General features: G+C 38.3%; 1 long non-coding RNA gene across 1 annotated transcript; it reads left to right on the top strand.

The window, feature by feature from the left end:
* The first annotated feature begins 18,048 nt into the window (after positions 1–18,048).
* Positions 18,049–49,885, top strand: LOC121031016 (uncharacterized). The gene is made up of 4 exons (XR_005790514.1): positions 18,049–18,588; positions 20,234–20,313; positions 49,157–49,320; positions 49,675–49,885. It is a non-coding gene; the product is annotated as an uncharacterized LOC121031016 (long non-coding RNA).
* Positions 49,886–72,089: the final 22,204 nt, after the last annotated feature.

The raw sequence follows: 72,089 nt of genomic DNA, 5'->3' as shown, positions 1-72,089 counted from the left end.
TGTGCTCTCTCTTGGCGAGGGAAAGGAAAGGGTGGAGTTACAGCCTCAACTTCTAGAATTGTACTTAACATTGACTGCCTGAGGGAATGAATCCCACATGTGAACATCACCCATCCTGCTTTTTGATGACAGGAAAAAAGGTTGAGGACTGCCAAGTTAGAGAAAACTTCAACAGGGAGCAGAGATGACTAGATCCTAATTAGACATTATTAGCAGGGATGGTAAAGAGAGAAAGGATTGTTGGAGTGAAGTTACAGAATTGGAAACAACACGCTTTAGAAACTGATTGGATGTGAGAAGTGAGACATTATCCCCAAAGAAGCAATACTCTTTAGTGAGTGCTTTTAGTATAGGAGCAACTGTGAAAAGAACACATGTAACATACATCATCCCGTTTCATCTTCTCAACAGCCTTGTAAAGTATGTATTTTTATCCTTGTTTTATAGATAATAAAAGTGAAGTTTAGAGAGTTTAGGCAACTTTTCCAAGGTCATCAAGATCTTAAGTTGCATGGGTGAGGTTCAAACCCAGCTTTACCTAATTCACAGTTGTTGCTATTTGTCATTACTGTAAATACAGCATCTAAAATCCAGAATGAGTGTCACATTAGGTGTTTGGTTGTATGGTGGTAAATATGAGATGAGAAGCAGGTTTAGAGGCAAAAAGGTAAGTTTAATTTTAAGCATAGTCTGCTTTAAAAAGCCTGGAGAATATCCCTGGTGAAGATGTCTAATGGATAGTTACATTATATAAGTCTAGAATTTACGGGAGATGTCTGAGAAGAGATAAAGATTTGTGAGGCATTAGCATTTAAATTGTTAAAGTCATGGGAATGGATGAGATTTCCCAGGGAGACTGCAACATGAGAAGAGAATCAAGTGGAGAGCTAAGAAACACTAAAATTAAAAAGGAGGTCAGAGAGAAGTATCAGTGAAGGGACAGAGAAGGAATGTTAATACAACTTAGAAGGGAGTAGTAGAGGTGATATCACACAGAAGCAGGAGAGAGTTGCATGAGAAGGGAGTGATCAAATATTATCAAATGCTATGGAATGCTCAAGGAACAGGACTGAAAAAAGTCCGCTAGATTGAGAGGATTGTGAATGAGAAATACAAGTTAAAACAGCATGAGATTTAACTTTAAATTATAACACCCAGTATGGTCTATATTCTGCAAATATACAGCTGTGGTAAAGAAAAGTGTCAATCTTATGAAGGTCAGCTGCCAATGCATTTGAAAAACCAGCATTCTCATTTTAGAGATTTTTCTATGGAAAAATAAGAAATGAGGACATTCAATGCAGCATTGTGTATGAGAGCAGCCATATCACAGTTGTTTACTAGCTCTGTGATCTGGGGAAGCTTCTTAAGCATTCTGTGCCTCAGTTTCTTTATCCATAAAATAGTAAAAGGATTACCATTATCAGTAAGGTTTTTGCAGCCGAATTGGATTTTACAAGAATTAAGTGAGTAAGTGCTATAAAGTATTTATATTGTTTGCTGAATCAATACAGACAAAAGTAACCAAAATATTCAATGGTAATAAGATTTATTTAAAAAGTTATATATCCATGCCTTCTGATAACTACATAATTTTTCATGGTTGCAAGTTAACTATTTAACATTATGGAAATATATCAATGGATTATTAGAAAACAATTACTAACCAAATGACTAAAATGATTTCATTTGTAAATAATGTGTACATATGTATTGATATGACAATTTTTAGAAAATTATGTATCAAAATGTTTATGTGGGGTGGTTAGATTATTAATACATTTTACTTTTTAATTTTTACACACTTATAAATTTGTGTATATAAACATTATTTTAATAAGAAAAAAACAAAAGCATCCTGGCCTGTCCCCCTCAAACTAAATAAATAAAATTAAAAAAAAAAAAAAAAAAAAGCATCCTGGAGGTCAGGAGATAGAATAGCAAGTAGTAATTGTTCTTTGGCAAAACTTGTCTGTGAAAGGAAGTGGAGTTAGGGCCAAGTAGCTAGAGCATATTTATAACCAATGGAGAATCAGCATGTGTAAATTGCTTTATAGAGTCCTGCTACCTGGGAGGTTTCCTATAAATAAAGGCTGTTATCATCATCATCATTAAAATTTCTTCAGGTCTCAAGCTTTCAGTACCAGTACAACTCTGAGTAGCCAAAGGCAAAAGATAATAACAGAAAAATTTTAAGTAGGGAGCATTTTAGAAAGAGAACTCTCTTGGTGGAGCCTTCTGGACATTGTTCCCAGTGGTGAAGGGAGTGTCCACAGCTAATTATCTATAGGGATTGCCTTAGGATGAGAGAAGATAAGACTCAAGGTGCTAGACAATCTGTAAAGTAGCCAAGATAACTAAGAATACATTGTTTTAAGATCTTCCCTCTGACCTGTCATCTATACAGACTTGTTTTAGTATCTAACCATTTGGACTACAGATGTTCTGCTTTCTCTCTTGAGTCGTATAGATTATAAAAACTCCAACACATTTATGGATTGTTTCTATCCTGCAATGCTTTATCCTGTACTAATCATCTTATTCAATAAATTGTGCATGAGCAATTAATGGCATTAATGCATGAGCAACATAAGCCTAGCAAAATTAAAATCAATTAGCCATTAAAATAATTGTAAAGGCCTATTTATTTATTTTTTTTTTAATTTTTTTTTCAACGTTTTTTATTTTATTTTTGGGACAGAGAGAGACAGAGCATGAACGGGGGAGGGGCAGAGAGAGAGGGAGACACAGAATCGGAAGCAGGCTCCAGGCTCCGAGCCATCAGCCCAGAGCCTGACGCGGGGCTCGAACTCACGGACCGCGAGATCGTGACCTGGCTGAAGTCGGACGCTTAACCGACTGCGCCACCCAGGCGCCCCTGTAAAGGCCTATTTAAAAAAAATAGAGACAACTCATTTCATTTTGAATTTCTAGTTTCTTAGTTTTATGATGGACCAAGATACTAAAAGTAATAGCAAATAAAATCCCAGGAAACGTACCACCTTGGCTCTTACCCAACAACACCAAGAACAAAACTAAGTGATCTTAGAACTTTGTCAGTTTTAATAATTTTAAAAACCACTTCTGAATCAGTTAGATCATCAGGTTAGAACAGTATGAAAAGAGAAGCCCCTGTAATTATAATCTGTTTTACAAAAAGGAATTGAAGTGAAATGAAAAGAGTTTTAAAAAGAAATTCAGAGTATACTGTGCATATGCTTCAGAATAAAGATAACTATACCATTTAAAGAGGAATTAAGTTCAGATGTCATTTTCTTCAAGTTTTGAGTCAGTGGCCTAGCCGGTCAGCCATTGTCTTAAAATTTTAGACTTCGATAATAAACCTGCTCGGGTCACCTAAACCTTCTGTATATTTTAAGCCTTCACACTGGAAAGAAACACAGCCATGCTATCTAAACAGACAAGTCTAACAATTTCAAAGTTCAGGTAGACGGGTAACACAAAAGAGGCACTTATCACTACATTAGTGGTTCGCCACAACTCCATAGCTAAGCCCCTGCCTTCCCTATCCCCCTCCTTCAGCCCTGCCACCCCATCCTAGTCTATGGACAAACAAGCTCTCCCATCTACTTCTTATCAAGATGGAAACAAGGCCAGACCTGCTCTTCTAGATAAAATGCTTTGGCTTCTAACTGCCTGGCTGCTTATCTTTCATCTTGCAGTGTTAACCATAACCCCTTTCCTGACCTGCTCTACTTCTTGTTTTCAGATGAGCAGTAAGGACTGGGGGGAAAAACATGCTTAAATGGACAAGTTCACCCTCTTACATCCCTCCCCTTTTCCTTTTCAAGTCTCTTCAAACCTCTTCATGTTCAAATTGCCTTTTAAAATCATCAGAAATCACATTGCATGCACATTTATTTCTAAGTCTCTCTTTTTCAACGTTTACCCTGCTGACTCTATTAAATGACATATATATATGTGTGTGTGTATACATATATATATATATATATATATATATATATATATATATATATGTATGTATTTTTTACAAAAGTAAACTTTCCTGCTGATTTCTAGGGGGAAGGAGTTTTGGTTTTCTGAGGAAGAATAGAGTTCCCTCCCTGCCTTCCTCTCCTTTTTTCCCCCATTAGCCTGCCCAAGTCCTAATAAGCTGAATCATCTTCTTGGCTAAGCTGTTTGATTTGGCTTACCTGAATTCTTGAGTTTTCATCCAAACAAAGCATTGCACTTTCCTGCTCTTTCCTGAACAGGTAAAAAGTTAATGCAATATAGACCTCGAGTAGTCAGGCAATGTTTGAGCAAGCTCGGTATGTGATGTTAACTGTGGCACTACCCCTTCTTGAACCCTTATTCCTCGTACATGAAGAAGAGAAACAGAAGCTAGACACCTTCTGTTCATGACAGTTCTAGGAAACTTAATATTCTCTCATACTTTGAAGCAACTATGAAGTTGCACTGCAGGAGATTCTACAGGCCCTAGTGTTATAAACACCATGTTCTGGTTATGACACCTTTACCCCACACACAGTCACGTACCTGAACCTGCACGTCCTTGAAAATATGGAGGCTTTCCAAAAAGAACTTGCACTCCTTGGAAGAAAATCATTCTACAAACACAGTGTGCTGGGCTTTTTTTTTTTTTTTTTAATTTTTTTTTTTTTTGCTTTAAAATTTTTTTAATGTTTATTTATTTTTGAGAGAAAGAGAGAGGAAGAGTGTGAGCAGGGGAGGGGCAGAGATACAAGGAGACACAGAATCTGAAGCAGGATCCAGGCCAGATCTGAGCTGTCAGCACAGAGCCCAATGCGGGGCTTGAACTCATGAGCTGTGAGATCATGACCTGAGCTGAAGTCGGATGCTCTACCAACTGAGCAACCCAGGCTCCCCTAAGTTTTACTTTTTAGCCTTTAAAAATAAACCTACATAATCCATCAGAAAATTGTATCATTAGGTGCCCTGCTCTGATTCAGGTTGTCCATTTTATTTTCTTAGCTTTTATAAGATTAAATCTGAATTATACTGTGTCTTTTCATTTTTCATTTTATTCCTGCCAATTAGGAATCTATTTAATCCTCTGAAGTGGGTTGTTTAACTATGTTGGTATTATTACTATTGGGGAAATTGTATCACTGAACTCAATTTTTAAATACATATTGTAATGCTTATTACTATGTATAAGGTGTTTTGTTAGGTGCTAATTGGAAACAGATAAATACCTGCCTCTAGAGAATTTTATGCCAGAATAATCAACATTGATATTTTCCCGAACTATGGTACTTTCATAATATTAATAATTCTATTCAAGATACCACAGTCTTGAAAACCAGCAGAAGATACATTTCCTAGTTCATGTCTCTCTGTATCCACAAACAAGGCTCTAAGATTTCTTTTATTTTCAAAATAATTGATCTTCAAATAATATTTTCCTTTACAGGAGAATCAAACTTATTAGAAAATGTTCTATGTGTTATCTCTTCTACAAAATATCATAAGGAAGGAAACTTCTAAAGTTTGTTTTGGTTATGATAAATGTTTCTTTCCCATGACTTTCAATTAGGGCTGGGAAATCTAAAGAGTAATTGGGCATTTACTGAAGTTGAACTTAACTACATTTATTGAAGTCTTCATTGAAGAAAGGGGAACTTTATTAACCTGTCATTTCTGCAAATTCTCCTTTAGTTACCTATAGTCACAGGAATTTGTCCTCTTCACTACAGAACACTAGTCCAACTGGTCTACTTGTCTTAGAGACTTCAGAGAATTTTCATTAGATCTTATTTTTTATTGTGTTTTTTATTATAGGATGTATATTCTTGTATGGCTATAGGACAAAGGACAAGTTTTTTTGTTTAAAGTTTATTTATTTGAAGTTTGTTTCAGAGAAAGAGAGAGAACGAGCAGGGGAGGAGCAGAGAGAGACGGAGAGAGACAGAATCCCAAGCAGGCTCTGCATTGTCAGCACAGATCTTGACACAAGGCTCAAACCCACGAACCCATGAGATCATGACCTGAGCTAAAATCAAGAGTCAGACACTTAACCAGCTGAGCCACCCAGATGCTCTAACAAGGGACAAGTTTAAATAAAATAAAATTATTCATGTCAGATGACTGGGTGTCTTTGAGTTCACTGAAAACTCTAAAAGTACAGCTTAAATAGACTAGTAGGGCTGGGAAACAAAGCCTGTGATAGTCCTGGATATCACAGCCTTTCTACAAAGTCTTTAAATAAATGTTACTTAAAATCCCCTATTACTGAGAAAACACTTTCTGAGAAAACTAATCAGTTTCATGAGTATAATAAGAGTTCAAAAAGTAGCTATCTGGAGCAAGTTAGAAGAGAGTTAGAGGGAAACAAAGCTAGAAAGGAAAACTTCTGGACTGGGTGTGATTGGGAGTAAATTTGCTTTAGAAATATAAATCCAATGGGGCACCTGGATAGCTCAATCAGTTAAGCATCTGACTTCAGCTCAGGTCATGATCTTGTGGTTCACTTCATGAGTTCAAGCCCTGCATCTGGCTCTGTGCTGTCAGCACAGAGCCTACTTCAGATCCTCTATCTCCCTCTTTCTCTGTCCCTCCCCTGCTCTCTCTCTCTCAAAATAAATAAACATATAAAAGAAAGAGAAACATAAATATGAGAAAATAGTTTGGGCAAGAGTCTGGAAATGGGATAGTCAGTTGGGCTTTCAGTCAGCCAAGTGTGGGCATGAGAAAATGAGCATATGAACTAACAATGAGAATAGAGAAAACATACATAAGAGGCATTTTGAATGAAAAAAAAAATGGCTAGGGTATAGTGATTCATTGGAGAAGGGAAAGTAAGACAGAGCTAAGTCAAAGATGAAGATCTGAGCAACAGAGAGAAGAATGGTGGGAGGGACATATTGAAGCTGGGAAAGGAAGGGAAGGGAAGTAGGGAATGTCAGAGAAGTGCAGAAAGTTCAGAGCTTGAAGAAATGGGATTTCCAAATATACTTGTCTATTTATTGGCAGAACTGCAGGCCTGGAACTCAAAGGAGAAGCTGGGGCTAGTGGTTCTGCTTTTTTATGAAGAGGCTTTAGCAAAAAAGGGTCTATGAATATCATGAGAATGTTTCCAGAATTCACTAAGTCCGGTCATGCTTGGAGAGAAAAGCTCATGTCAATAGCGTTACCTACAGGAATAGGCACAGTAGGGAATTTAAAAAGGAAGGGGAAGAACGACAAAGTTGGAGGGCTAACACTACCTGATTTCAAGACTTATTAGAAAGCTACAGTAGTGAAGACATAAAGATGTTGGTATAATAATAGACAAATAACCCAGTGGAATGAATTAAAGAAACCCAAACACATACGGACAAGTGACTTTTGACACAGCTTCGAGGGCAATTCAGTGGTGGAAGGATAGTCTTTTTGACAAATGGTGCTAGAACTACTGGACCCCCAAATGCCATAAAATGAAAATTGATTAATATTTCATATTATATATAATAATTACTTAAAAATGGATCACAAGCCTTAATGTAAGGCTTAAAACCAAAACTTTTAAAATAAAATGTAAAGTTTTTGTGACCTTAGGCAAGGAAGATTTCTTAGATATGACAACAAAAATTTAAAAAAAAAAATTGATCAATTGGATTTTGTCAAAATTTAAAACTATTTGAAACTGTTAAAAAGAAAGCCACAGACTGGGTGAAACATATTTGAAAACCTGAAAATATCTACTAAAGAATCTATATCCAGAATATGTAAAGAATCTCAAACTCAACATAAAACAATCAAAATTAAAAAAAAAAAATGGCAGAAGGATGGAAAAGACACTTCGCCAAAGAAAATATACCGATTGCAAACACATGACAAAAATGTTCACTATCATTAGGTATTTGATAAATACAAATTAAAGCCACAATGAAATACTATTACACATCTATTAGAATAACTAAAATTAAAATATAGAGCATACCAAGTGTTAGGGAGGATTTGGAAGAGGTAACACTCTCATATACTACAGGTGGGAATGTAAGGTGTACAGGTCTCTGGAGATCAGTTTACCAGCTTTTTAAAAAGCTAAATATACTATCATGTGATTTTTGCATCCCACTCTAAAAGATTTATCCCATAGAAATGAAAGCATATATTGAGAAGAAAAGCTGTACATAAATGTTCAAAGAAGCTTTATGTGTAATAACCAAAAATCAGAAATAATTCAAATGTCTACCAAAGACTAGATAGAATTGAAATGAGTAGATAAATTCAAGTGTATTTATACAACAAATTTAAACTTGACAATAAGGAATGAACTACTGATACACACAACAGCAATTCAAAGTCATTATGAAGACTGAAAAAAGCCAGCCCAAAAAAGAATGGTGTATCATTCTCTTTATAAAAATTCTAGAAAATGAAAACTAATCTGATGTGGCAGAAACCAGATTAGTGGTTGCTTGGGGATGAAGTTGGGCAGGGCGTGGGGGTGGTTAGAGAGGGAGGAGAGAATGATTCCAAAGGGTCATGAAGAAGTGGTTGGGCTGATGGTTTCCTATCTTGATTGTAGTGATTGTTTCATGGGTGTTTAAGAATATCAAAACATCAAGCTGTACACTTTAAATATGTTCTGTTTATTGTATGTCAATTACCTCTCAATAAAGCTAAGGAAGATGAATAAGCTCATTAAGTCATCATTACAAAGAAGCCTTAAAACAGAAGAAAAAAATAAAAATACAAAAGAAAAAAAGAAAAGGAAGCTACTGAAAGTTGTAGGGAGAGCCTAAGCATGAAGCCAGTGTTTCAAGGAGGGAGCAGTTAATATGGCACTGAGATAGTCAGAAGAAAGCCTGTCCAATGTGTCTGGCAAACAGAAAACCACTGAGCCTCTGTGAAAGGGTAGTGGGGCAGCCAGAATGTCAGAAGCCACAGGGAGACTGTGTGAAACAAAGGTGAGGCAGCACATAGAATCCACTTGTTTCAAAAGCTTGGCAATGAGAATGAGAAAAATAAGATGGTAGCTAGAGGGGACAGCGAACAAACTAAAAGCTTTTCTAGTGAAGTTTGAAGGCAAAAAAAAAAAAAAAAAAGAAAGAAATGAAGAAGAAACTGAAGACTCTAGAGATGAAGGTAAAACATGTAGAAACAAGTTTCTTGAGGAATTTGGAAGTGATGGGATCTAAGGCTCAGGTGCCAGGATGAGCCTTGGAAAAGGAGACATCTGTAATTGTTCATTCCTGACAGTCTCCCCAAACCATGGGCTACAGAGCACCTAAGTGGATTATTTCAAACTCTGAGAAAAAGAATTCTTTTGTCAGATTTCTTAGAAAACCTGGATGACTAGACATTCTGACATTTCTTAAAACTCTTGATAAAAGAAGACATCATATTAATCATCACCTCTGACCCCCAAATTGTGACCTTTCCAGGCTGTAATCTGCTGACCACAGCCCATAGGTCGTTGTCCCAAATGACATAATAGTACTTCTGCTTCATTCATCTCAGTGTCTTGCTTCAGAAAGATTACTCTGAGTCAGATGTTTAAGAAGGAACAAAGGTCAGAAGAAGAGTCAGGAGTATGCTGTGGGTTTGTGTGTACAAGATAATGGGGAAATCTCCATGGAGAAAAAAACCCAACTGTAACTGGAATGCTGAAACGCATTGCCAAGGTTTACAGAAAAGTAGAAAGGATATGAGGTTTAGAACTAGACAGACTTGGTCTCAATCCCAGGCTCTTCCTCCTATATATGCAACAATACGTGGGATAAATGTTTCTGCTTCCATTTAGTGTCTGTTACTTCATGTATATAGTGGGTATATGGTTTAGTTCACATGCTTGTTCAAATAATAATCTGATGGATTTAAACATATAGTAGAAAATAGGCAAACAATATAGAGCAGCTATGTTCCCTACATTATTATATAGTAAGTGTTCTCAACTCATAAAAAATACCCTCAGCTGCCTCATTTGCATCATTTGTTTACCATGGTCAGTTAATGCCTGTTGGCATTTAAGTGATTAATTTAGCAGTCTTCACTGTACAGCAGGCAGACTGTCTAAAGGTCAAATAACACAACAGCATGCAAGGATGAAGTCAAAATGCAAACAACTGGTCTTTCTCCACATCCACCATGTTGCTTCTCTTGGTACATACTGGGATTTAATGCGACCATTCTCTCCCTCTTACCACAAGTGAAGGCCTGCAATGAGGAGATAGTAACTTTGAGAGGTCTCATGAGACCCTAGAAAATTAATCCCCATGGAGGAGAGAATCCCTGAAGATCTTGATATTTTGTGAGTCCATGAAATATGGCCCATGTTTCAGCAGATGCTCAAACTGTTGAATTTCTGAGTATAGATCCTTATCCAGAAGTGAAGCAAAGTAACTATTCACTGCGATGAAAGGAACATCTCTTTAAAGAAAATTAATTATTTAAATGAGTAACACATAGTATCTTGAGCCTATTCTAATTACAGGGTCAGTCTCACTGCTGAATATGGCTTTTTGATAGAATCAAACTGTGTCTTTTTAGAACAACTTGTAATGTATTTCAGGCATTCTCTGTCTGGCAATGTAAAATATCTAGAATTTGTGGACTATACGTATTCTCTGTTTATCGAGGCAAAATAATTTTTTTTTGCGGGGTCGGGGGGCGCCTGGGCGGCTCAGTCATTTGGGCGTCCGACTTCAGCTCAGGTCATGATCTCACAGTCCGTGAGTTCGAGCCCCGCGTGGGGCTCTGTGCTGACTGCTCAGAGCCTGGAGCCTGCTTCAGATTCTGTGTCTCCCTCTCTCTCTGCCCCTCCCCAACTCATGCTCTGTCTCAAAAATAAATAAAAGAATAAAAAAGAAATTTTTGTTTGATAAGTGCTTAGAATGAATGCATACACTCAGTAATCAATCTTTACTGGAAATGCAAATATGTGGTACTAACACATCATGGTAACCTTAACCGTTGGTGTTTGAGGGCAAGTCAGCTTGTCTCCAGTTTTAAGGTACAATCAAAAATTAGTTCAAGCACAAAAATGGAATATGGTCTTAGTGATCAGGATACATTTGCTAAAATTAGCACACCCCTTGCCCATCTGATCCTGCTGATGCCAGTTCACTGCATACTGAGTCCTATGACTTAAGAGCTATAAAGGGTCTGGCAGGAGCTTTTCCCTGCTTTATATCATGGCTGGAATTAGTTGATAACCCAATCCTGGGCTTTGGTTTGGCTCTAAGTACTATTAAATTAAGTCATATTACCGCTAGAAGATATGCCGCATTTTTTTTTTTTTTCAGTTTTTCTCAGTCTCTGGAAATCACATGATCAGGCAGAATATCATTGAGGCAAATATTTTATTTGAGTTAAAAGAAAGAACATCTCCATGAGTCAAAACCTACAAAAACTGTCCAAACTTGAGCTGAGCTAATTGTTTAAAGTTAACATTGCAAAGTAAGTAAAGCAACTTTGACACATGTTTAATGATACACATTATTGTGCTACATGGTAATTAGGCATAAATGGTAAGCAATTAATATATATGGCTGAAATTACTAGACGTTTTGCATAGCCAAGTTCAAATCGATCTTTTTCTTCTTTGTTAATTTCCTATTTTCTATAAACGTGATTGACAGCTTCTCTGACACCTTGCCTTAGGAACCTTAGAATATAATAGTGCCGTTTTCAAAATGCAATGTAAATCAATCATCCATCAAGAGTTTGCACTGCTCAACCAACATACACAGAGTGGCATAGATGCCAATGATAAAATTTTAAAGAGGTGCTGAATAGCATCGCCTCTGCATTTATGCTCCATCCTCTGCGGCTCTGTGGCTGAAGTGTGTGTATGCCAGTCAATTAGGCCCTTCACTCTGACTTTTGCGCAAGCATAAGAGGGAGTGCTGGAGAGTGGGGGGCTTTGGATCTCTCAAGGCCCCAGTCCCATGGATTTCAAAGATTTCAGCTCTGTCCAGCTGCTTCTTCACAAGCAACTTTCCTGCCTCCAAATTCCCATAACTCCTCGTTCTCCACTGCCTCTGCAAGCCTAAGGCTTGTGCAGGCCCTGCTCTCACACTGGTGTACCACACTGCCCATCGTTTCCTTCCACCCAGTTCATAAAAGGGACAACATGCTGTTCTCAAACTTTCCTAATTTGAATGTGCTGTTTCCTGTTTGGACTCTGACTGATTCGAAAGGTAGGATTTTACCTGTAAGCATTAATTTTGTCGTGACTAACAGAAAACAAGATTCTCATAACAGCCCAGTATTTGACTTAACTTCTGTTGTATTTCATCAGTCTTAGCATGTGGAATATAGTAGGTACTGAATATCTACTTGTTGATGGATTAAATGAACCTATGTAATGTAGACTATTTCCTAAATTACAGTTTCTAACCTCAGTATTATTCCACTAAGACAATTAATGATCAAACTGAAAACTGTATACAGAGTCATGTAATGAAAAATTATTTTGCCATGGTTGCTGAAAGAGCAAAGAACAAGCAACAAGCTCTAGTTAGCAGTCATCTTTATGGATTTAGAAACAATGCATACATTGTGCTAAAACCTTGTTTTCTAAGTTGAGGTTCTTATACTTTTTAAATCGACAAAGTTTTCCCTTTTCCCTTACAGCCTAAGACTGATATAATTGTTTGGATCACTGAGGTAACTTTTTCCTTGGACAAAACATATGCTAAGTGAATTCTGTTAAACAACTGATTATTGGGTGCCCAGCATAAGATCATTTGAGGAGTTGTGTGGAGAACAGATTGGACAGGGGAGATTGGAGGCAAGAAGATTAGTTAGGAATCTATTGCGGTAGTCTAAGACAAGCTAAATATTTACTGAGCTTTGTTATGGCTTTGCTTTGGCCATTTCAGTCCTGCTTAGTTTTGGGGTGGGGCTTATGGAGCAAAGCTGGTATTTGAGTTGTTCTGGCAAATTCCTCTGAGTTACAGTGTTTACTTTTCTTTTTTTGTATTACCTTTCCTTTTCTTTCCTTGGTCACCCAATTGAAAAAGACAAAAGCTACCTTCCAGAAACTTCAAGTTCCTTACAACCTAGTTGGGAAACCAAACATTAGCACAGGAAAAGTAAGAACACAATTATTAAAGCAGCAGAAGAGCTCTCAGAGTGTGGCTTGGAATTAATATCCAAATGAATGGAACAACAACAAATGCCAGAACTTCGTGAAACTAAGAGGTGACTGTGGGCTGGGTACCTTGGTTAATTTTCATGAAGATTTTGGCCTTGACTGACAGGCAGAGAGCTAGAAAGAGAAAGGAAGATATTCACAAAAAGAGAAATTCTAAAAAAAAAAAGGCAGAGTTGCAAGAAAAGTCTTACTTTTCTTATCTTTTTATCCCTCTCCTCGTCAAAGTGCACATCTGTCTGAGTTATGAGTAGCATGGGGAAGTACTATCTCTGAGTTGGGGAGGCTTTCCACTTCCTTTTCTCCCATTCCTCAAGGCTTAGCCAGGCCTGAAATGCTTGTTCGACATGTTGAGCTACTACAGGTTTTCAAGTCTGGCCTAAGTTCATGCTAAAGACCACTTAAACTTCTAACAAGAACTAAAACATATTTTAATTCTAAACTTCATAGGGATGCTATTTCTTTCTGGAATGTTGTATAAATGGGAGATATCTCAATATTCTTTAAATTAGTCTAAAAGTCACGAGGAAAAATGAAAATGCCTCACACTGAAGGAGAGTTGAAGAAGTTATCCTTTATTGAGTGCATATCAGTTACCAGTATGGGTTTGAAAGGTTTAAACATATGAGTAGATTCATTTATTCCTTGTGATAACTTTATGAGGTAGTACTACAAAATCATCCCAATTCTGTAGACAGAAAACTATGGCAAAGAGAGCTAAAGTAATGTGCTTCATGCCCCACAACTGGAAAATGCTGGAGCTAGTAATCAAACTGAAGTCATCTGACTCCCCAGCTTTTGCCACGAAATGCCTTGAAAAGTTATGTAACTGAGCTGGTTCTTTGTCTATAAAATCTGAGAGGCTGAATTAGATAATCTTGACATTTGCCTTCATGTTAAAAATTAAGTATTGGATTCACATCCTCAATTCCTACTCTTCTCACATGACTCAAGTTTGAAACTCTCTGTCCTCACTTCCAAAGGAATTAATTCTCCCTCCATAGAAATTGTGACATTAATTGTTCTGAATGACTTAAAGATCAGATTCCAGGTCAATGATGAGCAACTCCTAACTCAGTTTTATAATCTTCCTGACTTCTCCATGTAATAGAGGACCTATTTTCAGGATGCAGTTAGAAAATTGTCCTGTATTATGAAAAATCTCAACATGTTAAGTAATTAAGAAGTGGCTCCAGTTTTTTCTACTGACATTAAGTGGGTAATCTAAGTGGAGTGAGTATACTTCTCACAAAAGACCAAATGAAGCTATACTGAATGTTGAATTTTTTTAAATGGCTTATAAATTTTTCCTGAATTGGTCTAAATGAAAAAGAAAATCATTCTCCCTTGAGAAACTCATGACCTATGCTTGTAGGACACATGCATATTCCACATCTTCCCAGCTGCTTTTGTATCTGAAGGACACTGGGCACCATGACAAGAAAAGAAGAGAGGGAAGCCACGATTTAGCAGCAGCAGAAGACCCTGCTTATTCACCAGGAGTTCTTCAGTCTCAATCTTGACTAGAAGAATATCAAACCACCTCTAAGTCCCATTATTATCTACAACCTCCTGGAAAAGAGTGTGCTGCAGCTGCCATTGGAGCAGCCTCTTGACTATCCCCAGTGCAAAAAAAAAGAGCATGGTGATGAGCACAAAATTCCTACTACTTCCTCCATCACAAATTTAATGAAGTTTACTTTCAGAGCCTGTCTCTTAAGAAAAACATAGTATTAATAACCGAAATGTCACAGGGACAAAGCTTTACATTCCCGGGTCAGAAGGATGTGTTTAATTGCAAACCCCCTGAAGAAAGTAGCACAGGGATAGTAGCACAGCTCACAGAAAAGTATAAAGGAGAGAGGGAGGGACAGAAAGTTTTTTAGTTGAGATCCCAGAAGAAGAGGATAGAATTGAGGATGAGATCTAAAGACAAATTTTGTGTACTTAGTTGTTTTTGTTTACTGAACTAAAAAGATTCAATGCACTTAGTATTTTCAGTCTTAAATAACAAAAGGAACCACTGATTAAATCTGAAAAAAGCCTAGGGATTATTCTTCACTGCATTGTCCAAGTTCCCCACAATAAATATGAAGCATCTAAATTTAGAAAAAGGTCCCAATATGCTGTCTCTTATGATACACAATAAATCATAGGAAAATAGTCTATCGGAAAGAAAACTTGAGATGGGGGTGAGTATTTGGGGGATAGGAGGTCTAATTCTGGGATTCAGCCCCTCATTTCATCCTAGCAACAATGTTGACAACATAACCTGGCAACACAAGCAAGCAACCTACAAAAATTCTAAACTCTTTCCATCACCTTTATACTTCTAGGTGTATGGCTTAGCCTTTAGTATTTAAAGTTTTTACATTGTATTAGTTGTATTAGTTTTACATTGTATTAGTTCTGAAACAAATATTTTTGCCCTCCTCCCCCACCTCCAGTTTAGTTAAATATCAGTCTGGGCATAAGCTCTTTAACACCGGATGATGCCTGTGGTCCTGCAGGGAGAAATGCTGCTTGCAGTTGTATTTTGGAAAATGGCAGGGTATTTCTGCCAGTGTGAAAAACTGAGTCATTCAATAGTTTGTCTGGGAGGCTTCTAGGTGGTGCACGAGCATTTGGCAACAAGTTTTGACTTTGCTAAAAGGCCAAGAAGCAAGGTACGAATACATTGGTGAAATGTAAATTCGTGCTAAATGTTCACACAAGGATAGTAGTCACTTTTTTAATTTTTTTTTTTTTTTTTTTTGAGAGAGAGACGGAGCCTGTGAGCATGAGTGGGGGAGGGGCAGAGAGGGAGACACACGATCTGAAGCAGGCTCCAGGCTCTGAACTGTCAGCACAGAGCCTGATGCAGGGCTCAAACCCACGTACTGTAAGATCATGACCTGAGCTGAAGTGGGACACTTAACTGCACCCAGGCACCCCAATCACATCTTTAATAAAGAAAGGGGAAAGGAGCAAAGAAACACTTAAGTTGATTTTATTAAATGTAGGCACTGGAGGAGAGAATTCAAGTTCCAAAACAATTCGTTAAAGAGGCTGGATTTAGTTTGCATTTATTTGTGTTCTAAGTATTTTAAATTGCGGCCAGAAGAACAGCGACCTTTAAGGAGTTAAATCCAAACTAAAAATATATCTGCACCCATCATGCACATTTGGTCTTTTAGCTAATGTTACATGATGACTATCTTCCTGTTCATGTATTAGCATACACTACGATTCCACTGTGGTCTTTTCTCCAGAAGCTTACTTTCTAGGGACAAATATAAATAGATGTCATATTTGCTTATTTGGCATTTTGTGTTCTCTTTTCAAAGACAGGACATGTATTTCTAGTTTTCTAAATTGCTAATAGTTTCATCTTGGCTAAAATTCTGCATTTTAATTCCAAATCAGACCCAAATGGATAATTGAAGAAGAATTTCCAGTTCAGTGGTAGCAACTTGTTTGGAGTAAATAAATCACTGGAAAGTCCATTATGTTTCCTCAGCTAAGATTGGAAAGAGTCAGAATCTAACATACCACTTGTCTCAGTAGGAACACAAAGCAATTCAGTTAAGCGTCCCATGGATTCAGACAAATACATGTTGAAGGAGTCTAAGGGCAATTCCAGATTGTTCTACAGAGAAGATAGGTCTACCCTAATCTTGAAGTTAGTTTTAGTCAATCTACATGATGTGGGACTGACATGAATCAACATTTTCTAAATCTTGAATGATGAGGAAAATGAACAAGTTGGGTGGAGCGCAAACAGAAAATGAACAGAAAATACAAAGCATGTGCAAGCATGTTTTAGACTGGTATCAGTTAATAAATATGAGCTTTAAGGGATGAGGGGATATATTTGCAGACAATCTGTGAACGAAGTGGAACAAGAGGTATGTTATAAGCGTACAATAAGCTGCACAGAATTAGCATTTTTGTGTTAACAGGAAAAAAAAAAGGCAGAATTGCTTGATTTCCTGCAACTTTTCAGTTCTCTCTCATCTCTAGAGTAATTATCTATCCACCCCAGAATTCTGTATACTAAGGGTGTAGTGTGGGCTTTCTGCTCTGCAGAGTCCCGTACTGGGCTTTCTTCTTGACATGATATTTTGACTATGTGAATTCTGACTAATTGCTAGTACCTCCAGGCCACTGGTTTCCCCCAGCAGCATCATAAAAGCTTACTTGCAAAAATGTTCATGTATGAAAATTTGTGTAAAAGACCCACTGAAAGATAGTTCTAAAGTGTAAGAATTCTCTATGTTAAGAAATGCATTTAGAGATTTCAGTTTTCACATGGACTTAAAGTGTCTTCGTGCACGGGCCTGCCCCCCCTCTTCCAGCCTTTGTTCCCTCCTCTTCTTCCTGGGGGTTAAATTTATGATAATTACATGTAGCGTTGCATTCAGAATTTGAATAGATTTCTGCAGACTCTCCACTGGTTCCTACAGGATCAGCTCACTCTCACATTAACACTATGATGTTTTCACTGATCTGTTTGGTGATTCCAGATTTATTACCCTAATTATGAGCTAATGAGCGCTGAATTTTACAAGGAAATTTGCATTTACTTGCTTAAGTAGGACAAATTATCAGCTTATCCAAGATAAAACATCTCTTGTATTTTGAGACCCTTTAACTCACCAAAAGAGATGCTTATCCTCTAGCTAAGTTAAATCAGTTTCAGAGAAAGGCACTGACTGCTATGTTGAAAACAATTAACTCTACTGCAATTTTAAGGTTTGCTTGGCAGGGCCCAAAAGTCTTTGGAATCCTTTTCAATTAGTGTTCTTTTTTAGTCACTTCTTTTTCTTTCTTTTTTTTTTTTTTTTAACGCTTGTTTATTTTTGAGAGACAGAGAGACAGAGCACAAGCAGGGGAGGGGCCGGGAGAGAAAGGGAGACAGAATCTGAAGCAGGCTCCAGGCTCTGAGCTGTCAGCACAGAGCCTGATGCGGGGCTCAAACTCACAAACCAGGAGATCATGAGCTGAGCTGAAGTCCACTGAGCCACCCAGGCGCCCTCTCTTTTAGTCACCTCTACACCTGCACCCACTATTTCCAAAACAGAAGAAAGCAAAGGAAGCTATTGACAAGTCTCCTTCCAACCAAAACAGGAGTCTGGGAATGATTTAACATAAAGAGAAGAGAGCACAAATGCAGACCTTTCACATTAGATAAGATGCTTTCTTCTCTTAACAGAGTACAAATTACCACATTTCAGTTAGTTCTTTTGGAGCCAGAAAAGGTACAGGTGCACATTTTACTTTCATTTCTCTGTCCTGTGTATTTTCTCCAACAGAAAAGCAACTTTGGGAATTCTTTTGGAGTTAGAGGATTATCACGTTAATAAGGAACTTAAAGGCCTTATTTTAACATTTCCTTCTTTTTTTTTCAAGGGTAACCTTTCTAATATTAATCATCATGTTGAGGATTCTGTGAGAAATGATACAAAATATAATAGAAGAGGACCATCATGGTGTTCCTTAGAGATTAACTAGAAAAGGTGAGTAAGCAAATTAGTCAGCTAAATTAACTAGTTGTTTTAGAAGACATGAGATCTTTAGTGCCATCGCGTTGTGCCTCATTAGATCCATTAGTTGCTTGACATTGTCATTATTCTACCCACTTCTTTCTGTGCAGTTTCACCGTGTCAGCTTTGATTTCCCCTGTACTTTTTTTTTTTTTTTTTTTCCCCCCAGCTCAAAGCTATTATATCACCTTCCAGGAGCATTGATTTTTAGTCAGGTGTCACAAATTTCCCACTCATCATTTCCTCACAAGCGTAAAACTGACTGTTGCTGTTCCTCTGCACCCTTTCATTATTTCAGAATTATCACTTATTCTTATTGGCCAGTTCTGGCATCTTCCTTTCCTCTGAAACTCCGTGTTTAATTTTTAAATGTTTTAATTGACAAACACTGAAATAATTTCCCATCAGAGTGCTTTGGCAAAATAAACCATTTAAGAAGGCAAGGACAAGGTAAATGATACAAGCATGTGTTTTTAAAACAGTCAGACATTTGTAGAACATCTATTATTTTGTCTGGTATTGTAATAAATGATATTGGAGGACTGACGAAAATATAAGGTATCACACTACCCCTTACACTTCAAGTACTTAAAATCTTGCTGTGGATAATAATTTTGAAAGGCAGTTTAGAGCTCAACTGTAAGGTTCACTGTCTTTATGCTTAGCTTCGTTTTAACTCACCTGGGTTACTTTAAAAATTGAGGAAAATTCAGTAACTCAGTTACTGGTTAAGGAGGGTTTGTTCGATCTTAAACAATGAATTGACGCTTTAGTAACAGAAATAACAAGTCTTGCCATTGAAATTTTAGTATAACTCTCACTATGGGGGGCTTATATACCTATATGCAAAATATAGCATATCTCTTAAAAATTGGTAAGATACACTATGCCTCACCAGTTTTTTTAAGGTTTATTTATTTATTTTTAGTCATCTCACTCAACATGGGGCTCAAACTCATGGCCCCAACATCAAGAGTCACATGTTCTTCCCACTGAGCCAGCCAGGGGACTCAGCCTCACCAATTTTTGAGGTTAAAACATTTTTTTTTTTTTAAATGAACAAGCCATTTTTTTTTTTCCTCTACAGAAATAAAGACTGAGAGGACCTATAGCAAAAATTCCTAGGAAAGAACTCTTTTACAATAGCATCCATCTTAACTGGCATAATGATCATTGCTTTATAAAAGATAGTATAAAATCACAGGACACAGCCATTTAGAAGTTGTGGCATACACAGGCAATATTTCTAAGGACAGAGGAGATATTACAAATATAGCCACCTTATTTTGTCAAATGCTATACACCTCCAGATTGGAACTGATAAAAATGGTGATTTTAGGGAAAAAGAGCAGGGTAGAAGTCAGGAGCAATTCGTATCATAATCCATTGCAATTCAAAGTATTTTAAAGCTTCTTTTTGATATAATATGGTAAAGAATACTTTTGAAAGCAGATAATATGTACAAAAATACCATAAAAGAAAATGTTATTTCTCCAAAACATCAGTGAGGGGTTAGATTACAAATGCTGACAAAACCAACCCAAAGGATTATGAAACTGCACTATCTTCACTTGCCAAGCCACCTATCTCTCTTTTTAAGATAATTTCTTCTTTTCAGGGTCATCTCCAACTTTTGGTTGAAGTCCATCCTGTTTCTACTTCTGAAAGGCAGCAAGTTTTCCTGGAAAGAACATCAAGGTGATAGGGTTGTAGTCTGAATACAAATTCTATATTACTCTCCTTGGGCGGGTAGTAAGCTCATTTTCTACAGTAAAATGTGAATAATGCTAAAGGCCAAATTACCCATATTCTAGGAATGTTGTTAAAATAAAACAGGGTAATGGATTTGAAAGTACACTGAGGGAAAACATTTCATCTAAATGCCAAGTGATATTCTATTCTCTCCATAATTTGTGAACTTCTGCTTCTCTGCATTTCTAAATCATGAATTATATGCTTACATATGGTATATTTAAGCTCAATTAAACTTGAAAGCACTATGAGAAATATCACTGAAAAGATAATAAGATGCATTATAGTAAGGAAAAACTTAAAGGACTTTCCATCCAACTGCTAAGCATTAATAATGCTTGATCAGGTTTTTCAGAAATTTTCTACAGAGCCATTTTCCTGTTTCAGATGCCATTTGTAGTTTTGAGTATTCTCAGTTTAGGGTTTTATTTTTGACAGAATTATATTGGTTGCATAAATATGCCTTGAGATTCCCAACACAATATATCATTTGATGTTACTAGAAATAACTACAGAGTTTCCTTACATTTTTTTCCCACTGATTCTAACACAGAATGTAGAATACTTTGGTAAACACCTATTCCTCTGCAGCCTTCCTTTCAGGGAATTTCCTGCTTACACACTCATTACCGTAGTATTTATTCTGTTATAAAAAAAAAAATGGGCAATATATAAAAACTGCTCTACAAAGAGTAAAACACCATCACATACTTAATTTTTTCTCTTTTCCTTTTTTTGTAACTTAGCAATCTAAGAAATTCTAATTCAGTTTATTACTGAAGACAAAATAAAATGTAATATTAGGTAGAAATTGATTTTTTTTTCAGGTGCAATACCTGACAATGTTGGGCTCACGTTTAATTTGAAAAACAGCAAACATTTCTTACTCACTTAACACAACTTGAAATTGCTGTCTTATCTAATCCTAGGTGCTCCATAAACAGACCCCACAAAAAGGGCTAAAAAAGAATGGAATTAACGCACTAGCATTTCTCATCTGCGGTAACTGTCTTCAATCTTAATGCAAAAACATCTTAGAGAAAATGCATTTTCGCGTTTTCAACTTGAGGCACCTTTGGGAATGTGCATAGTGACCTACACACCTATGCACTTAATATTTGTGGACTGAAAATTCCTTTATAACTAGTGAGTCTTCCAATCAAGATGTCTTAAGATAAAGACCTAGCTTTTCCAGTTATTACAGAAATATGGGTCTTGCTTAAGATTATCTTGCATCTATACTAATATTGCTCAAGATTCCTAATCGTCCACAAAATTTGCTCATCACCCCATGGAAATAGGATTAGATTAAAATTGCAGTAATGTTTCAGAACTGTAGCAAACGATTCAAAATCCTAGCTTTTCTGTCCGAATCTTTCTTCTAAAATCTAACCATGTATGTCTGGAACTTTCTAGTTATAACAGTATAAGATTCTTCCTTTGCTAGATCCTTTTTTTCTTTTTTGTTGTTTCATAAAATCACTATCTAGATATCCACCTACATAGCTTAGTGTTAAACTTGTCCAAAAAAACCCCCCAAATTCCTAATTTTTTCTTAAAACTGCCATTCCCGGGGCGCCTGGGTGGCGCAGTCGGTTAAGCATCCGACTTCAGCCAGGTCACGATCTCGCGGTCCGTGAGTTCGAGCCCCGCGTCAGGCTCTGGGCTGATGGCTCAGAGCCTGGAGCCTGTTTCCGATTCTGTGTCTCCCTCTCTCTCTGCCCCTCCCCCGTTCATGCTCTGTCTCTCTCTGTCCCAAAAATAAATAAAAACGTTGAAAAAAAAAATTAAAAAAAAAACTGCCATTCCCATGCAGCTGCCATTTCACACTGGGTTTTGTCCTGAATCATTCCTTCCTTCAATAAGTGGATGAATATCATATTTAATATGCAGTATTTCTTTTAAAAAAAGAAGATATAAACTGGAATATCTACACAGAATTAAATATACAGGAAGACATATATAAAGCCCCTTGCATGGTTCCCAACACTGAAGATGCTGTATAATTGTTAATCATTCTTCTGCACTCTCCCTGCTCATCCCTATTAACATTTTTAATAATAATAGACATTCCAAGAAATTGAAGTTCTTCTGGCATCAGAAAAAAAATAGGACATATTCCATATCATTATTTTGCATGTCATATTTTACTTATTTAAAATCAGAATAAAATCCATTTCCAAATATGTAGGGGAGAAAAGGAAAAAGAGGGGAAGAACACTTCATTTAGTTAACTGTAACTAAAGCCTTTGTTAAGGTCAAAAGCCAGCCTTTGACCCCTAGCAGCTGTCTTTCCTAGTCCTAGAATATTCAGAGATGTCAGGCTCCAGCAAATTCCGTTCCCTAATAATGTCAGAGTTATTGTATTTACCTTATTTTGTTATTTTATGCTGATTGTGGTTTTAGTTACTGTTTATTGGTTCACCATTAATATTCAAGATCCTCTTCTCTGGAGGTATGTTCATCTCAATGCTACTTACTGGTTTCCATTGCCGGAATCATATAATTCTTCTCTGAAAATCCCTCAAGTGCCTGAATTGGGTTTTTGAGGTCATCTATCAATATTCCCATTGTCATACCTAGCTACTGTTCCATTTCTCCCTGTTTTTCCTACTTGCTTCTCCATGACTTGGCTATAAACCTTTAACCATGTTCTCATCTACATGCATTTCTAAACTTTCTTCAATACTCAGATAAAAATCTACTTTATTCATAGAGCCTTTCTCATTTTAGTAAAGGCAAATGGATCCCTCGGGCCGTTTTCAAAGATAACATTGTACATTTGGTTCCAACGTAACCAATGCACTCTTTTCCCTAGCTTAAAAGGAGTTGAGATATGTTACATACAAACGTGTGAATATGACCATGTTTTGAGTTTTATCAGACTATCCCAGACTTCCCTATAACACATACCGTAGGCTTCTCCCCATAGCTCAAATGCATGAATATGAGCAACATTTCAACCTATTTGATGTGAGTCATAAATATAACCTATGTTGACCTATGACCAGGTGCATAGGTCCACAGTTGAGATGGCCAACACTAACCTTCTATTTGTCGCAGCTCTCTCGTCACCACCTCCACTAATTTGGTCTCCTATCTTTCTAACAGATGGGTACAGACTACCAAATGTATAGGAATAGGATACTCGGCATTATTGTATGTACTCTATTTTGTTATCCTGTGTTGTTTTAGGTGCATTTCTCTTCTGGGTTCTGATTATATTTGGCAAGTAGGGCAGTGAAAATACAATCTTTGGGAGAATTGTGTTTTACGTTTTTTGTTTTTTGTTTTTTTGTATCCTTTTAGCCTCTTAGTTGTTATTTCTGTACTAGGCAGTAGCGTTATATCTTGTAGTGTTTGGTTTGCTTTTTTCATAGCCTTCTTAATCTTCAGTAATAAAATCAGATCTGCTTGATCACCAGTTTATTAGTTTAGCCAAAGGCATCTTGGCACCAGAACCCAACTTAGGATAAAATCACACGTCTAAAGTCTTATTAGAAGATATCACTTGATTCACAAAGAGGCATGCTAGTCACGAGCTACTAATAGAGATGACATCTTGTTACCAGTTTGTCTTTGCACTCAAGGCAGTTTCTCTATATCCTTGCACACCACAAGATGAGTGCTTTGAATTCCCAGTTAATTTGTTGAGGTGAGAACTTGAAATACAGTGACTTCACGTGTTTAAATAAACCAACCAAGATGACTGTAGAATTGTGAAACAGAATGCCAAAATGGAGTCACTTAAAATTGCATGAAGTCCCTGGATAAGATCAAAGAAAGTTCCCTTTTCAGTTGACACCACTTCTGGGATGGGAAATGGCACCTTGCTGCGGTCAGTATTTATTGTCTGTGCAAGCTTAAGACAATTCTTATCTCTGGTTCCACAGTGTGAAAGGCTTTGAAACAGACTTGGGTTACTCAAGAGAGTGCTGGAACAGAGCAGATGGCAGAGAATAGTGGCATCCCTGGCAGTTGGATAGCTCCATTTAGGGGTATTTCAAGATTATGTAGAGATGGCATTACTCTATAGTAGGAAAGGTGGTTGCAGTTCATGCTTCAGAATTGGAAAATTATTTCTAATATTCTCTAATTGTAAACTCAGAGAAAGATTTATTATTCTGTGATATAAAACTGGGATCCAAGGAGTTAGCAGAAGTCAAAAGTCTCCTCACCAAATACAGTTCAGAGCTTCATGTTCACAAACTCTTTCATTCATTCATCCAATTGCAGTTGCTAAAAATGTAATTTCTTACTTTGGAGATTTTATATACAATGTCCTAACTAAAAAACCCATCCATCCTCCTCCTTGTCTCCACCATAGGTCCATTTTGTGCTTTGCAAAATTTCCATATAACTCACTCCGTAATTTTCTTTCCTATTCTCATGTCTTAATTCCTTAAAAATAGACACTGAGCAAACAAATACACACTGAAGGCAAGTAAGTACCTTTCACCCGTGAAGATAAAGAGCTATATGCAAGAAATAGGAGACACAGAGCTTGAATATTCACAGAGAGGAGGTAATGCCCTCCTTAAAAAAAAAAAAAAAAAAAAAAAAAAAGACATTCACTGTGACGTTCATCAAAAATCCACAGAACAGTATCAACAACAAATATGGGTGATGGCTATGTCATGGGCTTAGATCTCATAAAAACCCAGTGTCCCTTAGATTTCAGAGCTAGAAGGGACCTTGGATATCAAGTAGACCCATTTCTTCACTTTCCAAATCAGAGAACTGAGGCTCAGAAATGCCCCAGGATTGCCCCTAGGCTACCCAGCTAGTGAGTTCTGCCTCTTCATCCTGCTCTTTAGTTTTCTTTCTAAACAATCATGATGTCTTCCACAGAAGAGGGAAAGAATGCAAAGAAATAGTTGTGCTGCAAAGGTATACATAGAAGCTGGTTATTTAGGAATGAAAAAGGACAAAAAATGGTAAGATAAAAATTTAGAGGATGTAGATCGGTTTGATAATTTGACCTACATTCTGGTTACCCCAATCATATCACCTTTTAAAAGATCATTGTAGGGGCGCCTGGGTGGCGCAGTGGGTTAAGCGTCCGACTTCAGCCAGGTCACGATCTCGCGGTCCGTGAGTTCGAGCCCCGCGTCAGGCTCTGGGCTGATGGCTCAGAGCCTGGAGCCTGTTTCCGATTCTGTGTCTCCCTCTCTCTCTGCCCCTCCCCCGTTCATGCTCTGTCTCTCTCTCTCTCTGTCCCAAAAATAAATAAACGTTGAAAAAAAAAATAAAAAATAAAAGATCATTGTAGACTGTTTAAATATATATATATATATATATACATATGTGTATATATATATATATATATATAGTTTTTTAATAGACCCATTGTTCTGATTGACCACAATCACATACAATCAGTTAAAAACCCCTAGGAATGCATTAGAAATTAGAAACTACTTAGACAGTTTTCCAGTATACACTTTTTTTTTCACATAGGATTGTTCCCAAATGATCATTTTTCAGTGCTTATAATCTACTTTAATTTTAGGCCATTTGAAATTTAGGGCTTCATTCTTTTCTTTGTAAACACAATTCCAATGTAATCTGTTTTGGGAATCAAGATAGGATACTTAGGAAACGGATGTGCCTCACAGAAACCTTTTTCATGGGATCTGATAAGGTGGCCACCAATCACAATCTTATGATGTGAAATCACCTGGAATCTCTCAACATCACTTAACAAGTGACATATAACCAGGGTAGGGAACACTGCTGCATTCCTTATTAACCAATCAGGGCCATTTGGTAATTTGGATATCATCTGGAAGGGATTGGCATCCAGGATGCCTGAAATGGAAAGTACACTCAGGCTTGCTTGTCTGAACAAATCCCCAGTAGAAGAAAATGTGTAGTGCAGCTAGTTGGATGCCATGTAAGAAATTATTAGCCAGCTGAGCAGAGTGAGTGACACTTGGTTGAGGCGTGGTATGGGCACAGTACCCCGGGCAATCTGGCTTTCATCTCCTCTAGTATTTATCTGATAAATTCAGCCATCGTTCCTCACTACTCCCTCTCATATCTGAAGCAGTCATCTTGGTGTTAGATGATTTATTATAAATTTCACATAGTATTACTGAAAGAGCTTTCCAAGGGAAACAGATCCTCCTGGAAAACCTGGCTAGGTCAAAGAGGAATGGGGGATTGAAGTACCAACTCTGTCTTGGCCTGATCAACCCCCAGAAGTTCTGGCTTCCTTGTGTTCCTGAGACCTTTCTGCTTTCAGATGTGCCCTAGTCAAGCTGCAACCTCTTTAGAAAGGGGAGAGAGAACACACGGGGAGGCAGAGCTCCATTTTCTTTACTAAGATGAGCAAGCTATGAGGGCTCAAAGGAAGAAAGTCATTCAGTCACCTTGTTTGTTCCCTGCTTCTACTTACAGGAAGGTCAGGGTTTCCTCATCCCAAGGAATGGTGGTAAGGAGAGTGCCCATTCCCAAATAACTCTGGTTTTTAACTTGCTTTGTTTCTCCCAGGTCTGACTGCTTACTCGGGTCCAAGAAGGGAATCGTGTACAAGGCATTCTGCAGTGCAACCGAGTTCAGAGGGGGGAAGATGCAGGCACGCACACACACGTACATACGTACATACACACACAGGAGGAGGCTGTTTTGTTCCCCCAGTGTCAGTCAGCCTTTTGATTTCCTTTGTGCTTTACTCAGGACCATAAGTAGGGCATGTGACTAGGACAAGGAGGTTACACTTTGAAGGTGGGAAGGGAATGAGTTACATTTGTTCCATTTCCTATGCTCTTTACATTCATGAGATGATTATCATGCAAACGGATTTGTGCTGTGCCATTTCCTGTTCTTGTTACAATCTTTATCATGACAAAAAGGTACCAGGTTTTAACGCCTGGTGTTATATTTAACTGTTTTCAATAACTGCTGTGTAGTGTGACTTTTCTTCCCATATCATGTTGTTTTCACAGAAAGTAAAGGTAGTGCCGTTAGGGTATTTGAATGATGTACACCAGGTTGTCTTGAGGCTCTAAAATATCACGGTAGGAACACACATCATCTTCTTTCTATATCCCCAAACTAACCAATGGGAGAACTTTCCCAAGAGGCTCTGACTTACTTGCTACAGTACCCTCCACATAGACTTCAGAAGCCCACTTTTCTTATCCCTAGCTCTTTGTAGCCCAAATGACACTCCTAGTGACAGTCAGATTGTATAACTTACAGGGTAAGGCAGTGCAGTTTCCAATTATCATCAAAGAGTTTCCCCAGCATTACCATGCTGAGACTTCAGGCTGTTGATAGGGATTAGATCAAAAATAGAACATGGTATAATAAGAACTTTTGCTTCCTGGCATGGACTAGAATCAGAATAGGTAATGGTACATAACACTTTCAAGCTCTTCTCTCTCTCTCTCTCTCTCTCTCTCTCTCTCTCTCTCTCTCTTTAAAGCAGGTTTAGTTCTTGTGAAAGCTGCTGAATTGACAGCCCAGGATACTATGGATAGAAAAATGATAAACTTTCCTTTTCTGCTTTTCCCAGTACACCTTTGGCCTGCCCTGGAGGGAATGTCTCAAGAAGGAAGAAGTTAGTTCTTTCTCCAGATACTTTTAATCTTTGAATTCAGGAGTAGGAGTATTATCTAAGCTGCTTATTATGGAGAATGTATCAAGATGTGGCTATGTTTTCCCTAAGATCAAAACTAAAATTGACAGAACATTTCATAGAGGCAGCTGCAAAACCACCCAGCTAGGGACAGTTTTGAAATCATGTGTGTCTTCTCATAAGTGAACTCCTGAGTGCTCTATGTGAGTTTTGCAACGCATTGTTTGTGGTTGAAGTTTTAAGAATTCAACCTTTAGAAAAAGATAGGGTAAAACATTTGCTTTATAACCAGTACATATGAAGAATGTAGTCATTGCTAGTAACCACCCAGCTATATTTCTTGATGGCAGAGCTCAGAGCAATGGAGCTAAGTAGGAAGACCCAAAGACTTCAGCCATAGGTTGAGGTATGGTGGAGTATCCAAAGTCTTCCAAAATTTGATAAAGACCTTCCACCCCTTCATTATGCAGGGCTTATATTTATAAAATTTGTGGTGAGGGTCCATTGATGCATATCAAAGGGGTCCTGAAATTCCCAAGATTCTATGTAAGTTTTTATGAGCATATAAAGTTTTTTTCTCCCAAGAGTGTATCTTTCTAGTTCTTATCTAATTTTCAAGGAGATCTGTGACATCTCACATTTATTTTTTAATAAAAAAATTTTTTTAATGTTTATTTTTGAGAGAGAACAAGGGAGACAAGTGGGGGAGGGGCAGAGAGAGTGGGGGGAGACACAGAATCTGAAGCAGACTCCAGGCTCTGAGGTGTCAGCACACACCCCAACGTGGGGCTTGAACTCATGGACTGCAAGAGTATGACCTGAGCCAAAGTTGGAGCTTAACAGTCTGAGCCACCCAGGCACCCACCCCTGTGATATCTCATTTAAAGAGCCACTACTTTGGATGGTCAATTTCTCACTTTTTTCCAGTTCTGGAGACAATTGTCACCAGTCCCACTCAGAAAGCACTTAGAAAATGCAATAGATCACTAACAAATTAACATCTTCTTAAAAGTAAACTATTAGGGTACATCTACAATAAGGTACATGTTCACCTACAACCACCACTCATTTTAAGCAAAGAAAGGATTTCCTTAATGCATACCATCATTTTAAAAAAGGGAAATGAAAAATATCATCCAACTTGTAAAGAATGAAAGTCTATTATCAAATATAATGATTCCCTCTGAGAAATCTGTGAGTGCCAATACAAACATAACCACATTGCCTGCTCTAATTAAGAGAGAGAGAAGCTAAAGAGAACAGCTCCTCCTTTTTCCACCTAATATTGTTCTGAGGAGTTCATAAGGTCAGGAACTTGACACTGGTTTCGAGTGGAAGCCAGTCAAGCAGGATTTCTTTGCCCTCTGGTCAAATGGTTGGCCTACTTCAGGAATTTTGAATAATTATTGCTGTTCTCTTCAGCCAGGAGAAGTTTACCTTTCACAAAAAGACCTTATGGCATTAACTTAATCCTGTTGCCTGAATACACAAAATCAGTTTTGCTCTGCAGGGTTATTGTCCCTAATTTACTAGTCTGAGACTTATTTTATCTTGCTTCACACTCATGGTGTTGCTTAGAGCTTGACAGAATGCCTAGCTCCCTGCACTTCCTGGAAGGAAATCCCCTCACAAATACAAAGTAGTAAAAGGAGAACATTGCTGTTCCAAGTGTGTGCAATGTCAATTTTCTCTAAGGGGCACAGAGGCAGAAATTTTGTGTGTGCAACCATGATACCCAAGAATTTTTCCTTCTTGTTTCCCCATTAAAACTGCTAATAATAATTCCAATACATGGTAGCAGCTAAACAATCTGTAGCAACACAGAGAGTCAGGAGTCAGTCATCTGTACTGGGATCATTATTGTGTTGTTAGGAAACAAGCAGTTGAATCAACTTAAACTCCTCCATCGTCAGGTTCTTAAACAAAAGTAGCATCTGAATTGGTTTGATGAGGACTTGGTATTGGCAACCATTGATCAAGATTGCCGACATCTCTATTTTCATCAGAAAAGCAAGGTTCTCTTCATTTTTAACTCCCTCTTAATATTCCTTGGTGATTTCTATTGTTTTGGAATCATCCTCTACCGTACATAACAAGTACTATTAATCATATGGGATTAGCCATCTAAATTCCCAGGGAACAGAGAGTAGCTGTGAATATTTTTGTATACCTGCCATATTATTGCCTTAATGCTGCCTCAGATTACTAGAGTAATTTTCACCAACAATTCCCAAGCAACTGGTACATCAAACATTATTCTACTTCAATAGCTCTGAGAGAGAATAGATTATTGTTTCACAAGCACTGTATGGACTTAAAAATGTATAGATACTTTGATCTACTATAGAAAAATCTTGTCTGCTTTGTGGTAATCTGTGAAGGTCTTTAAATTTTGCAGTGTGTATGTGTGTGTTTCATAACATCAATCTAAGGCACTTGGTTTTTCAGCCCAGTGAAAAAATACACAGTACGAATCCCTAACTTTTTTTTTTTTTGCAGCCCTTGCAATTGACCTTATATCCAATAAGCCAGGCAACAATATTAGTGCTTTGCACAGAATTAAAGCCTCAATTTGTTTTGACTTGTATTTGTTGCTTGCTTTATCATTTCAGTATGAAAAAGTATTTCTAGATTTTTTTAATGTTTATTTTTCTTTTTTTTTTTTTAGAGGGATGGGGGAGGGGCAGAGAGAGAGAGAGAATCCCAAGCAGGCCCTGTACTGCCAGCACAGAGGCCAATGCAGGGCTCCATCTCACCAACTGTGAGATCATGACTTGAGCCGAAATCAAGAGTCAGACACTTAACTGACTGAGCCACCCAGATGCCCCAAGGGTTTCTAGATTTTTAAGAACAGTTTAATTGAGTAACCTCTTAAACAATTTGCCTTGGTGTCTTGTCACTGAAGCTTTTCAGTATATCATCATTTCATGGGCACAGTAAGAAAAATCTTTTGATGATAGTTACTTATTTACCACTTGTTTTTGCTCTTAGATAAAATTAAATCCTCATAAGGAACAGCAAGTTAGTGTTTGATTATGTGATGAGGCCAAACATTTGAGATGTGAGAATTAAGGTTGTGAGCATGCTCTACTTCAGAACTTTGTTTCTCATAGCCTGTGTCTTAGGCCACGTGGATTCAGGTGGTCCCAAACTGAGGAACCCTGATTTATAAACCTTCACTTTGCTTGTTCAAGAGTATCCAGATTTTTAAAAATACTTTAAACCTGTAGTTTAAAGTAAGTAAGAACACTTAACATGAGATCTACCCTCTTAAATTTTTAAATAGAATATGGTTTTGTTGACTATAGATTCTATACTGTACAGATATTTAAATGTTTTATACAATGGACACTTTATACCCATTAAAAAGCAACTCCTTATTTTCCCCCTGTCTTGCCTTAGCAGCCACCATTCTACTCCCTGTTTCTATAAATTTGACTATTTAGGATTTCTCATATGAATGGAACCATAAAGTATTTGTCTTTCTATGACTGGATTATTTCACTTAGCATAAGGTACTTCCCTCAAAATTTACCTGTACTGTCCCATATAGTAGGATTTAAGGCTGAGTAATATTCCAACGTATATACTGCATTTTATCCACTCATCTGTTGATGGTCATTTAGATTGATTCCACATCTTAACTATAATGAATAATGCTGCAGTGAATATAGAAATACAAGTATCTCTTTAAGATTTTTATTTTTATTATTTTGAATAACTAAGTTTTAATTTTTTGAGAAAATTCCATACTGTTTCCCATAGTGACTGCACAAGTTTTACATTCCTACTAATAGTGTATAAGGGTTCTGATTTCTCCATATCTTTGCCAACATTTTTATTTTTGATAATAGCCATTCTAACAGGTATAAAGTGATAGTTCATCATGGCTTTCCTTTGCATATCTCAGATTCATGTTCTCAAACATATTAAACATATTTTTACATAGTTGGACATTATGCCTTTTTGGAGGACAATGTTCAGGTCCTTTGTTTTTTTTTTTTGTTTTGTTTTGTTTGTTTTTGTTTTTGTTTTTTTTTTTGCTATTGACTTGTAGGAGTTGAGTGACCAGATTTGATATTCATTGAGATGGTTCCTAGGATAATGATTTTTTCATGCTTAAAAATACTTTTAACAGTACCATTTAATGAATACTGGGATAAACTTTTCTTTTGTCCAGAATGTTGGTGTTAGAGGCATCAATATGCAAAGTTAAGTCCCATTCTACTTTTTATTTATTTATTTTTTTTTTATTTTTTTTTTTAAACGTTTATTTACTTTTGGGACAGAGAGAGACAGAGCATGAACGGGCGACGGGCAGAGAGAGAGGGAGACTCAGAATCGGAAACAGGCTCCAGGCTCTAAGCCATCAGCCCAGAGCCCGACGCGGGGCTCGAACTCACGGACCGCGAGATCGCGACCTGGCTGAAGTCGGACGCTTAACCGACTGCACCACCCAGGCGCCCCCCATTCTACTTTTGATAAATTTTTTGATAACAAGTAGTTATTTGTTATACTTGGATTTCCACCAGTACAAAAATATCATAAAGCCCATACACAAAACAACCTAATGTGATGGCCATGGAGGTTTGCCACTAAGGTTTGTCTTTAAGAAAGGTCTTACTGGGGCGCCTGGGTGGCGCAGTCGGTTGGGCGTCCGACTTCAGCCAGGTCACGATCTCGCGGTCCGTGAGTTTGAGCCCCGCGTCAGGCCCTGGGCTGATGGCTTGGAGCCTGGAGCCTGTTTCCGATTCTGTGTCTCCCTCTCTCTCTGCCCCTCCCCCGTTCATGCTCTGTCTCTCTCTGTCCCCAAAATAAATAAACGTTGAATAAAAAAAAAAAAAAGAAAGGTCTTACTGATCATCTATAAGAAGCTCAATTAGCTGACCACCTACAGCTGTAGCACTTTTTGGGACTCACCGCATATAGGCCAAGGCAAGCCTCTTCTCAGAAAATGCTACCCAATGACTGAGCACCACAGGTCTCCTAAATCCTTGCCATTCTGCTTCATGACTCTATGGGTAATCTTTCTGACTGAGGCTAGGCTAACTGACTCCAACTAGGCTAACTGAGGCTCCTCAGAGCTGTACCTACAGTCTCTTCCCACTTAATCCCTCTTTCCTTTCCCCTCTCCTTTCACATGAGTGAGACCCATGTCATTATCTAGATAGAGGCTTTCCTCACTTACCTGCTCCCTCCTCATTATCCTTCAGAGGGCTTATCCCCATAAATCTCTAGTGTTTTTATCTCCACCTTGTAGTCTGCTTTCTAGACCACCTAGCCAGCACACCTCCCTTGAGTTCCAAATCCCTTTCTATCTGCAGCCCCAATTTTTGTTCTGCTTTGCAACAGAACTTTGCATAAGAGACATCTAACACTGTGGTTTCCACTTCCTACTTTCTGGGAAAGCCCCATCTATCCATCTTCCATTACCAGTGTTCCACTGAAAAAGCTATCTCCACTGAAACAACTTATCTCTGTGTTACAAATCCAACTTTCCTGTCTTCTTGCATCCCAGTGACATTTGACATATACATAATTTTAAAGAAGATAGGAAAGCGAGTTTTCATGTGCAAGTCAAAGAGCCAATATCAGGTCCTAGTTAAGAATATGGCCTTTGGTGGGGCGCCTGGGTGGCGCAGTCGGTTAAGCGTCCGACTTCAGCCAGGTCACGATCTCGCGGTCCATGAGTTCGAGCCCCGCGTCAGGCTCTGGGCTGATGGCTCAGAGCCTGGAGCCTGTTTCCCATTCTGTGTCTCCCTCTCTCTCTTCCCCTCCCCCGTTCATGCTCTGTCTCTCTCTATCCCAAAAATAAATAAACGTTGAAAAAAAAATTAAAAAAAAAAAAAAAAAGAATATGGCCTTTGGAATTAGATAGCTTTGAGTCCTAGATCTAGGCCTTATGAGCTGTGTGAATTTGGGTAAAATGATAACCCCACTGTGCCTTGGTTTCTCTGCCTCTAAATAGGTAATAACAGCATCTACCTCTTGAAATTGAGGATTAAATTAGATTAAGGAAATTTATTTATTTATTTATTTATTTTTTATTTATATATGAAATTTATTGTCAAATTGGTTTCCATACAACACCCAGTGCTCATCCCAAAAGGTGCCCTCCTCAATACCCATCACCCACCCTCTCCTCCCTCCCACACCCCATCAACCCTCAGTTTGCTCTCAGTTCTCAACAGTCTCTTATGCCTTGGCTCTCTCCCACTCTAACCTCTTTTTTTTTTTTTTTTTTTCCTTCCCCTCCCCCATGGGTTCCTGTTAAGTTTCTCAGGATCCACATAAGAGTGAAACCATATGGTATCTGTCTTTCTCTGTATGGCTTATTTCACTTAGCATCACACTCTCCAGTTCCATCCACGTTGCTACAAAAGGCCATATTTCATTTTTTCTCATTGCCACGTAGTATTCCATAGTGTATATAAACCACAATTTCTTTAGATTAAGGAAATCTAAAAAGTATTTGGCACAGGAATTGCTAGCAATCATTTTTATTTATCAAAGACATTTCTTTGGTTTTTCTCCTACTTCTTAGTGCTCCCTCCCCATTCTTTGCTAGTTCTCTCTTTCAAGAGAGACCTCTAAATATTGCAGTGCTCCAGAGGTTGATCAGACATCCAGTCTTAGCTATACTTTCTCCTAGCCCAGGAAATTCACATTCCACCTAGATGCCAATAGCTCCTAAATGGGTCTTTATCCTTGACCCATATTCAACAATGTAATTTACATTTCTACTTGTATATTATAAACAAACATAACAGAAAGAGAACTCCTGGTAACTTCCCATCTTGTTAAAACATGTTCTTACCTTCCCACCTCCGCCAATTTCTCATTTGCTCAAGTTGAAAATCTAGGTGGGAGTCTGTGCTTTCTCCCTTTATCTCTACTATTATTACTATGGTGAAACTATCATCACCTCTAGCCTGGATTATGGAAATAGTCACCAACGTGGGCTCCTAGCTTTCACTTTTGTTCTCTGCAGCAGATTAAGCACAAAATCACCAAATTTATCATTTTAATATGTAGTAAAATAGGTCACTTCTCTCCTTCTTGAAAACCTTTTTTGGCTTCTGGTTGAATTTTAACAAAATCTAGATTATATAACCCTATTTTATCTGGTCCCTGCATACTCACCCATCTTTCCCACCCAAATTACTCATTATGCTCCCAACTCCTCTGGTCTACTCATTGGCCTTTGAACATGCTAAACTCTTCTTATCTACTGTCCAAGATCTTAGGTTTGCTCTACCCCTCAATGCGGTCCTCTTCTTTGGCTTTTTTACCTGACTTGTTACTTCAGCTCAAATTTTAGCTCAGACGACACCACCTTCTGGGAAGCCTCCCCTGACCAGCTATCTAAAGGATTATAGGGCCACCTGGGTGGCTCAATCAGTTAAGTGTCCAACTCCTGATTTTGTCTCAGGTCATGATCTCATGGTTCAGGAGTTTGAGCCCTGAGTAGGGCTCTGTGCTGACAGGTTGGAGCCTGCTTGAGATTCTCTCTCTCTGCCCCTCCATCTCTCTAAACAAACACACAAACAAACATTACAAATAAAGGAATGTATACTACCCTTTTTTATTATTCTTTAGTCTTGGTTCCTAACACTCTTGAAAATCTGAAGTTGTCTTGGTTGTTTGTGTGCTTACTATCTGTCATTCCACACTAGAGTTTAATTTGCTTTCGGGGAAGAGACCTTATCTGTCTTATTTCTATATGTCCACCACCTAGAGCAGTGCCTGGTACACAGCAATTGCTTAATAATATTGCCCTAATTAATAAATGACTGAATCATGGCAGACAGTGAACATTTATTTTGGCAAAAGAGTGACAGAACAGTGATTAACAATTTAAAGGGACCATTGTGGGTAACAGAACGTACGTAATCATAGTTCTTACTGTCTGACTTAGAAATTGTAGAAGTCAGGCAAATGAACAAAGAGATAATATTAATGTTAAAACTAGAAACTAATATTAAAAAAATTAAAATGCTAACATGTTTGTTATGGACTTTATGTTGAAGATTACATAGATACTGGAGGGAGATAAAGTCAACATTTCTTAATCCTCTACCATATGCCTAGAACTTATCTAGGCTCTTCACATAAGAGAAAAAAAATATATTTGTCAGAACATACTCACTCTCTACTTTCATGTTAGAGTGATAAAAATAAACTATAGTATTTAAGTGTAAAGTAGAATTTTACACTAATATTTCTTTTTATAAGCTAATACTTGCTGAATTTCCTATGTAATATGAAAATTAGCACTTTAAAAGAAGAATTTAGAAACAGATAAAGCCATTTTCCTTTGTGAGATGATGTATTTTACATTTTAATACATTATAAATCAGAAATAAAAACTATGGGTTATTTCACTGTAAGCAGAATACTTTCCTGAATATTTTCAGTGATTACAGAAGGTAAAGGGAGGTATTTAAAAGTTAAAAATGATAACTATCATCTGAACTTTTACTCTATAGAGACAATTTGCTAAGTACTATACCAATACAACTTCACTGAAGTAGTTGACTATCCATTTTACAGATTAAAAAACAAACAAAACAAAACAAAACAAAAAACAAAACAGAAACAACTATGGCTTAGAAAAGTTGAATTACTGGTCTAAATACAATTTGTTAGTAATTATGTCAACAAGATTTGAGTCCAGATTACTGGCTTTAAAACTCTTAGCCATGGGTATGAACTAAATGTTCATAACCACCTCCCCTTCATTCATGTACTGAAGCCCTAACCCCAAATGTGATGGTATTTGGAGGTAAGACCTTTGGGAAGTAATTAGGGTTAGATTTGGTCATGAATGTGGGACCCTCATGATGAGATTAGTGCTTTTACAAGATGACAGATCTCTTCTCCTCTCTTTCAACTGGCATGCAGTGAGGAAAAGCCCTATGAACACACAGTCAGAAGGTGGCTATCTGCAAGCCAGGAAGCAGGGTCTCACCAGGAACCAAATCTTTGGGGACCTAGATCTTGGGCTACCTAGGCTTTAGAATAGTGAGAAATAAATTCTCTTCTTTAAGCCACCCAATGTATGGTATGTTACAGTGGCCTGAGCAGACTAAGACCACCACATTGCTAGGTAATCATTATATTGGTTCTAAAGCATGAATAATCATATTAATGAGAGGAAAAAAAAAAAAAAGGAGTTCTTTACTGCTCTAGTGCTAACAGTAAAACTCACAAGGGATTTTTCTCTTGGTTCAAATAGTATTTTATTAGAAATTAAGTTGTAAAAGTATATGATGAGGTTCGTCACCAGAGAGACCAAGTTCTCTCTCTGCAGAGTTGCGGTTGAAGCTCTGTGGGAATCCTTCAGTGTATTTGATGCAAACCCTCTGGGGTGTGTTGCTTTCATGAGCACTAAAAAAAAATCCATGTGAGTATTGAAGGGAAGACTTGAAAGGCCCTCTGAGCTGACCCAGAGTCAGAATGTTCCTTGCCTATGCTCCCTTATAGGGGATTCTGGCTTGATCAATCTCAGATTTTCACTCATAGCCAGCAGCAACTGTACATGCTGCATAGGCAGTATCTTAAGCTCCCAGAGGGATGAAATGCCTCATCACTCAGCAACCACTTTGGCAGACTAAAGGGTGACATTGATTGGCTCTGAACAAGTGAGTAAGAGAAACAGTGTCCAAATCTCCAAAGGAAGCTGGGGGAAAGAAGAAAAAAAAAAAGCAAACCCCTTTTTAACACAATCTTAAAATCTTCCAGACTCATAAAATAAATGCAAATCCATCTGCAGTGGGAAATCCAGCCACTCAAATGAGGGTCCCAACAAAGTCATCCTTAGAAAGTGACACATTATTTTATTCATTTATTCAATGTTTACTGAGCCCCTGTTATGTGCCAAATACTGTTCTAGGCTCTGGGGATACAGCCTGTACAAAAAGTCCTAGGTCTTAAGGAGAAAGACAAATAGATAATTTATCAGGTGTTGATAAGTGCAAGGGAGAAAAGGAAAGTGAAGTAAGCAAGAGTGTACAGGGAGGCAGGAAATGAATGCTGTTTCCACACTGGGGTCAGGGAAGGCAAGTCTATTTGATAAGAGACCTGAAGGAAATAAAGGGGCCAGCCATCCTGATATTCGTCAGAAGAGAGACTAGCAAGAGTAGGAAGATACTTGAGCCACTTACTTGAAGAAGTCAAAGTGGCTGAAGCAGAGTGAAAAGGGGAAGGAAGAGAAGCAAGCTGGAGTGTTGAGCCAGATCAGGTGCCAATGATAAGCTGTGCTAGGACTGAAGCATAACTTGGAGTAGACGGGAAATGATTGGGGGTCTTTGGCAAAGGAGAAACATGATAATAGGTCACAATTTAAAGGGACTGCTCTGGATAAAGAGTATAGGAAATAAGAAGGAAGGTGAGAAGTCAGTAGGAAGTTAATCCAGTTGTTCAAGAAAGCATCTATGATAGTTTGAACCAGAGTAAGTGCAGTGGAGGTCATGAGAAATGGCCATATTTGAACATATTTGGAAGGTAGAACTGACAGGTTTTACCAACAGCTTGCATATAGATGTGATAGACCAAGAGAGTGATTAAAAAGATAATCTAGGACCATTTATGGACACTGGGAAAATCAGAGGAGGAACAATTTTGACTAAGGTTAAGAAATATTGTGAGTGCTTTTGTAGACCTCTTAATTTTTAGATACCTTTAGATATCCTAGTGGAGTAAACAGTTGGATATAGACATCCGGAGTTTAGAGGAAAGGCTCACACTTAACATATAATTTTGAGAGTTGTCCAAATAAGGGACATAGGTAAACACATGGACCTGGAGAGAAAGAAGACACAGGAAAGTAAGGAAGTAAAATACAATGGTAACAGCTAATCATTGAGAGGTTAGTGAGTGCCAGGCATTATTCTAAGTGCTTTACTTACATTAAACTCTCTTAACCCTCAGAATGCTATGAAGTAGATACCATTATTCACCACTTGAGGAAACTGAGTCACAGAGAAGTTGAAGTACTATATCCCAGATCACACACCTAGACAGGGTGAAGAGGCAAGGTTCAAACACAGGCAGATAAGTTCCAGAATCTTCCACAGAGAAGGCTTAGGTACAAATTACTATTTTCAGACCTTTTTTCTGCTTCAGTGCCTGCACCCCCCAATGATGGTCAGAACAAAGAATAAAAATAAAGGTCAGAGTTTTGCACCATTTAAATTCTAGGCTCATACAATCATTAAACACTAGCAAATGGAAGACTTATAAACAAGTTCTTAGAAACATAGCACCAATAAACCAAACAAAAAACATCAAACAAACCTTCCCTTAAAAGAAAGGTAAACTACCACAAGAAATAAAAATAATTTATTCTATTTACCCAATTTCATCTATAGGTAATAAGGTACCTTTTGATTTTAGAGCTCTAAAAGGAGAAAAAAGTATAGGTCTTACAACTGAGGAAATACTCTAACTTTTTACAGCAGCCTGGCTTTTTGTGTTGATTGGGTTCTAAGCACAGTTTAGCCAGAAAAATATTGTTCTTAATATACTCTCAACTATATTAAACCACAATGCTTCCTCTTTAATAAAAATGACTTTCTTCTCTAGGAACAGTATTCATGGAGAACACCAGTAAAACCTTTATTTTTTACTCTTCAGTTATCTTTTTGCATATATCACCTCAGAATGAGCTTCATAATGATGGCTGATGATAGGTATAAGAGCACAAATTTTCACATTGCTCTTATTGATGACAGGATCTTTACCTCCTTCTCTTGATATCTCTAATATAGTAGGAGCTTGGTAAATCTTTGCTAAACAAATAAGTTTTAAGTTTAATGTTTGTTCCTCATGTCAAAATATTGCCATGTACATCTGCAGAAGGGATTTACAAAACTCTGTCCCTTTGGATTTTGCTGATCTACTCAAGTGCCAAGGTTTATGAAAACAGACTATTTTGCTTGGTTAATCTGCATATTTATCACATTCATCCAACTCAAGTACCCCTGCACAGGACCAAACTGAGCATTTCACCCTAGAGAAGTTGCTGCCATTATCCACTGGCAGCAAAGAGGAGCTAAACAGTAAGGCAGACCTTGAAGACACTGTGCTAAGCAAAACAAGCCCAACACAAATGGACAAACACTGTATGATTTCAGTTATAGGAAACAGAACGTGGAATAGGGGTGACCAGGGGCTGAAAGGTGGGGGGAATGAAGAGTTATTTTTGCAATCAGTACAGAATTTCAGTCTGGGAGGATGAAAAAGTCCTAGATGGCTAGTGGTGATGGTTGTACAGCAATATGTATACACTTAATGCCACTGAATTGTACATTTAAAGATGTACATCTTCCCTAAAGATGGTTAAAAGGGTAAGTTTTAGGTTATGTATATTTCACCACAAAATACTTATACACAAACAGTTGGGCAGCTATAATGGTACATTCTTCCATTCTTAAGTGGTTTTCTGAAGTCATGGCAGGAAGAGTGGATTTGTCTGTATCTACTTATAGATGCATGTGTGTGTACACATTTACCACCAGACCATGCCCCTGGTCTCCAAATAAGTTATACTTTCATCTGCTCCAAACTTATCAATCCAAAAATTTAATTTTCAGTTTATTTCAAATATGTAATTTTCCAATTGACTTTAGGATCTTTTCTTAACTGCGTACTAACTTACTGACTCCTGAAATGGATGCCTGAATTTGCCTCAGGTTGGGACTGGGATAGAATCCTTTGGACTCAGGCTATTTGCCCCTGGGCAATTTACAATGAGATCTTATAACTTGCTGGGAGAATCTGAGAGGCTGAGAAAGACTCTGGAACAAAGTTCTCCAGAGCGGAGGGGTCAAATACTTTGGAAACTACAGCTTAACATCTTTTTTCTCCTAGTACTAGGATATTATGGGAGGGCACACATTTTTGCTGGCCAGAAGATCTGGGCCTCATCACTGGCCTTGCCCCCAGTACCCATGTGATCTTGTACAACTTATTTCTCTGATATTAGGCTCCTTATCTATAAAATTAGAAACACCAGTACCTATTTTGCTCAGTTTTTGTGAATCTATCATGTTGGGCATAGAGCGGATGCTTAAGAAATTCTATTTCTTTCCCTTCCCTAATTAGAGTATCTTGGCATGATCAGTAAGAGTTTGGATCTTGAAATTATAATTATGGGCAACCCATAACTGGTCCACAAGCCAATCTGTATGAAGAAGGCTTTGTCTGTGATCCTAGGACATAAAAAAATGAAATCTCTAAAACTAAAGACTGTCTAATATAATGGAGAAAACAAAACAAAACAAATGGTTACTTAAAACCCAAACTATAACTACTTTGGCTCAAATGGGGAATGACAAATCTCCTATCAGTAGAAATTAATTAACACTGTTCCCTTCCTCGAAGGGTCTATTGTGGGTGGGAGGAGAAAGCAGAATAAAGCAAACTCTAAAACTTCAATGAAATTCTGTAGTACTGGTTGAAGGAAAGAATAGGAATACATAGCCCATTGCTTAGCCTGGCATATTGATGGGCTCTTGGTTATGCAAGGGTAGAGAGTGTAATAAAGTGAGGGGAATAAAAATTTGGTGAAAGTTTAGTAAAAGACACAACGAGGCTATTACATCAATGTCCTTGTTATCCCCAAACCTTTAATGAAAAGTTCTACATACTCCTTTGACTTGTGAGAATGCTATTTTAAGGGAGAAATCAAGGAGGAAGTTCTGTATTTTGCTTCAGGGATGATGTGGGAGGGTACAGACACAACTTGGGGAAAGGATCCCAATCTAACAAATTTATAATGAGCAGTTCAGAGCCAGAGTTGACCAGGAAAAGCATACACCATCCTTACCCTCTCTTCATTTCTCCTTCCTTTCTTCTCTTCCTTTCTGGAAAAATTGTGAGGAATGTGAAGTTCTCACTGTATATGGGATAAGGTTCAAATGCATTCCATTTGAATCTAAAAACATACCTTAACTATGCCTGGGATACTCTAGCCGTAACAGGCTGGAATAGAAGTAGGAAGGCTGCCCATGCAAGCTCAGATACGGTCAGAGTTCCCGGAGCAAAACTCAGGGATGGCAAATCAGAGGTGTCACCCTCCAGTCCATTTCTCATAAAGGAAATATCAAGTCATCTCTGGAGAACATATTCTGTAGAACTTGTCATGTACTTACACATAAAACACAGTTTTGGTTTCTTAAAGGGAACTGGCTTTACTAGAGAAAATTCATCAAAACTTCCTCTCAAAGTATCTGTCAACTGCCAAGATATGTATTTGAGACTCCAAGTTCCCAGTTTGGATAAGAGTGATACAGAACTTCATTAGAGACCCTGTCTTATTTCTTGGAAACAAAGAAAAGGTATGTGAAGAGACAGGCTTTCTTTTAGGTAGAGTTTCAAAGTAAAGGTAGTAGATACAGTATACTTATTCATTGTATTCTCTTCCACAGTTTGCTTTTTTTTTAACCTGCCTAGAAGCTTGGTCCTATGCTACAATTTCATCACTAACAATGCTAAGAGACCTCCAGATGGATATCTAGTTTAGACAGTATTTTTTCCAGTATTCATTTTCTTATTTTTTTAAAACAGGTTAATATTTTGATATTAGTGAAACAAACTCAAGTATATTTGAGTTATTTCCTCTATAGATTATAGGAACTAATTTTCTGGCTTGCTAGTTAGTATTTAAAAGGAGACTAGCTGGGGGCACCTGGGTGGCTCAGTCAGTTGAGCGTCCAACTTCAGCTCAGGTCAGGATCTCACAGTTCTCAAATTCGAGCCCCGCATCTGGCTCTGTGCTGACAGCTCAGAGCCTGGAGCCTGCTTCTGTTTCTGTGTCTCCCCCTCTCTCTGCCCCTAACCCACTTGCATTCTGTCTCTCTCTCAAAAATAAATAAACATTAAAAAAAATTTTTTTTAAAATAAAAGGATGGGGCGCCTGGGTGGCGCAGTCGGTTAAGCGTCCGACTTCAGCCAGGTCACGATCTCGCGGTCTGTGAGTTCGAGCCCCGCGTCAGGCTCTGGGCTGATGGCTCGGAGCCTGGAGCCTGTTTCCGATTCTGTGTCTCCCTCTCTCTCTGCCCCTTCCCCGTTCATGCTCTGTCTCTCTCTGTCCCAAAAATAAATAAAAAACGTTGAAAAAAAATTTTTTTAAATAAAAGCAGACTAGCTGTACTAAAAGCAATGCTTGAAACATAGTAGGTTCTCAGTAAATACTTCAAAGAAAATAAAGATTGAATAAAATCAAATGAACCAATGAATTAATGAACTAATGAATATATCAAGAGTTGGCCATATTTCAAAGGAACTGGCCAAATACTCTCAACTTACATAGGTAACAATTTCACTCTCTGCTTACCTTTTGTACCATCTCTCCATCAACAGCATCCCCAATAACGGGATGCAGTCATACACACAAAGGCAACAATGTATTTATATGTTTGTCTAGGGGAGTGGGCACCTAATTTTTTTTTTTTTTTTTTTTTTTTAGGTGTTTAGTCTTAGATTTACAGGTTGAAATCTGAGGAAGAAAAAGGAAATGCTCTTACCCTTCCGGTGCCTCCCCCTTTAGGGAGTATTAATTAAATGAAAGAATAAATAAGTGACTACTCCACTCGGGCTATTTGTTTCCTCCATCTGAACTCTCTTGACTTTTGTAAATGAGTGTAAAATAGAGATTTTGATTTTTTAATAAGACCTGTGCTTTTAATGAGGTTATTTTTTTTTCCCACAAAAGTCATGGTAAAAGATTCTGTGAAACTTTTATTAGACATCAAATGGAATTTCTTTCCTTCCTCCCTTTTTCAACAATTTTCTCCATGGGTTTGTGTTTGTGATTAGATAATTACAGCACTCCATCCAGACCTTGAATTTATATTGCATTGTGAATGTGTAATAGTTATTCATTCTTATGGTTAGAAAAATTAATTATTATTAATTATAATATGCACTAACAGAATTATAATTAATCTTCATTGTATTACCTGAATAAAATATTAAGGTTATCAACACCTGGAAATTATGGAGATTTCTGGCAAGGTGTATACTTTCAACTCTGAGCAGCTTAATCCTTTTTCTTTCAATCTCTTGGTGCAATAGAAATATATGCAGTTAGATGGGGTTCCCATCAAGGTACAAAATAGCAGAGGAAGGCAGAAGCTTCAGCTACACAGACAGGCACAGGAGAAGACTGAAAGAAGCCCATATTCTGTGGGACCACAGCGAATACCAGATATAAGCCAGAAATTGAGAATTTCAGGAACTGATTTAAACAAAAATCCTACATATTTGTGTTAGCTTAAAAAGACTCAACCTATGTATGATCAAATGATTAGTACAGATTAATAGAAAGGAGAAGAGAGAAAAGGTATTGACAATTGTAGGTTGGCTCCAATAAGTTCCAAAGGCCAGCAGCAGAATGTGAACCCTGATTCTTTCCTGGCTTGTCTGTATTATTTGGAGTTAGAATTGTCTAAATACCATGAGTAATATGGAACTTCTCTGAAGGGTAAGTTAGTGCCCTGATTAACACTTTCTGATAATTCAACTGGAAACATAATTGAGAAGCTTTGTCCTGACAGTTTCTCAGTGATGGGAGTGATATGCACAGTCACTCTGCTTGGAACTTTATCAGTTTATTCCTAAATCCTGGCAGAACAAATTCAACACTTGCTTGGTCATTGCTGTTGCCTTTTTCATGCTTAAGAAAAAGGGCCTGGTCCTTAACACCACAATACACCTTCTTTCTCCCTCTCTTTTCAAACTCTACAAATAGAGTTTGAAGTATTTCCACAATATTCTATCCACAATATTTCTAAAAGATAAGTGATATAGTATGCTTGCTATTCTCTGAAAATACTCTTGCAGTGTTTAGTTTCTAGCTTATAAAGTTTCCATTGATATTTCTGTACATCCTATCTCTTACGAAGTTTGTGTTTGGATTAGGTTTTATCCTTTTGTGATTAACACTAATATAAATTATATTGATGTAACCCTTGCTATTTATCATATTCCTCTTCAGAGGAGTTTAAAATGCTTTAGACATTCCATGTCAAAATGCTTTCATGTTCTATGCTGGCTTATATCCAATTAGTTTATTTCATTATTCAAATACCTAGATACTCATGTAAAATTAATTTATCTTATAAAAAGAAATTTAAGAAAATGAAAAGGACAGGGTTCACTTCTGTCATACGTTCTCTTCGGAGTCATTTAATAGAATGTTTAGGCTGCAGGTAATTCTATTGTGGCCATACATCACCACATTGGATGGTCAAGTGGATATTGTGTTTTAATCTAAGGCTAAGATAAACAACATAAACTGTAGATAAACAACAATTGAAGAGACAACAGTTAAAAAGGACACCAAAGGGGCGCCTGGGTGGCGCAGTCGGTTAAGCGTCCGACTTCAGCCAGGTCACGATCTCGCGGTCCGTGAGTTCGAGCCCCGCGTCAGGCTCTGGGCTGATGGCTCAGAGCCTGGAGCCTGTTTCTGATTCTGTGTCTCCCTCTCTCTCTCTGCCCCTCCCCCGTTCATGCTCTGTCTCTCTCTGTCCCAAAAATAAATAAACGTTGAAAAAAAAAAAAAAAAAGACACCAAATTGTCAGCAGGTATTAAAACTAATTTTATAGTTCTTCAGTTTCTTGAGTTAGTATTCACATTTTTTAAAAGTACATGTTAATCATTCTTGCGTCCAGAGCACAAAAAACAGTAGTTATAGCGAAAGCATCTTACTATAAATTTCAAGAAAACAACATCTGGGATAATGATTTAAAGTGAATTTTGAATGTAGAGAACAGAGACCTTTTAGATACTCCAGAAAGTTCCATTTTTCCTGATCTATAATAAATTCCAATACACAGAGTTCCTTAATAAACTGCAGAAAACTTCCTAGAAATCTCTTCCCTACTTTTGTATGATAGGATATTAAAAAGCCTTGGAAAAGGTTCTGCTTGAGTTAAAAAAAAAAAAAAAATTAAAACAATGAAGTCCAGGTGTCCTTCCTTTTTTACTCCAGGTTCTTAGACCTTCAGTTGCTTAGATAAAGTTCATGTGGATATTAGAATCTAATAATCTGCCTAAGCTAAAATTTGTTCTCAATTTATTGCCAGAATAATTAGAAGTCCTCATTTTAAAATCAGTCAAGATAGGGACAAATTGTTGAGTGACATTTCTAAGAACTTTCTATTAAATAAGAGGAACAGTATAGATCATTTTCTTGACATTTGTAGTGGTAAAACCCCTGCACTATATTGCTTTTGGTTTCCTGTAGGCATGGTTGCAGAAAGAGTGAAAAGAATGTGCTTTTTAAAAATAAGGATTCTAGGGGTACCTGGGTGGCTCCTTTGGTTAAGCATCCGATTTTGGCTCAGGTCATGATCTCATGGTTTGGGAGTTCAAGCCCTCCATAGGGCTCTGTGCTGGCAGTGGGGAGCCTGCTTGGGATTCTCTCTTTCTCTGCCCCTCCCCTGCTCCATACCTGCTCTCTAAATAAATAATTAAATAAATAAATAAACATACATTAAAACAAAAATAAGGATTCTAACCCAAGAAAGTTAGAAAGAACCCTAAAAAAGTCACCAAAATTCATTTTAAATCTGCTAATACCTGGTTACAATATGGCGACTTCTCACTAATTGTTTTTTTTTTTTATATATGAAATTTATTGTCAAATTGGTTTCCATACAACACCCAGTGCTCATCCCAAAAGGTGCCCTCTTCAGTACCCATCACCCACCCTCTCCTCCCTCCCACCCCCCATCAACCCTCAGTTTGTTCTCAGTTTTTAACAGTCTCTTATGTTTTGGCTCCCTCCCACTCTAACCTCTTTTTTTTTTTCCTTCCCCTCCCCCATGGGTTCCTGTTAAGTTTCTCAAGATCCACATAAGAGTGAAACCATATGGTATCTGTCTTTCTCTGTATGGCTTGTAACTTCAAGTGTTGTTACTTCACAATTGGCTTTCCATTGCAATACCCTTTACATCCATTTCTCTATTTCCAGGGTCCCTGAATAGCCCTCAGGGACTCTGGAGCCTCTGAGGTTTGCCACTAGCCACAGGTAAGTCACACTGTGACAAGAAGCTCTGTGAACCCCCTCAAGTATATGAATGTAATGGGGGAATTCAATTATGTATAGCATATATTATGTTCCTAAAAACTTCATTATACAATGCCAACTCTGGGTCCTTTTACCTTGTACCAGAGCAGGTCCTAGATGATCCATCTACCTTCAATCTGAGCTCTGGCATTTAAGTTTGTTTCTAGCAATTTAATTACTTCTGACTTTGGGAAATATTTTGTTGTTTTTATTTGCTGTTTAAAGTAAAAACTGTCACCTGACTTCTCCCCCCACCCCCCAAATATTCCCACTTTTTTGCAAACTTGAGTAAAACCACTGTGAATGCTGGAACTGTTCTCAGACTTCTTGGCATATTACTATACAGGCAACTGGTCTTGTTGGCCCTAGGTTTCTTAGTCACAGCCGCTGGTAATCCGTTTCCTTCTTGGCTGTTAGGGAAGGGCCTGATTAACCAATCCAACAAATTCCATGCCCCACCCCCTTCTTCCTTTGGTTAGTTCTCTGCTTTAGCCTCAGGCTTCTTGCCAGGTTGGACTAAGAGTGATCAAATTGCCTTTGCATTGGAGCCAGCAACCAGCAAGGGCACAATGCTGTTTATCTGTCCTCCACTCCACACTTGTCTTTTCTACATCAAAAGTCCTGCTTCCTTTTAACTGTTGGTCATTCTTTTTCTTCCTAAGGAAACCCACCATTTCTCCTATTTGTTTTATATAATCAATGATTTTGTTACAATTTTACCTCTTTGTTCCACGTAACACATGACTGAATTTCACTTTACTTTACTTTAGCAGTAAATGAAGTAAGCAAAAACAAAATCTTTTCACCTCTCCAGAAGGTCATGTGCTAAACCTATTAGAGCAATACAAACTGGAATCATTCAGAAATGTTAGATATTTACAATTTTCACAAATATGAAAATGTTTTAGTCATAGAGTTTCACTTAAAGCAGATTCCTTCTTGGAATCGTCTTTGCCAAGATTAGTACATGAAAAGATCTCAAGAAGAAGTAAAATTTTTAACATGTCAAGGTACATTTGGCAAAGAGAATGACTCATCTTCATGAATTCTGTGTGCATTAAAGGTTCTGTTGGGCAGCCAGGTGATTGGTAGGAGTGGGTTATTTACCTGGGAGGACCTGGAAAGCTTTTTACACAGAGTCAACAGGATTGTTGTTAAGCAGCAAGTCGGCAAACATGGGAAGGTTGTCATTAAACAATGTTGGGATTCAGAACTGTTGACGTTTATTTGCTTTTCAACTCCTCAACTGCTCATGGAGAGATCCAAGCTATCTAAAAAGAAAAGCCACATGCATCATTGCTCTCCTTCTCTCCCTTTTTAAAGCCCTTGGCAACCTTAAGACAGGGTGAAACAATTATTTACCACCAGGACTTTTTCACATGGGCTTCCATAACGAGCTTTGGAGGGGTTCATGAACTCCTGCAAATATAGGTGGCATTTGATGTATAATTATGTGCATATGGAGACTCTGTTTGGGTGTGGTGAGAGTTATGCTTTTTTTTTTTTTTTAATTAGATTTTTAAAGGGATCTGTGAAACAGTTTTCAAACTACTACTCTGGGGTCTAAATTGAGTGTTTTTACTAATGTGGGTGGGAAGGGGAAAAAGAACATGGGTGTGATGAATACTGTTCCCATACACGAGTTTTAAAAGTCTGGCCAGCTAGGTAGACGTGGAAGTAAGACAGAGAACCCTGGTTACTGCTGCAAAATAAGAATAGTATGTCGGGAGCAACTGAGTGGAAAGAGAGAAAATTAATGTAGCCCCTCCAGGAAAGGGCATCAGGACACCTTCATCTTATTCAATCAGATAGGGGTTTCAGGCTTTTGTACTTATTGGAAAACTGACAGCTTTTCTAAGGGTCTCACATACCGATTCCACCCCAGGTATAAATGGGTCCAGGACCTACTTGCTATTGCACTTGGCTTATCATACAGTTCTGAGACTTATATCCAGAGACTTCTACACAGCCCTCTATTTGCTAAATAAAGAGAAACTGACAGATCAGGATTTGTGCTGCTCCATCCCCAAATCTGGGTATTTTCCCCAAATCCCATCAAGGTAGATTTCAGAAACGGTAATCTAACTTCTACGATTCTGGTATCTTATTTCTGCTTATTTCACAGCCAGTCAACATCAGAGATGCCCCCCCACCCCCACCCCAACAGAAGGGATCACCACCTTTGACTATTCCTTCTTCATTCACTCAAGGGATCCAGATCCATATCCACCATATGAAAACAATAAAAACGACAAATTTTGCTCCAGTTTGCTGGCCCCGGCTTCCAAGGTATGCCTCTTGCCCATAGAAGATCTGTTTGTTTTGTCATAGTTTTTCAGAGAAAAGTCAGTTAAAAACCTATATTCTTTTTTGGGGTTTATGGTTCATTTGAAGTATTGTGCCTCATTTGCCTGGTCTCTTCAAGAAATTGCTCTGCTGGTGCCTTATCAGCTTCACTCCTCACAGCATGTATACCAATGACTGTTGGGCTATTACCACCTGCAAGGCATCTCTCCCCACCAACTTTTTTCTTTTCTTTTGGAAGGGGATGGGGGGAGTGGTGGTGGAAATCAAATTTAGACTCCCCTTGAAGTTTTAGAGAACACTCTTAAAATGGACTCTTGCTTCCTACAATCCTTCCAGGTAACTGCATGCACACAAACTCCATTTCCACAGAATGTGAGATTTTACTCATCAAAAAGTCTTCATAATCAACTGACAACCTATCTGCTTCAACAGTGTTGAATCTCTTTCAGTATTTCAAATATGTCTGTGTCTACTGATGCTATGTTAGTTCTTAAGTCTCAAAATTATCCTTTAGCATTAAAATAAAACCTGCATTGTTGAAACCTAAGTACCTTGGGTATAAAATTCTGAATAGTTATTTGCATATGATGGTGACAAGTGATAGCGTGGGGTGAAGCATAAACATATGGTTTCTAATTTCATGGACTTCAAATACATGCTAGAAGCTAAAGAGATGTTTAACTAAAAGTTAACGAGATTAGTTTCCTATAATTGCTAATCGCAAGTTAGTGGTTTAAAACAACACAAGTGTATTCTCTTACAGTTCTGGAGACCCAAAGTCTGAAATGGCTTCCACCAATGCTGCATTCCTCCCGGAGACTGGAGGGAAGAATCCATTTCCTTGTCTTTTCCAGCTTGCAGAGGCTAACTATAGTCCTTGGCACTTGACCCCTTGCTCTATCTTCAAAGACAACAACACAGCATATAAATCTCTCTGACCTTCCCCCACTCTCCCTCTTATATGGACCCTGTGATTACAGTGGGCCCATGTGAATTACCCAGAATGCTTTTCCCAATTTAAGAGCCTGAACTTAGTCACACCTGCAAAGTCCCTTTAACCATGGCACATCACATATTCACAGGTTCTGAACATTAGCATGTGGACATCCGGGGTGTGGGGGTTGGGGGAGGCATTATTAAGCCTAACAACAGTAAATTGTCTACAATATAATGCTTACTCTAAAGAAGATAGTTATTCTTTAAAATTTCATTAGAAATCAAGGTATTTACTTTTCATTAGACAAGTTAATCACAGTCAGGTCAGAACTGTTAAAGTAAATTCGAATGAGAAACTTTCCAATTCCACTCCACAAATGTGTTTTTAGAGCAAGTATAGACTAGAACATTGAGAAAATACTACACAGCTCTTTGGGTGAAAGTTGTCAAGGTAATTTCTTTCTGGTCTGTGGTTTTCTCCACAGATGTTGCAAATAAATCAGAACAAGGATGGAGGAATGGCATGGGAGTTTAATATTCTCTAAACTGCTGACAAACCATAAAAACTGTCTTCAGTCCTTATTCCCAGTAAAGGAATTACATAGCTGGTGTGTCCTGTAGTTCTGACTTTCCAAAATTTTGTAACTTTTTGCCTTCGGACACAGAACAGCCGAGCTCCGCCAGGTTCTTCAGGTGGCTGATGATCATGAGGCTCATTCTTTCTCTGTTCCCTCTCAGTGCCTTTCGTCCCCACTGATGCTGAGTGACAGGCGGTGAAGGTGGAGCAGGTGTGCAGTGTCGGCCTTTGGCGTGTTGACACAGGACTTGAAGGAGACTTGAATTTTTAAAAATTGCTTTCAGGAGAGGGGAACCAAAGGCATGACAAACTCCCAGAGGAAATCACACACACCTGTTTTTTGTTTTGTTTTGTTTTTGCTTTTTGGCTTGTTTGTTTGTTTGTTTGTTTTTGGATTTGCCGCTCTAGGCAGTTTCAGAAAACAAACCCTAGAATAAAACCATCAATATGAGCACACCTTTGTGCTGTTCAACATTATTCCAACAAGGTAAGTAGCACTTTCTGACCAGGCTCAGGGTATTCCGCCCCCCCCCCCCTCCTTTTTATCCTAAACATAGAACTAATTTACCTTTCCGGGGAACAAGTCATTCTTTTAAGGTCACATTTGGATAAAGTAATCTGGGAGATAACACTGACAATGTTTAATTACTGATAGTTCTCATTTTTAACCCTTGAAGACAAAAATCTAAAGTATCTTTGCACAAAAATATATTGGAGTAAGATTTAAATACAAGAATATAATTTATACTTGTGTGTGTAATAAACATGTACCCTACTCAGAAATTAGCATTATTAAGTTAGATATTTTTACGATCTGATATTTTTGCCCACTTTGGGCCTAGGTACAATTGTATACTGGTAAATTCATAACAAAAGGTTCTCTAGGGAAAGACAAACCCTGATTTGCAGCGTTTGCTGATTTCTCTGGTGTTAAAATATACTCCCACTAACGCCAATTTTAAGCAACCATCCTGAAGTCACTGAAGTAGGGATGGGGAATGATGGCCATAGTTGGTTCTCCTGAGCTGGTATAGGAGAGGGTTTCTTGGGCTGGTGTAAGTATCTACAGATAATATGCCTGAGAGGATTCAGGTAGTTAACAACAGGATACATTCAGAATGATTGAACCCTGGTTCTGAAATGGAGAACTACATACATTTTGCTATCAGTAAACTATAAGGATATATAAGAGGATCTGTAACCAAGAACATAATTTCTGACTTCAGATGGTCTGGATTCTTCTTCTAAATTCTGGAAATTCTCTTCTCTGTGTCCTATCCTGCTTGTTCTGGAAAACGGAATCTTGCCTCAGGGCTTTAGTAAAAATCACAGGAAGGCCTGACTTCTTACATATACATTTGACACCAAGCATACTTTATATATGGAGTTTTCTCCAATCGCTCTGTGTGAAGAATTTGAGTTCTTCCTGATATCAGCTGAAAATATCAGATGCCTATTCCTTTGTGTGGAAATTTCCTGAAACTAAAGCTTTAGACTCCCTGACCTGATAGAGTGTGTGAGTTTTCCACCAGGCTGTCTTCTCTGTACCTTCTCTGCTGTGCAGTGGCAAAAGTTCTGAACTAATGTACAAGAAACACTTGTCTGCCTCCCACTCCTAGCCTCAGTACTGCCTTAGAGAACACGGTTCTGGCCCACTGCATTAGAGATTTGACTCCAGCTGTCTGTTAACTGTGTCCCTTTCCATTGAGTCTATGGCCCCAATTCTAGGACCACTGTCTGGATTCCAGAGTCCCCAGAATTCCCTGCCCAACACAGGCACTGAGCACATTGGGCCTGCACTGGGCTCTTTGTCTCGAGGGTTGATGGTGCCATCTGCCAAGATTTTGCTTAAGGTCAACTGTTCTTATTGAAGACAGAACTGTGCCTGAAGGGCTACGATGCATCTTAAATTTGAACCTGGATTTCTAGGTCGAGGACATAGATAGGAACATATTTCATTCAAGCGTTGGCTTAAACTTTTAAGTATTTAGACATAGTATACGGGCCCTCGTTTGTACTCTCTATCATACTCCCTTTTCTCCTTTAAGTACGACAATATAGCTAAGTAAGGATAAGTTTTGCAAGAAAGAAAAGTTCCAGGAAAAGAGGCATGAGCATGGGAATCAGTTTATCAAAGTATGAAAAGCCAATGCCCAGGTGTCGTCGCCAGAGAGAATGTGATTAACCTAGCCCTGGGAGCTGCTGTGAGGACATACGTCAACGCCTAGGCCAGCAGCAAGACCAGTTGACAGCAACAGTCTGATATTGGACAGAGACCCACTTGCTCCTCCTCACTGACCTCCTGACTCTCCCTCTACAGGCCACCACTCTCCTCTAGGTGTGCCAAGGAAAACTAATGATTGATTGTCCTGGGATAAAAAGACACATGAGCTATTGGCTCAGAGTTGTGGACTCTCATGCCACCCTTGTCTCATTTCTTCTACCATGGTCAGACTGTGACTTACTGAAGTGATCCAACCAGTGGACGTCTTAAACTCCTTTGGGAGGGAAGAGTTCATTTCTGCATGGACTCTGGGCTGAAAAAATAAACTTTCTCACTATGCAGCACATGGTCTTTACTGTACCATGTCACTAACCACTTTTCGAAACTTCTGAGCTGCAGTACCTCTAGGACATTACTATAAAACTGCTGCCTGCTCAATATTATTTAGGCTACATGTATGAACACACTATTTCCCAAGGCTCATTCAGCCAAACCTATGTCAGTTAGGAATCCAAGTTAAGACAACATCTAAATTGATGTCATTTTATGGACTCAAAAAATGATACTGTACAAATTCCACAACATGGTTATTTCCAAGAAGGTCCCAGTTAGTGCACATGTAATAATAATGCTTATTTCAGGAGTAAGTACTTCTTGTAGAAAGGATATTCAAGTAATCTTCTAAAACACTCAGATTAACACTTTTATGAACTGAACTGGGAAAATAAATAAAAAATCAATTACCTAGGATTTGGGGATAATCTAAGTACTGTGAAGTCTGCAGCAAAAGTATGACAATATTCCTACCTTTATGATGCTACCAGTTTGGTAGAGACAAATCTAATACACCAAAACAAGAGTAGAAAATGAAAGATAGTAAATTGCCCTGAACTGGCAAGTGGTATTAACTCCTTACGTGCTATAGGCAATTGAGGGCAGGAGGAAATTCATAAAGGAAAGTTAAGGAAAGCTTCTCAGAAAACATTGGATTTGAGCTGTACACAACAGACGTGTGGTAGAAGGGGGAGAATCCCAGGGTATAGAACTGTGTTAAGTGCGATGGATAATTTTATGTGTCATCTTGACTGAGCCATGGCGTGCCCAGATATTTGGTCAAACATTATTCTGGGTATTTCTGTGAGACTGTTTTTTTGGATGAGATTAACATTTAAATCAATAGACTGAGTAAAGAAGTTGTCCTCTCAAATGTGGATGGGCCTCATCCAACCCCTTGAAAGCCTAAATAAAACAAAAAAGACTGACCCTCCCCTAGAGTAAGAAAGAGTTCTTCCTGCCTGACTGCTTTCAAACTGAGACACAGGGTCTTGTTTTGTTTTTGTTTTTGTTTTTTTCCCTGATTGTGAACTCAGACTGCAACTTTGGTTCTTTCTGGGTCTTGAGCCTGCCAGCATTTGGACTAGAACTTACACCATCAGCTCTCCTGATTCTCAGGCCTTCAGACTCAGACTGGAACTAAACCATCAGCTCTCTAGGGTCTCTAGCATGTTAACTCACCCTGCAGATCTTGAGAGATTTGCCAGCCTCCATGATTTCGCAATCCACTTCCTTATTATCTATCTATCTATCTATCTATCTCCATCCTTTTGGTTCCGTTTCCCTAGAGAACTCTGACTGATACAATAAGTAAAGACACACAACATTTGCAGGATAATGTAAATGCAAAGTTTGACCTGACCAAATTAGAAAATATGTGTGGTGAGGAAATTCAAGATAAAGTTGTTTTGATAGAGTAGAAAATGATGGAAAGCTAAGAAGAAGGGTGTAGACTGGCAATGTAGTCAAGGTATCCCACTTCTAAGGAAATCACATTCTCACTTGTCACTTCTGTTACTCTTTTCCACTCAGCCCAAATTTGAGGATTTAATCTCAATATTGCATCCCCAAGTACTCACTGCCAATCATGTGGCATTAAGTGTGCTAGATTAAACCTTTTAAAAATCACCTGCAGATCTGGATAGAATGTACTCAGATTCTGGTTCAGTGGGCTCAGGTAGAACCTGAGTTTTGCATTCCCAAGAGATGCAGATGCTGCTTTGAGGACCATACTTTGAGTAGGGGACATCCCTTGTTTAGTTAATGCTGCTTGAATCAAGGAGCCCCTGAAGAAATACTACCTGGCCTCGGGACAAATAAGGCTTGGCCTGGGAAAAAGACGGAACCTGGCTGCAGGTAACCTCCTACATATTGTCCTGGGAACAGACTGGTAAAAATTTGCGAAATCATAGAACAAAATTTAAGAGGAAATAAAAATTCATCTGGAATATGTCATTTGAGGTAAGCCTCATGATTCTGTGAGAAACAATGTGAACATCCATTTTACTAACAGTAAAAGATATGGCATTCTAAAATCTGAATTCTGAGAAGCATTTGATGTTATTGTTTATAAATGCTAATATTAGTTGTAGTTGGCCTTGGTAAAAGCTTGATAGGAAGGAGTCAGGGATTTAGGCAATTCAACTGGAAGCTTTTGACTCGGTTCTCTCCAAGGAGAGGTAGCACAAATAACAACAACAAAATAAATATAGGTATTGTGGTAAAAAAAAAAAAAAAAGCCAAGAAGAAATTGATTAATAGGAGTTTCTGGTAAACAACACACACTTACACACATACCCAGGCATGTGCTTTTATCACCCCCTCTATACATTTATGTATTTTGTTGTTGTTGTCAATGTTGAGCTAGGTTAAAGAAGCAACGATGAAGTGCAATTGTATCTGTGTTTGTGCTGCTGGTTGTTTGGAGTGATGGGTTTCATGGAAAGTACAAATAGGAAGTTAACTTGAATTTCAGTGTTAACACTTAATAAATCGAAGGCATTCTGTCTTGATTTAGTTCAAAAACACTCAAAGACAAACTTATGAACATCTAAAATATACCAACACTGTGCTAGTTGCTTCAGAACAATATGAAGAAAAAGACTGGGTCCTGGTCCCCATGGAGATTAATTATTTAAGAGCCCTATGTTGCATTTGCCTGCGGGATCATATCACCTACTTGCTCTATGACTGTGAGGAATTTATGTCATCTTCCTAAATTTGGGTAAGATGAGATTAATAACAGTATCTACCTAATAAAATTACTGAGAAGATTAAATGAGAAATCTGGCAAATGCTAGACTACAGTGCCCAGAACTTACTAAATGCTCAACATTTGTTACTTTGTCCGATACTCTTGAGCTTAAAGGGGGGGCTTTTAAGTCTTGTCCTTGAAGCAACACCAAGTCTATGTATGTTAACATTATTCCAATACGTTACTTTTGGAAGGCAGCTATGCTCACCACCATACCACCAACGCCCGCTACTCCAATACATTACTTTTGAAGTTTGTAGCCAGTTATACTGATATACAGTCTCATACTCCTTCACAGACACATAATTTGGCTCCATATATAGAATAAAATGAGCTTTGTTAGAAATTGTCTTTTTCCTGGATCAGGAAGATGGCGGTGTAGGAGGACGCTGGGCTCACCGCGCGTCCTGCTGATCACTTAAGATTCCACCTACACCTGCCTAAATAACCCAGAAAACCACCAGAGGATTAGCAGAACGGAGTCGCCGGACCCAAGCGCAGACGAGAGGCCCACGGAAGAGGGTAGGAAAGGCGGCGAGGCGGTGCCCGCTCCACAGACTGGCGGGAGGGAGCCGGGACGGAGGGACGGCTCGCCAGCCAAGCAGAGCCCCCGAGTCTGGCTTGCAAAAAGCGGAGGGGCCTGACGGACTGTGTTCCGACAGCAAGTGCGACTTAGCGGCTTGGAAGTCATAAGTTAACAGCTCTGCTCAGAAAGCGGGAAGGCTGGAGGACAAAGGGAAGGAGAGCTGCTGAGCCCCCTGACGACAGAGTTCAGTTTGGTGGGGAACAAAGGTGCTCACCAGCACCATCTCCCCTGCCCATCCCCCAGCCAAAATCCCAAAGAGAACCAGTTCCTGCCAGGGAACTTGCTCGCTCCGCGCAAACACCCAACTCTGCGCTTCTGCGGAGCCAAACCTCCGGCAGCGGATCTGACTCCCTCCTGCTGCCACAGGGCCCCTCCTGAAGTGGATCACCTAAGGAGAAGCAAGCTAAGCCTGCCCCTCCTGCCCCTGTGCACCTTGCCTACCCACCCCAGCTAAGACGCCAGATCCCCAGCATCACAAGCCTGGCAGTGTGCAAGTAGCCCAGACAGGCCACCCCACCCCACAGTGATTCCCGCCCCTAGGAGAGGGGAAGAGAAAGCACACACCAGTCTGACTGTGGCCCCAGCGGTGGGCTGGGGGCAGACATCAGGTCTGACTGCGGCTCTGCCCACCAACTCCAGTTATACACCACAGCACAGGGGAAGTGCCCTGCAGGTCCTCACCACGCCAGGGACTATCCAAAATGACCAAGCGGAAGAATTCCCCTCAGAAGAATCTCCAGGAAATAACAACAGCTAATGAGCTGATCCAAAAGGATTTAAATAATAAAACAGAAAGTGAATTTAGAATAATAGTCATAAAATTAATCGCTGGGCTTGAAAACAGTAGAGCTGACAGCAGAGAATCTCTTGCTACAGAGATCAAGGGACTAAGGAACAGTCACGAGGAGCTGAAAAACGCTTTAAACGAAATGCATAACAAAATGGAAACCACCACGGCTCGGATTGAAGAGGCAGAGGAGAGAATAGGTGAACTAGAAGATAAAGTTATGGAAAAAGAGGAAGCTGAGAAAAAGAGAGATAAAAAAATCCAGGAGTATGAGGGGAAAATTAGAGAACTAAGTGATACACTAAAAAGAAATAATATACGCATCATTGGTATCCCAGAGGAGGAAGAGAGAGGGAAAGGTGCTGAAGGGGTACTTGAAGAAATAATAGCTGAGAACTTCCCTGAAGTGGGGAAGGAAAAAGGCATTGAAATCCAAGAGGCACAGAGAACTCCCTTCAGACGTAACTTGAATCGATCTTCTGCACGACATATCATAGTGAAACTGGCAAAATACAAGGATAAAGAGAAAATTCTGAAAGCAGCAAGGGGTAAACGTGCCCTCACATATAAAGGGAGACCTATAAGACTCGTGACTGATCTCTCTTTTGAAACTTGGCAGGCCAGAAAGAATTGGCACGGGATTTTCAGTGTGCTAGACAGAAAAAATATGCAGCCGAGAATCCTTTATCCAGCAAGTCTGTCATTTAGAATAGAAGGAGAGATAAAGGTCTTCCCAAACAAAAAAAACCTGAAGGAATTCGTCACCACTAAACCAGCCCTACAAGAGATCCTAAGGGGGACTCTGTGAGACAAAGTACCAGAGACATCACTACAAGCGTAAAACATACAGACATCACAATGACTCTAAACCCATATCTTTCTATAATAACACTGAATGTAAATGGATTAAATGCGCCAACCAAAAGACATAGGGTATCAGAATGGATAAAAAAAACAAGACCCATCTATTTGCTGTCTACAAGAGACTCATTTTAGACCTGAGGACACCTTTAGATTGAGAGTGAGGGGATGGAGAACTATTTATCATGCCACTGGAAGCCAAAAGAAAACTGGAGTAGCCATACTTATATCAGACAAACTAGACTTTAAATTAAAGGCTGTAACAAGAGATGAAGAAGGACATTATATAATAGTGACAGGGTCTATCCATCAGGAAGAGCTAACAATTATCAATGTCTATGCGCCGAATACCGGAGCGCCCAAATATATAAAACAATTACTCATAAACATAAGCAACATTATTGATAAGAATGTGGTAATTGCAGGGGACTTTAACACCCCACTTACAGAAATGGATAGATCATCTAGACACACGGTGAATAAAGAAACAAGGGCCATGAATGAACATTGGATCAGATGGACTTGACAGATATATTTAGAACTCTGCATCCCAAAGCAACAGAATATACTTTCTTCTCGAGTGCACATGGAACATTCTCCAAGATAGATCATATACTGGGTCACAAAACAGCCCTTCATAAGTTCACAAGAATTGAAATCATACCATGCATACTTTCAGACCACAATGCTATGAAGCTTGAAATCAACCACAGAAAAAGTCTGGAAAACCTCCAAAAGCATGGAGGTTAAAGAACACCCTACTAACGAATGAATGGGTCAACCAGGCAATTAGAGAAGAAATTAAAAAATATATGGAAACAAACGAAAATTAAAATACAACAATCCAAACGCTTTGGGATGCAGCGAAGGCAGTCCTGAGAGGAAAATACATTGCAATCCAGGCCTATCTCAAGAAACAAGAAAAATCCCAAATACAAAATCTAACAGCACACCTAAAGGAAATAGAAGCAGAACAGCAAAGGCAGCCTAAATCCAGCAGAAGAAGAGAAATAATAAAGATCAGAGCAGAAATAAACAATATAGAATCTAAAAAAACTGTAGAGCAGATCAACGAAACCAAGAGTTGGTTTTTTGAAAAAATAAACAAAATTGACAAACCTCTAGCCAGCCTTCTCAAAAAGAAACGGGAGATGACCCAAATAGATAAAATCATGAATGAAAATGGAATGATTACAACCAATCCCTCAGAGATACAAACAATTATCAGGGAATACTATGAAAAATTATATGCCAACAAATTGGACAACCTGGAAGAAATGGACAAATTCCTGAACACCCACACTCTTCCAAAACTCAATCAGGAGGAAATAGAAAGCTTGAACAGACCCATCACCAGCGAAGAAATTGAGTCGGTTATCAAAAATCTCCCAACAATCAGAGTCCAGGACCAGATGGCTTCCCAGGGGAGTTCTACCAGACGTTTCAAGCAGAGATAATACCTATCCTTCTCAAGCTATTCCAAGAAATAGAAAGGGAAGGAAAACTTCCAGACTCATTCTATGAAGCCAGTATTACTTTGATTCCTAAACCAGACAGAGACCCAGTAAAAAAAGAGAACTACAGGCCAATATCCCTGATGAATATGGATGCCAAAATTCTCAATAAGATACTAGCAAATCGAATTCAACGGCATATAAAAAGAATTATTCACCATGATCCAGTGGGATTCATTCCTGGGATGCAGGGCTGGTTCAACATTCGCAAATCAATCAACGTGATACATCACATTAACAAAAAAAAAGAGAAAAACCATATGATCCTGTCAATCGATGCAGAAAAGGCCTTTGACAAAATCCAGCACACTTTCTTAATAAAAACCCTTGAGAAAGTCGGGATAGAAGGAACATACTTAAAGATCATCAAAGCCATTTATGAAAAGCCCACAGCTAACATCATCCTCAACGGGGAAAAACTGAGAGCTTTTTCCCTGAGATCAGGAACACGACAGGGATGCCCACTCTCACCGCTGTTGTTTAACATAGTGCTGGAAGTTCTAGCATCAGCAATCAGACAACAAAAGGAAATCAAAGGCATCCAAATTGGCAAAGATGAAATCAAGCTTTCGCTTTTTGCAGATGACATGATATTATACATGGAAAATCCGATAGACTCCACCAAAAGTCTGCTAGAACTGATACATGAATTCAGCAAAGTTGCAGGATACAAAATCAATGTACAGAAATCAGTTGCATTCTTATACACTAACAATGAAGCAACAGAAAGACAAATAAAGAAACTGATCCCATTCACAATTGCACCAAGAAGCATAAAATACCTAGGAATAAATCTAACCAAAGATGTAAAGGATCTGTATGCTGAAAACTATAGAAAGCTGATGAAGGTAATTGAAGAAGATTTAAAGAAATGGAAAGACATTCCCTGCTCATGGATTGGAAGAATAAATATTGTCAAAATGTCAATACTACCCAAAACTATCTACACATTCAATGCAATCCCAATCAAAATTGCACCAGCATTCTTCTCGAAACTAGAACAAGCAATCCTAAAATTCATATGGAACCACAAAAGGCCCCGAATAGCCAAAGTAATTTTGAAGAAGAAGACCAAAGCAGGAGGCATCACAATCCCAGACTTTAGCCTCTACTACAAAGCTGTCATCATCAAGACAGCATGGTATTGGCACAAAAACAGACACATAGACCAATGGAATAGAATAGAAACCCCAGAACTAGACCCACAAACATATGGCCAACTAATCTTTGACAAAGCAGGAAAGAACATCCAATGGAAAAAAGACAGTCTCTTTAACAAATGGTGCTGGGAGAACTGGACAGCAACATGCAGAAGGTTGAAACTAGACCACTTTCTCACACCATTCACAAAAATAAACTCAAAATGGATAAAGGACCTGAATGTGAGACAGGAAACCATCAAAACCTTAGAGGAGAAAGCAGGAAAAGACCTCTCTGACCTCAGCCGTAGCAATCTCTTACTCGACACATCCCCAAAGGCAAGGGAATTAAAAGCAAAAGTGAATTACTGGGACCTTATGAAGATAAAAAGCTTCTGCACAGCAAAGGAAACAACCAACAAAACTAAAAGGCAACCAACGGAATGGGAAAAGATATTTGCAAATGACATATCGGACAAAGGGCTAGTATCCAAAATCTATAAAGAGCTCACCAAACTCCACACCCGAAAAGCAAATAACCCAGTGAAGAAATGGGCAGAAAACACGAATAGACACTTCTCTAAAGAAGACATCCGGATGGCCAACAGGCACATGAAAAGATGTTCAGCGTCGCTCCTTATCAGGGAAATACAAATCAAAACCACACTGAGGTATCACCTCACGCCAGTCAGAGTGGCCAAAATGAACAAATCAGGAGACTATAGATGCTGGAGAGGATGTGGAGAAACGGGAACCCTCTTGCACTGTTGGTGGGAATGCAAATTGGTGCAGCCGCTCTGGAAAGCAGTGTGGAGGTTCCTCAGAAAATTAAAAATAGACCTACCCTATGACCCAGCAATAGCACTGCTAGGAATTTATCCAAGGGACACAGGAGTACTGATGCATAGGGGCACTTGTACCCCAATGTTCCTAGCAGCAGTCTCAACAATAGCCAAATTATGGAAAGAGCCTAAATGTCCATCAACTGATGAATGGATAAAGAAATTGTGGTTTATATACACTATGGAATACTACGTGGCAATGAGAAAAAATGAAATATGGCCTTTTGTAGCAACGTGGATGGAACTGGAGAGTGTGATGCTAAGTGAAATAAGCCATACAGAGAAGACAGATACCATATGGTTTCACTCTTATGTGGATCCTGAGAAACTGAACAGGAACCCATGGGGGAGGGGAAGGAAAAAAAAAAAAAAAGAGGTTAGAGTGGGAGAGAGCCAAAGCATAAGAGACTGTTGAGAACTGAGAGCAAACTGAGGGTTGATGGGCGGTGGGAGGGAGCAGAGGGTGGGTGATGGGTATTGAGGAGGGCACCTTTTGGGATGAGCACTGGGTGTTGTATGGAAACCAATTTGACAATAAATTTCATATATAAATAAAAGAAAGAAAGAAAGAAAGAAAGAAAGAAAGAAAGAAAGAAAGAAATTGTCTTTTATCTCCTGTACCATTCCATTGTTCACACGATATATAGAGGACATAGCAGACATTCTGTACTTGTTAAGTTTAAGCCAACCAACCCTACTACCTGAACACATTTTCCTTCCTTTATTCTCCTGTATATACATTCCACCTATGTTGAGGTCTTGTTTATGAAGATAAACATAGTAGATGTAAAACTTATTTGAAAAGAGGTCACATACAAATCGAATATAATTTATTACAGTGATAACTATGATTTTCTTTTCATAAGCTTACTTTCAAATATGTATGTATCATCTCCTAAAACTCAATTATTTGGCCTTTCCCCCTCTGTAGTTCATACAAAGGTAACTTGGTTCAAAACTCTTAAACTGTATCGTAATATACTGAAATCAGTAGTTAGCAAGTGTGTGCCTTGCTTAGTTAGTTAGGTGCAGACAGACCTGTCTCAGAACAATGTTTTAAAATGTTTAAATGCATAAAATAAAATACATATAATTACAAAGGAAATGGATTATAGAGAAATAGGCATCTAAACATTAAAAAACAAATTTGTAAATATGTATATCAATGTGTATTTTTTAAAACATTAAAGATCTCTTATTGCCATATCAAATGAACAATGAGTGAAAACTGTATTTCAAGGTATCTACAACAACTCTGCTATGATATGAAGTTCTGTTATTTGTCTCTCTGACAAAGTCACAGGTGATCATTACTACTTTAGTTGTTTGTCATCTACACTCATATAATCAAAAGAAACACTAAATTTCCATTCGAAGTTTGTGAAATCAGATCTCTTTTCTCATCCAAGTACATGAACCTTCTATATTCTATCTAGGGACCTTTCAGGATCTGCAGAATCTAGATTACAAATCCCTGATTTAGACTGAGTCTTAGTGTCTTTACAGCGTTTCAAGCTACTAAGTCCCTTGCTCCTCCTGCATTTTACTCCTTCTCTGTTGCCTTCTCAACTGCTGACACCCATTCTTCCACTAAGGCTCAGCACACCATTTCCAAGAAGCTGTGGTTGAGATGGGTGTCAATTTCCTGAATCTCACTGCCTCCTTATCAAAGCACTTAGAAAATTGTATTTAATCATTATTTTACTAGTTTCTCTCCTCCACCTGACTTTGGAACTGCTTGAAGACAGTGATGAGTCATTTATTTATTTTCATTCATTTATTATCAGGGATGTACTAAGTGACCAACTCCATGCCTGTCTGTGAGGATACAGTGGTAACAATGTATAATCCAATGTATAGTCCTTAATGAGCTTTATGAGTAAACACTGGTAGGGGTGAGGTCTGGAAAGAGATGAAAAAGCAGGTTAAGTGCTCTGATAGGGGTAAAGACAAGGACTAGGGGTCATCACATGAGGGGCATGGAACCTGGGCCTCTGGAGTCTTGGAAGCTTTCGGTGCACAGATATACTAAATATACTGAATGTAAAAACAGTTCTGAATGTGTTCCTTTTGTAATTGCTCTTAAAATGTACTTACAAGTTTTATGCACTTGTCTGTGTGTACACTTTAGAATTAAAAAAAAAACAAAACCAAAACCTCAGATATGATGGGTGTTGGTTTGAAATATAATAAGAGATCTAGGGTGATCTCAGCCTGGTTAGCATGTTTGCTAGTGGCTGGGGGAGGGGGAGAGGCAGTCCCTGTGCCCAGCCTGGTAACTGTAACTCTTCAGTCAGTGGCTGCATCTATGTTCAACTCAACTAATCAATTTAAAAAATTTTTTTTTCAACGTTTATTTATTTTTGGGATAGAGAGAGACAGAGCATGAACGGGGGAGGGGCAGAGAGAGAAGGAGACACAGAATGGGAAACAGGCTCCAGGCTCTGAGCCATCAGCCCAGAGCCCGACGTGGGGCTCGAACTCACGGACCGCGAGATCGTGACCTGGCTGAAGTCGGACGCTTAACCGACTGCGCCACCCAGGCGCCCCTCAACTAATCAATTTAAACCTTACGCTGCTAATTCTTTCAACTCCAAGTGGCCAGATAATAGAGATCTAGGGTGAATTTTACACAAATTGTCTAAAAAAATGCTTTCCTTCTTTATAGTATCTCTTTAGAACATACAGTTAGCCTGACAAAAGGTGGTTTCTTACCTGTTTCAATTTGAAAAGAGGGCCTTCTACAACCTCTTGTTGGCTCCATCAACCTTCTAGAAGGCAGAATTGGAAAAGGCTCACATGCAAAAGAGTTAAACTTTCTGTTTTTTCCAGTGAAAAGACTTCAAAATAATAACGGTTAGAAAAAATGAATGAAGAATGAGAGAGAACTCTTGTTTTTACTATATGTAGTTACTCATTATGAACCATTTAGATTCTGGTATGATTCTTTTAATCGAAAAGAGTTCATTGTAACAGAAAATGTCTTATTTGTTAAGACCAAAACACTTTCAGGAAAGGTTTGATCTCATTTAGGAGGTTAAAAAAGAGTAAAAATGTTTAAGATTTTCAGTAAAAGAAGAAAGGACATTGTATTACACCACTTAATGCAAGCAACAGAAATGGACTAACTTAAAGAACAGTGGAAGTTAGTGCAAGAATGCAGAGTAGCTCCCAATTCCTGAGAAATGGAAGCACAACCAGACCTCCAGAGAGACAGAAGCAGGGCAGTAGCAGGGATCTGGGTGAAGAAATAGTGACAATCTCTTTGGGGAGTTGTACTCGAAAGACTCAGCTGCAACCATATTCTGTCAATGGGTCAAATTCCTAGGACTTCTATCTGATTCGTCTTGGCAAGTGAGAATAGGGATGGGGAGAAGTGCCAACCCACTCTTTGTACATATTTTGCAGGTCCCACCAAGATAGTAATAAAGGGGATGGGCAGATCCCACAGAAAATCAGAGGGACATTATCAAGGGAAGGGAAAGGGATGCTGAACTTGCAGGAACAACAAATATTCACTACACGCACTTTTGTTTCATCGAGGGGTGGGGGAAAGGTTTCTCTCTAAATTAGTCTATCTGAACAAAGAATTCAATGAAAAAACAAATGGACAAGGACCTGAATAGACATTCTCCCAAAGAGGACATATAGATAGCCAACAGACACATGAAAAGATGCTCAACATCACTTATCATCAAGGAAATGCAAATCAAAACCATAATGAGATATCACCTCATATCTGTTGAAGTGGCTAAAATCAGGATGACAAGAAACAAGTGTTGGTGAGGATATGGAGAAAAAGGAACCCTCGCGCACCGTTGGTGGGGATGTGAACTGGTATAGCCACTGTGGAAAATAGTATGGAGGTTCCTCAAAAAATTCAAAATAGAAATATTATATGACCCAATAATCCCACTATTGGGTATTTACCGAGGAAAAATGAAAACACTAACTCAAAAAGATAAATGTAGCCCTATGTTTATTGCAGCATTATGTAAAATAATCAAGGCATGGAAGCAACCTAATTGTCTATCAACAGACGAACAAATAAGGAAAATGTGGTATGTATGTACACACACACACACACACACACACATGCACACACATATGTACCATACATACACAATGGAATACTACACAACCATAAAAAGGGATGAGATCATGCCATTTGAGAAACATGGATGAGACTAGAGAGTATTATACTAAGTGAAAGAAGTCAGATTGAGAAAGACAAATACCATATTATTCTGCTCATAACTGAACAGAATCTTAAAAAAATGAATAAACAAAAGCCAGAATCAGAACTATAAATACAGAGAACAACCTGATGGTTGCCAGAGTGGAAGGAGGGTGGGGAGGCTGGGCAAACTGGGTGAAGGGGAGATGGAGACACAGGCCTCCAGTTATGGAATGAGTAAGTCATGGGAATAAAAAGCAGAGCATAAGGAATACAGTCAATGATACGGTAATAGTGATGCAATGGGGCAGATGGTTGCTATACCTGTGGTGAACATAGCGTAGTGTATAAACTTGTCAAATCACTAAGTTGTACACCTGAAACTAATGTACCATTGGGTGTCAGTCATACTAAAAAGAATGAGATCAGTCTGGGGAAGAAAGTAAATTAGTCTATTTGATCCAGTGTTGCTGACATCTTTCTATATACCTACATCAGGAGTTCAAATACTAACCACTTTTAATTAAAGACCAGAACATACTTTAATATGCAAACATTATAATTTTAGAAGTCTCAGGTATTCATCATAAGTTATTTTTTTATTTCACAAGGATTTAGAAAGACAGCTTATTTTATTTTATTTTATTTTATTTTACTTTTTATTTAAATCCAAGTTACTTAATATATAGTGTAATAATGGTTTCAGGAATAGAATTTAGTGATTCATCATTTACATATAATACCCAGTGCTCATCCCAACAAGTGCACTCCTTAATGCCCATCACCCATTTAGCCCATCCCTCCATCCAAAAACACCCCTCAAGCAACCCTCATTTTGTTCTCTTATTTAAAAGTCTCCTATGGTTTGCCTCCCTCTTGAAAGTCAGCTAATTTCAAGTAGATGCTTCCTCGCGGATCATTTCACTTCTTAGAATGATCACAGTAAAATATTTATTTTTTAAACGTAAAAGTACATAATTTGTATCATGCAATTTGTGGACAAAACTAACATCAAACATTAAGAAAAAACAATGTTATTTTTTATCTTTTGAAATGTAAGAATTATTTTTTTTATTTCATGAGATGTTGAAGTTATTAAATTTTCACCTATTATTTCACTAATAATCAAAAAGATGGAGATTACACTTTAGGAAAAGAAATAAATCACTAGCAGTCAATTATTATTTTAACCATAATCTGAGTTTGGCTGGTCTTATTTTCTCTCTAGTATTCAGTGATGTGAAGAAAGGGTAAAGAATGTGTCAGATGTTAAATATAATTAATGTTAAAAAACAGATTGGATGAATCAGGGTGTTATTTCTGAAGAGAATGACTCAACAAAGGCTTGCCGGTCACAATTACTAAAAATTAGTCATTCTGTGAGATCCTTTTGCTGATACTAATAGATGAAACACCCTTGAGGGAAACCCTTTTGAAAGTGCTGCAACGTGACCTCAGAGAAACATGTCTTTCCAGACACAAAACTAGTTGTCAATTCATCCAAGAGGATGTGAGCAAAGTTTTCTTAGAATTTAGGTACTGTTGAAAAATACATTCATGAACAACTTCTTTCCCTGGCTGCATTCTGAGTAGGTGATTTTTGCTCTGATGTATTCCATAAAGTCGCTTAAGACTGAGGACTTAACCTTTGCAACCCTCGGCTTCCCAGTCTGTATAATGGAGACGGTATTGGTGCCTATCTCTTAGGGATACAGTATTACCTGAAGGAAAGCGTGTAAAGAACTTAAGCATGGTACTGGACACATACCAGATGGTTAATAAATATTAGTTACTATAATTATTATGAAATAGTTTTGTAATAATCTGAAGATTTCACTAATTTTCCCAATTCATTTGGGAAGTCTCTTTAATCTTATCACTTCCCAATTTTATCTGAATTTTACCTGCCGCCCAATTTATGTTGCAACTCCTCTTTCCTAAGACTGTCAAGTTCCTTTTCCAAGCCATCTTTAGTGAGCAATCAGCAGAATCCTTCCCTCTCTACTCTTCTTGAGGCAATGACCTGGCACATTCCCCTCACCTTCAGGCCTCAGGATACTAAGAAGATAGACAAATTCCCTTGATATTTTTCCTTGTTCCTCAGGGGCAACTGCTTTCCCTTTCTGCTTCATCACCTTTAGAAAAATCTTCTTTTGTTCTCATGATTGCCAACAAATGCTGTTCTCACAGTCTTCCAGAAGATGTACTGGCATGCCCAGTGATGATGGGTTCCTAAGAAAGGACTAGAAGTCCTTGAAAATACAATTCATACTGATCTGGACAGAGTAATGATGGGAAAGATGGCCTATTTTGGAAATATTACATAAATTGCAGAGAATCCTGAATTCTCAGCAATATGATACACCTCATACGACAGAATGCTGAGAAATATCCCTGTGGACAGTTTTTTCCACATTACTTGAATTATGTCATCTTTTCATTAGTATTTACTTCCTTAAGATCTTACAACTATACCTAGGTTTGCAGGGAACACTCAGGTCTGAAAGAGAATATTCTTAAATCAGCATATTACGTTGTTGCTTATGTCAGTTGTCATAACTTAACCCCCACCCTCAACAGGGTCTAAGAGATTATGGAGAAGGGTTTAATTAATTAATTAATTAATATAAAGGACAGTGTTTATACCTAGAAAGACAAAAATATTAAAATATTCTTCAAAATATTTTTAACTGGTATTTGTTGAGTTCATATACCTTATTAAGCACAGTTGAACATTCTTTCATTTAAATCTTGAAACACACACACACACACAGAAAACATGAGTTAGGTAGTATTTTTACTTCTATTTTTATAGACCAGGAGCTAAGGTTTAAAGAGTACAGATCACTTGCCTAAGATAACAGGCTACTTAGTGACAAGGGCAGGAATTGAATCAAACTCTTTTTTTTTTTTTAATGTTTATTTATTTAGTTTGAGAGAGAGAGGGAGGGAAAGAGAATCCCAAGCAGGCCCTGTGCTGTCAGTGTGGGGCCCATCACCAGGCTCCATCTCATGAATTGTGAGATCATGACCTGAGCCAAAATCAAGAGTCAGTTGTCTAACCGACTGAGCCACCCAGGCACCCCGAAATCAAACTCTTTTTAATTCAGATTTACTATACTTGATTCTCAAGCCTTGCCATAACACCTTTTTTCTATGAAAGCAAATTTCTCATAGTCCTACAGGTGGTTCTACTCGTTATGTTTGTAAAGTTTTGTTTTGTTTTAGTTTCCTTTCAAGACGGTGCTACAGATCAGCATTTTCATAATGTGAGTGGTTTAGCTTCAGATTGCTCTTCTCCAAATGAAGGGGGTGGACAAATCTCAAGCTGAAGGCAGGGTTGGAATGTCAAAGTCTCAGCTCCCTAAGGGTCCAGAGAAACTTCACTCCCAAGAATGCCATTGCTTCTGGGCTCCTTTCCAGGCTCAGCCTGCTTGCAAGGCTTGATTACTCCATCTTGCCGGTTCTCAAAGGAGAACTCTTTGTTTTAGACCCTGTTCTTCTTGTATTCTGCTCAGTGGACTTGAAAATTGGAAATTTCCTTGCTTCCTGGTCCTTCCTGTGCCTGGGAAACAGACTTGGAATTCTTCTTTTCTTCTCTTCATTGGGGGAAAGGACAGCCCCACCAGTTACTGCTCCTTGTTTCAGCTCTTGGAACCCAGCCTGGGCCAATAGTTAGGCCCCTTGAGAAAAGAAGTTTAACTTCCTTGGCCTATTTCCTTCCTCAATTGACTGAAGAACTGAGGAAAGAAAAGCTTCGCAACATATATTGTAGAATACTGAAATTTACTTAGAAAAAAGACTGAGCTACCATCATTTGAGAAAATTTATATGAGCTAATACACAAGATAACTAAAAGAAAATAAACCATTTCTTTCCTTTTTCCCTTCCCTACTGAGATTAAGCATAAATAGTTGTTTGAGAAGAATAAATCCTTATTGTTCACAGGTGTGAATGCTTGTAATAACCTTAAAGGCCCATGATTACTACTTACATAAGTTATCTTTAATTTTGTTGAGGCAGAAATTTGTATGGTGCATGTGGCAAAGACTGTAAGCTGTTCACCAAAATCCCTTCCCCTGTTCTTCTCAAGCACACAGCTAAACTCTATTTCCTACTCTTCCTTGCAGCTTGGTGTTGCCAGGAGCTTGAGTTCTTGTAATGGTGTGCTTTTGCATTTTTATCTTCTGGCTTCCTGGGAGGGAGGTGACCACAGCCACCTTGAAAGGATGATGGAAGCTTTGTCATCCTGATCCCCTGAATGACTGCATAGAGCTGGGCTGTCCCTGACCTGGAACTCCCATCCTGATCTGCTAACTTGTTCCGTGAGACACTAAATTTGGAGGTGTATATGTTATCACAGCATAGCCTTCCCTAACTGAAACATTGCACTTATGGTCTTGAGTTTCTTAGCTAGTGAGAATGCTTTAGTAGAAGCTATGTGCCTGCTAAAAAAAAAAAAAAAAAAAAAAAAAAAAAGTAGAAAGAGTAAAATGACATTGAGTATATCTAAGAAGCCAATGGTTCTTAGCTGAAAGGTGAGTGTTTTTTATAATTTAATGATAAAATTCCAAATTCCTATCAGAGATATGAATAATTCCATCATATACTCTATATAAAGAACAAAAGACCCAATTCTTGAACTGTTTTAGCAAATGCTTCAACCAGGATTTTAAAAATAGGTTTATGGATAACTTTGGTCCTGAATTTATAATGCTAATGATATATGTGGACATCATTTACATTTTTAAGTTTATACTCTATAACACTTCAGGAAGAAGATCACATGGTATGTATTTGAAAATCTGACAATTCATACACATGCACAGAAAACGTGATCACCTTATGATATATTTTTTTCTAAATATCATTTGGGTGGTGCAACTCTAGAATGAATTTACTGTTTTGATTCTCTAAGACTGTAATATTAAATTATGTATTTTAAAATCCTAAATTGTAAAATTTCAGAATATAGAGAAGGGGGAGAAAGAAATGATACTTATCTGTGACTATTGAATTTGTGTGGTAGATAAAAATTGTCCCCCAAAGATACCAGGTCCTAATTCTTAGAATCTACAAATGTTACCTTAGATAGAAAAATGACCTTTGTAAGTGATTAAATCGAGGATTTTGACATGAAGAGATTTTCCAAGATTATCAGAGTGGGCCCTAAATGCAGTCACATTTATCCTTATAAAAGAGAGACAGAAAGAGATGTGACCCACAAAGAAGAGGAAGAGGCAATGTGATCACGGAGGCAAACTGGAGAGATGAAGCCATGAACAAGGAGAGCCAGCAATCACCAGAAGCTGGAAGAGGCAAGGACCAGATTCTCCCTTGGAGTCTTGCAACGGGGCATGGCCCTGCTGGCTCCCTGCTTTAGATCCAGTGAAACTGATTTTGAACTTCTGTCCTCTAGAGTAATGAGAGGATAAATTTCTGTTGCTTCAAGTCATTGAGTTTGTGGTTATTTGTTATAGTAGCCACAAGAAACTAACCCAATTCTATTTTCTAATGGCTGAGTTTAATTTTGCTGAGTTTATATCCACAATACTTTATTCCAAGCCTTTGGAGACCTAGGTTTGTCTTTCTTTCCTTTGACTTAGAAAAGGCAGATGTGTACCACCTCTTGTATTGTGAGTTTGGGGGGCATTTAGGAGACTCAAACAAGGGGTATTTCTCTTCCTCAGCTGAGTCTGAACCACTGAAAAACAATACAGTAAGATGGATGGAAAACAAATTATCAATTTTCTCATTGATAAAGCTGATTTTTTGAAAATGGACTCACTAATCCTGAACTTCAGGTTTAGAAAGACTTACCTGCCCTATTACCAGCTTTGGACAACATAGTCCTCCTCTAAAACTTGGGGTCCAAAATAGCAGAGTGGACTGTATACTTTCACCAGGCACCCAGCTCTTAAGAGAATGGGAAGATAGAGGGGCTCAATAAAATTTGGTGACTCCTTTTTCCCCAAGGGCAGAGTTGTCAGGACCTGATATCCTAGTGGAGATTCCTTTTA

This window comes from Herpailurus yagouaroundi, unplaced genomic scaffold, assembly GCF_014898765.1.
Source record: "Herpailurus yagouaroundi ecotype Mexico unplaced genomic scaffold, PumYag 140, whole genome shotgun sequence".
NCBI lineage: Eukaryota > Metazoa > Chordata > Mammalia > Carnivora > Felidae > Herpailurus > Herpailurus yagouaroundi.
This window is presented reverse-complemented; position numbering and strand designations above follow the sequence as displayed.